At 42.8% G+C, this 69,838-nt stretch overlaps 1 protein-coding gene and 1 long non-coding RNA gene across 3 annotated transcripts; one reads left to right on the top strand and one right to left on the bottom strand.

Annotated features, from left to right (window-relative positions):
• Positions 1-12,942: 12,942 nt before the first annotated feature.
• GUCY2F (guanylate cyclase 2F, retinal) lies at positions 12,943-63,480 on the bottom strand. Its single transcript, XM_083849958.1, has 18 exons — positions 62,517-63,480; positions 60,997-61,298; positions 58,868-59,222; positions 54,997-55,081; positions 51,688-51,784; positions 50,701-50,835; positions 49,928-50,008; positions 48,746-48,922; positions 47,644-47,800; positions 46,049-46,198; positions 43,668-43,816; positions 41,438-41,601; positions 40,963-41,155; positions 40,670-40,844; positions 34,940-35,038; positions 32,693-32,787; positions 30,421-30,506; positions 12,943-17,228 (listed from the first exon to the last, which is right to left on the bottom strand). Exons 1-18 carry the CDS (start codon positions 63,253-63,255, stop codon positions 17,090-17,092), a joined length of 3,378 nt encoding a protein of 1,125 aa, XP_083706084.1. The 5' UTR covers positions 63,256-63,480; the 3' UTR covers positions 12,943-17,089.
• Positions 52,384-59,011, top strand: LOC310904808. 2 transcript variants are annotated; one of them, XR_014588602.1, is made up of 3 exons: positions 52,384-54,955; positions 55,519-55,724; positions 58,874-59,011. It is a non-coding gene; the product is annotated as an uncharacterized lncRNA (long non-coding RNA). The 2 variants fall into 2 exon arrangements; XR_014588603.1 differs by having other exon boundaries at positions 55,403-55,724.
• Positions 63,481-69,838: the final 6,358 nt, after the last annotated feature.

Below are 69,838 nucleotides of genomic sequence, written 5' to 3'. Positions count from 1 at the left end.
TTTTGCCAGCTCCAGACTCGATGCCTGAAGAGTAAAATGAGTATAGCTTCCCCAGCCAAGACCTGACCTCCCCTGGGCCACCCCACCCCATCGGGAACTCCCTAGGGGCACTGGGGACTATTGCAAACCTCCTGTCTTCTCCCCACAGTGCCCGGGGAGCATCCTCAGCACTGACATTAACCTGCAGGGCTGCACGTGTGCCTGTGATGACACAAACGGTGACCTTCTGCGCTGAGACAATGCGCGGGGCACGCGGCTCCCCCGGGGAAGGATGTCACAAGTCCTGGAGGATGTTAGTCACGCTGCTTCCCCTGCACAGGGAAGGCACCCTGAAGTGCCAGGGGTGAGTGCCAAGGATGGGCTTGTGCTGAGCAAAGCCCCTCGGAGGAGATGTTTGGCTTCAGCATTGGGCACTTCCCCCCTTTTAGACCACAATTTGCAATGATTTCCACTCCCCCCAAAATATAAAAAAATGTGGTGCCGAGTCTCTTCTCCTGGATAGCATCATTTCTGTCCCACTTCCCTGGATCCACTTATAAAGTCAGATAAAAGCCATGTCCTTTTATACCACGTGCCAAGAAGCTTTGGGGATTCTGCTAAACATATGCCGGCTTCCAGCCTTTGCTTCTCCGCAGCAGGTTCTTGATCATTTTCTGTAGCCCACCAGCTCTTGTGAGTCAGAGTTATTTCATATCTGCCATGTACTGAGAGGCTCTAGATGAAAGCATCTACAGATGTGCAAGATGTGGTTCACTAAATAAGGCAGTAAATATATTTTGCACATGTTGTTGCAAGAAGCACGTAACAAGGATAAGAAATGAAGTAGTAAGAGTATAGAATAAAGAAACAAATGATTTTGTTACTGCAACAGCTATTGTCTGTGTGCACACCTAGCTATATATGTAATTTATTAAAGGCCAAATTCACTTAACAATTAGACATAACAGTTAGTGAATGAGAAATCATTGACTTTTCTTAGCAACAGAAGCAGATCCTGTGGAGAAGCTTGCTTGTGTGCATCAATCCCAAAACTTTATTGGTATCCTCTGAATATCCCTTTGATGAGGCTTGAGATGGTCCCTCGAGTTCTTCCTCAGTACGGAGATGGATGTCACTTGTTCATACAGGGTCATCTGCTGAAGCTCCTATTTTGCAAACAACACATTATTTTACCTGTTGGTAAACACATTATTTACTTCTTGGTAAATAATCAAATTGTAGAATGGTTTGAGCTGAAGGGGACCTTGAAGATTGTCTTGTCCACCTTCCTGTCATACATACAGACATTTTTCAATAGACCAAAGCCCCATCCGACCCAACCTTGAACACCTCCAGTGATGGCTCATCCACAGTTTCTCTGGGTAACCTATTTCAGTGCCTCACCACCCTCACAGTAAAGAATTTCTTCCTTATATCCAATCTAAATCTGCTCTCTTTTAATTTAATATCATTGCCCCTTGTCCTGTCACTACAGACCCTTACAAAATTTTTTCCTCCATCTTTCTTATAAACCCCCCTTTATTAGAAAGGTCACAATAAGCTCTTCCCAGAGCCTTCTCTTCTCCAACTAACCCCAGCTCTCTCAGCTTTAGCCCTGAGAAACATTACCCTGGATGACAGATTTAAGGATGAACACATCCCTGTGCCTTTGGCAGAAGCTTTGCTGTTCCAAGAGCATCCTACAAAGTCATGGCTGACATCAGAGATGCTATTTACATCTAATGTATGTTGACCCCTTAAGAAAGATGGCAAGTACCAAGAAGTGAGCTTCGCACTGTGGTCTGAAAGCTGTATGGCCCTGGCCACTCCACGCAATACCTGAACTAACTGTCAACTATTTCTTCTTCTTGTGGCACCCAGCCAAGTAAATATGGCTGCACTGTTTGGTTTGGCATGGGCTCGACACTGGTTTATCGATGTACACCTCCCACCCAAGCTGAAACTCCTCTCTTACTCCGTGCTATCCTACTCGGCCAGGAATTACTCACAGAGAGAGTTCACCGAGGCACAAGGACGTATTGTTGCACCTCTTGTCACCATGCCAGGCAAACCTGGTGGCCAATTTGATGTCTTGGCAGCCAAGCTGTGGACCTGCTACTTGGAGAAGTGAGTCCAGCTGTATTTTCCAAGTAGAGCATGGCTAGCTAATGGGAAAGTGACCTATCACAGAAAGGGTGAGTTTTCCAAAAATAAATTTCAACCTCATATGGAAGCAGAAGGGCTTATCCACACAGACCTTGCTGTTGATAGACCTCTAGCTCTGGTGTGTGGGTCCAGAAGTCTTCGGTCAACCTATGGCTGGTTCCCAGTGAGACCTGAGGGATGATGCTCCTCTGGTTTCTTCTCTCCCACTAAAGATGTCTGTCCCAGGGAGTGAACTTCCCAACAACGTGGGTGACCATGGGGAACCAGGTTATCTGACAGCATCGGTGTGCCCATGTTGGTCCCATGAATGAAGGGCAGTAGGAGGGACAGCACACTCAAGAAACTTGTAGCATCGTGCCCCCAAAGCTGCTCGCAAGCACCAGTCCTGCAGAGGGTCCTGCTGATACCTGCTGTGCACAAATCCTGCAAGCCTCACTCTGGGGCAGCAGGATGTGGCAGCTGCCAAACCCTGCTCCAAAAAAAGTCCACAAGTCGGTGCTGGTCATACAAGGTCAACTGTGGGCCATGTCCTGCCACAGGCTCAGCCCCTGCAGGTCCCTTGGGATTCCCACTCTTCCATGGACGAGATGATCAGGCTTCACTGGCGGGGCTGGCATGGAGACGAGCAGCAGTGCATAAGCAGAAACCAAAACTCCCAGCTTCCGAGATGCTCCAAGACATCACTGCCAGTATAAGCATCATTATCTTGAGATGACGTTAGCCCAGTTGCTTTTCAGAAACAGCACTTTAAAAAGAAAGAAAGAAAGAAAAAAAAAAAAGGCAGCCACTCAGAGATGAACTGGCAGTTTTTAATCACTTGTAAAAGATTAGTACTTGACCACGTGCTCACCTCACGCTTAAAATAGGTTGTATCATGTCAACAGGATGCCCATCTCTAATTATAAATGATATTTCCCCAGACTAAACAAAGTTTGATATTTCTGCTCCATTTCCTTCAGCTCTGATTATAGCCTGTTCTTAAAAAAAAAAAAAAAAAAAAAAAGAAAAAGCATGAGGAAAGAGAGGGCCAAGATTTCTGATCTCTTCACTCTTTTTCTGTCCCTGCTGCTCCTTGGGGAATTTTGCTGCTGGGAGCTTGCCGATGCTTTACACGCTGGGATTTTGGCTTGCCTTGGCACTGACAGTGGTAGGGAGCAGGGCAGGGTCTGTGCAGGTCACCAGGTTAGCTGTGGTTCCTGTCCTCAGCCTCATCATGTGGCGCCTGCAGGTTTCAGGCACTGTGTCTTGAGCTGTTTTGGAGGAAGACACTGCTCTTGGCATCTCATAGAATCACAGAATAACAGAATCATTAGGGCTGGAAAAGCCCTCCAGGATCATCTGGTCCAACCACCCCCCTACCACCAATGTCACCCACCAAACCATGTCCCTAAGCACCACGTCCAACCTTGCCTTGAACACCCCCAGGGACGGGGACTCCACCACCTCCCTGGGCAACCCGTCCCAATGCCTGACCACTCTTGCTGAGAAGAAATGTCTCCTCATTTCCAATCCGAACCTCCCCTGGCACAACTTGAGGCCATTCCCTCTGGTCCTATCACTGGTTAGAGCAGAGGCCGACCCCCAGCTCCCCAGCCCTTCCTTTCAGGCAGTTGCAGAGAGCAATAAGGCCTGCCCTGAGCCTCCTCTTCTCCAGCTCAAACCCCCCCAGGTCCCTCAGCCGCTCCTCACAGGACTTGTGTCCCAGGCCCTTCCCCAGCTTCGGAGCCCTTCTCTGGACACGCTCCAGGGCCTCGATGTCCTTCTGGTAGTGAGGGGCCCAAAGCTGAACCCAGCACTCGAAGTGCGGCCTCACCAGAGCAGAGCCCAGGGGGACGATCACCTCCCTGGACGTGACTTAGTGCCCTCTGGTACCAACCATAACCTTCCTCAGGTCCACCCGACCTTGGACCATGAAGACATTCTCGTTGCAAGCTGAAGACTTACAACTGCAAAGGAGATATCCCTTAGCTACTCTAACCCTACTACCAATAACCTAAAAGCATCTGCAAATTTAATCTGAAAACCAGGGTGAAAAATGCATGGCCAGTTCTCCTGGGACATTCAACACTCACGTTCCCAACCAGATGCGAATATTCAGTGAGGGATCAGCAGTATCCAGTCTACAGAGCATTGACTTGCAGGATTGGCATTCTCCTGGCTCATCTTGTCACTGCTGTGTGGCTGCCCATCCCGAGGCACCACGGGATTTAGGCAGTGCTCCAGAATTAAACAAAAAAGTGAAATGCACGTAATGGTGCTTGGGACGTTTGAGGGACATCGGACCCCACTTGGATGGCAGATATTGTTGAAACTCCCAGTGTGAGCAGGTATCACGGCAGGATTTAGATGAGGTGGTTTGGCAATAAGGGTTCTTCTGCAGAGTGAGAGACTGCAGGAGATAAAAGAAATACATCTGGGGAGGAAATGGCAGCCAGAGATGGAGGCTGCTGGAACATGAAGCCATGAGACAACAAGAGAAAAAGGAAGGGAAAACGTGAGCAAGGAAAAGGATAGCTCAGGAGCTTCAGAGACTCCCACAATTTTGGGGGGAACAAGGCAAGCAGGATTCGTGTTGTTTGGATTGTAGAGGGCTGAAAGTGTCTCCAGAATCCTCTGGTTTTACTTTCCGATGACTGAGCCTCAGACTCACACCCATCCCCAGTGACTTGTGAGGTGTGGCTTGCAGGAAAGTTGCTGGGTCTTGAGAAGACAAAAATAAGGGCAGGGACTTTCTGCCTTGCATTTGGCCTCCCAGCTCTGATGGCTGGTGGTAGCCTTCGTCCAGCAGCATCCAACCCATGCTTTTTCAAGCATCTCTGGGCTTTGCCTGCCCCTCTACCATCTCCATTGCCCTCTTCTAGCTGGCACTTCAAGTGTCCCAAGCATTATTAACAGGTTCAGGGAGCTGTGCTCAGTGTGACAGATCTGGTTTATCTTGAAATGGCAAAACCAGTTGAGTCTGATGTGGTTTCTCTCTCAAATACTTCTCATATCTCTGCAGTAACACGAGGAATTATGAATCAGGTGGAGCCAACAAGCAGGAGAATAGTTTGCTCTGCTGGCTCTGTCAAAGATCATCTCTCTCCCTTTTAGATCCCCCAGTCAATTCAAACTGTGAAATATCATCCCCTCTTCTTCATTCTTTTCATTTTCTTTTGAGCAGGGAAATAAAGAGGAAAGCTGGTCTCTCCCTTGGTGTTTTTAGTCCCCAGTGTTGACTCAGATCTTGCCAAAATGACTTTAAGCTATCAACCACTGTTGGTAATCAGTTTTCCCTTTTCTGTTGCCCCTATTCTTTCCCTGTTTGCTTTGGGTAGGTGGCATCTTTCTGCAGGGAAGCTGTAGTAAAGGGACTACTGGCATTATATCTGCAAGGTCTTGAAGCTGATCATGAAACGAGTAATTTTCAGCTCTTGTGGAAAGTGTTTCACTACAGTTGGTCAAGAGTGTGATCTGCCCTGTCCTTTGCTCCTTCTGTGCTGATTTGTCAGGCAAACCCTGGAAAAAAAAAAAAAAAAAAAGAGTTTGCAATCATAATCCTAGGGATAGAAGAAACGACTTAGAAATGCTCTATTTTTGTCGTGTTCCTTAAACCCTTTGATCCTTCCCATAGCCCCTTGATCCATCCCTACGTCATCATGTATTGATTTTTTTTTTTTTAATAGCCCACAGCTGGATTTTGGATTATTTCCAAAATGTCTCTGCTTTCTGCACGAAATGCTGGCTTTCCTTGAGTAATCTAATGCACCACTCAATGATGTATTTTGGATATTTTGCATGAAGGAAAAACATTGAAACCCTGGCTTTGTTCCTCGGTGTGATCCTTGCAGTGCTGACACGATACTTTATAGCAGTCCCTTTCCACAGTGCTTTTGTTGAAACAAAAAAAAAAGGAGGAGGAAGGCACCTGCACCATCTAGCAACCCCTCCACACCGAATAATGAAGTGGGGGTACACTGGGAAACGTGGGGGAATGATGGAGGTATTTCAGTGGAGAGAACAAGCAGACACAGGGCAACAACCTGACGGAAATTTTGCCTTTTTAACCCTGATTATCAGTCTCTGATTGTTCCAAATGCTGAACATTTAATTCAATGCTGAACACTGCCTTCCAGATTTCAGAGGTGGGATGCACTCAGCAAAATCTTTAAAGCCTGCACAGGCTGCATTTCCACCAGGAGTTTTAGTGCACTGGAATAGTGAAGTATGATGAATATAGAAGCACAAAAAATTTTGCTTGAATTTGTATCGTCAGTTCCCAGCCAAGCATGGGTAGAAGAACCCATGGCAGTAGTATTGAAGAGCTGAGTAAACTCCTGGTCTCCTTTTTCTTACACAAATTTGTAACCCCAGAATGATGTCAGAGACAGAAGAGAGAGCTCTGATCAAATGTAGACATCTGCAAGGTCTGCATCTATCAAGTGAGCCACTCATCTTGATATACTGCACAGCTCAAGGGGGGAAATGGGAGTTCTTGATCGTGATTCATTTTGTTCTCCAGCAGACATCAAAGATGGGGCAGATGAATCACCCACAGGGAGCTCCCACTTTCTACTGTGAGCACGATAGGAGCGGGGAGTGACTAACACAGACACAGCTTCAATAGGAAAGGAAATGAGTCCCTCTCACAGGCAGGAGACAGAGAACCAACTGGATTTTTTGGCTGGTGTGGGTATAACCAGCTTTCCAGCCCAGGTAGGACATATCAGTCAGTTAACATAATTTCCAAATTTCCTTGGGAGAAGCCACTTGGGAACTGATATTTCTGGATGCGTTACAAACACTGTAAGTGATTCTGTCATTCAGTTGTTGCTCTGAGGCTCTGACATCCATCATCCCACTGAACGAAGCCCTAAGCAGGATTCCTGCCCTGAAGAACCTCTCTACCTTTATTAAGCATCTCCTTGTACACAAATGCAAAGATCTTTGTTAGCAAACTGGGAATGCAGCTTCTAGGGTTAGACCCTACATCCATTTTCCTCTTCAGGCCAAAGGCACTGGGATTTAGACAATGATCTTAACGGAGCTCATGGTCCATCTTATCTAGAAGGTCATTGCCTGTCCATGCCATACCATAAGCATCTCCTGTTTGGAGGAGTGAGCTTTTTAGGATTTACTTTCTGGTGACTAGACTCCTGTATTTTTATTCTTTCTATATTATGAAAGGGAGAGAAGCTCCTTTATTTTTTTATTTTTTTATTTTTTTTTCTAATTATACATATCCAGAAGGTTGGCTTACCAACCTTACACTTAATTTGATTAAATTAGATGTTTCTAGTATTCAGGACTATGCCATCGCTAATTCAGTTGCTTGCTGGTTCACACCAGCCTTCCTGGATCTTGATTTCATTCGTTTTCTGCTGTCAAGTAATACAATTTTAATCAATGTTTAATACATCCCAGAAGGGACCAGTCCCTTCACTGTACATCAGTGGATATCTGCCGATTGTGAAGGAGTAATAGTAGGTTACAGTTACTGAAAAGTGGATATATACAGCTCCCCCCGGCCTATTGCTTTCTCCAGATACACATATGGCAATGTCCTCTCCTCCTTCAGCCTTAGCACTGAGGAATTTTCTCACCGTTCATGTGATGCTCCCTGTGGTTACCTCACGGTGCACCGCTCCCAGCTTTCATCCTTGAAAAATGCAGAGAGTTTTTTACTTAATAATAATAATAAAAAGGAAAGTACATTGTGCAACATGAGGATGTTGTAAGGCTCAAGATTCAAGATAATAAAGTCATTGGAGATGGTCAAAGAAAACACTGGCAATACCTTTCTGGCCACTGAACAATTCATTCATTGACATGTGCAGGGAACACATAGGATGACTGATTTACATATACTTTGCCTGCCCTCTGGTGGTGAACGGCTGATGATTAATTTTTTCATACATACATATATTTCTTTACACGTATACAAGTATAAATATACGTGTAGGTTCATATGGATATGTGTTGACATATGGCAGAAAATGCTGTCGTCTAAATTGCAATCTAAATCTGAATGTTGCAGATGTGAGTAATAGATTTTTATTGCCATGGGCAGTAGCTGTTATTTTTTATACTGAAGATTTTCTACCTTACTGTGATTGTTTTAACATTTAGTTCGGTTAAAATAATTCAGCATGAAAATAATAGAAGCATAGTTAAATATTTTTTTCCAGCTTGGAGAGACCTGTGAGCTCTTCATCTGTCCTTTTCCTCTCTATAAATAAACCTCGCTGAAACTGGGTGAGCTGCACAAAATCAAGAGCAAAATGTTTTTGCAGGACCAGATCTTACAGCAAGTACAGGACAGCATAAAAATAACCGCCGCAGCATGGGTGTGCTTTTCCTTACACAATGCCAGTCTGGGTTACCAGGAGGGTGCAGAGACAGAGGTGGCCCTGGGTTGACAGCAGAGTGTTTAGAGGAGAGAGATTCCTTCAGCCTCTCTATTTTCAATTCAGCAAGGGGTTGACATCATTTTGTGGCTCTTTTTCCCTTGCAGCTGTGAAGGGGAAACTTTTGCTTCCCCAGCTCCTGTATTCTAGGAGAAGGGAATCACTGTTTAGGTTTAGGTTGGATATTAGGAAAAACTTTACCGAAAGGGTTGTTAGGCATTGGAATGGGCTGCCCAGGGAAGTGGTTGAGTCACCATCCCTGGAAGTCTTTAAAAGACGTTTAAATGTAGAGCTTAGTGACATGGTTTAGTGGAGGACTTGTCAGTGTTAGGTCAGAGGTTGGACCAGGTGATCTTGGAAGTCTCTTCCAATCTAGATGATTCCGTCATTCTGTGATTCTGTGATTTTCTGTCCAGTTTATTGAGCAAAATCAATAGAGTTCATAGAAATGGTAGTGTCTTGCAGGAAATGAGGATTTAAATGGCGATAAAGTCATCCTTCCTTGCTGAGGTCGCTCTGGGACCCCTACTTGTTTTCTCACCTGTTTGGCTTTCCCTTGGCTGGATGATGGAGAGGAAGGAGGAGCTGCAATGGGGCACTCCTCTTGCAAAGGTGGCAGAAACAGCTCTTGGTGCAAACGTGTCCAGCACCTGGGCATGGGTAGTGAGGATAAGCACGTTCAACAGTGCAGCTCTCAAGACTTGCATTAATTTGAAAGACATTGCCTAAAAATAACGTTCCCAATCTTTTCTCTTTAGGATGACCTATTAAAGTGGGAGGAGTGGCAGTGGTAACTTCTCGGGCTGTACTCATGTTGGGGTTTGCCTACTGGGAAGTGAACCAGGGGAACTTCTCATCTATACACCTTGGTTCACCACTCGACATTTCCGAGTGAAACTGCAATCTCTTCACTTTGGGAAAACAAATATAGCTCCAGCTGAACCAGTGACCAGTTCCTGGGTGCTGGATTCAGATGTTAAATCTCTACCACTGGTTCTCCCCCGACCAGCAAACACAATCCCAAACAATCTCATAGCATGTCTATGAGAATATTCCTGGTGCCAGAAATATTCCCACCAGGTTTTTTGGATGTTTGAGAGGGGAAAGAGATGGCTCCAGCACCAGAGAAGGGGACTAGGCACATAATATTTAATCATACAGGCATCACCACTGCTTTCTAAGGAGCATCCATTTCTTCTTTTCCTTTTCTAAGACCACAAAGCACCAGGCAAGGGGGTTTGCTCTCATTGCCCAGGCTGTCTTGAAGTTTCAGATACGATGAATGAGTTGCTGAAGACCTCTGAGGATGTGAAGCCTGCTGTCCCCCCACAGCAGGAAGGTTCTTCACTCAGTACATTTCCATCTGCCCATCTTCTTCCAGCTGGGCACACATGGAGAGCAGTGCCTGAACATGCAGTGATGGCGTATTCGTTCCACCTAAATAAGTACGTTTTCATCTTCTAGCCTCACCCGGTGAGGAAGTTACTATTCTTTGGCTCTCTTCACCACACACACCAGTGGTGGATATTCTGCACCTTTCCAGTGCCCAGCCACCAGGACAAAGCTACAGCAGTAGGTGTAGGGAAGCTGTTTTCAGGCTGACTCCTGCTCCCCAGCATTTGCTGGGACTCTTTGAAGATTAGTCCTGAGGCTTGGACCCAGCACGTGTACCAGGTCGTAGTTTTACCTCTCATCCCAATGATGGTGCAGCCTGGACAAGTGCAGTCAACCAGAGCAACCTCAATGACATCTTCCTGGGAATAATCTTTGTCACCTTCTTTGGGTAACAACTCGTGGTTATTCTCTCCGGAGTTTTCTGGTGATGATGGTGGCTGGGGAGCTAGAGTTGCAGATACGGCCCGGCAGACAATCACCTCTGCAGGGAGCCCACACAAGTAGGTTAAACAAAAGCTTTATTTCCACACAGTGTTCTCGGGACGCGGTGCCAAGATTTCACAGACAGCTCAAAACAGGGATTGGCAAGGAATGCTCAGCTTCTGTGATGCTTTCTTATTACAAACAGCCCTGAGTCACAAAGCGTGTGTTCAGAGCCAAGCCTGAACTTCCTTTAAACTCAGAAATGCTCAGATTAACAGTTTTCAGGTTTGTGCTTTAAAGCAATAATATGTCAGAGCAGACTGTAAGTGATTTCTCCAGCACTAGAATCTCATTAAAGAGATTCTAATATATTCTAATATATATATAGTGTTCTGCTAATACTACAGAAGAAATATTGAATAAACCATTGAACTTGGGCTGATTATTAAAGCAGTTAATTGCAGTACATCTGCCCTTAGTTGCTATCCTGTGCTATGCGACATTTGGACAGTACAATGTTGCTGGTGAGCAAAGGGCTTGAGACTCGAGCTGAAGGCACGCAGAGCCTGTTTGCTGTCTGCTCTTCCTGCCTACAGCTTTCTGACTAGCATGGAGAAAGGTCAGTTGGTTTCCTGTAGGATTTCAGTATTTTGAAATGCTGTTTCAGTTCCAGCTTCTGAACAACAACAACAACAAAATAAATAAGGAAGGAAATTGGATGCGGAGGTTGGATCTGAGACATCTGCCTCCGGGGCTGCTTTGCAGTGAGAGGCTGGGCTGGGTGGCTGGGATCGCCCCACAGACGGGCAGCTGAGGGGTCTGGCAGGTAATGGTAGACAACCAGAGTGTTTTCCATTTGGAAACTGTGGAATATTCACTGCTTGGCAAGTTCTAGAAACAGTAAGAGAGAAAACTTCAATGCTAATAAATGCCTTGTGTTTCATGCTCCGCATTGTGGATTTCGTTTGGACATCCAACCTACACAGAAATAACGTACGACAGCTTTGGTCCTTGGCCCAAATTGGTATTGACCTTCCCTGAGCTTCTCCACATATGTTAATGAAAAATGTTTAGACATCTCGCTTTTCGAATCCGAGCATATTTATTTCCAAGGTCTGTTGTACAGTTGTTGAACTATGCCTGCAGCCTGTACTACCTAGTTTGCTTCATGGACCAAGTCAAGGAGAAAGAGTGGCAAAAGGGGGATTTAATTCATTTGAAACAAACAAACAAACAAAAAAACAAACACCTTTTAATCTGACAGTGAAAGGACAACCAGCTGATAACATTTTTATTGGCTTTCATGAGATCTGAAACAGGTCCTACGTTTAAGGAGGCTGTGTTCCTCCAAGCAATGAGTGGCAAATATCATGGAGCGGAGGCAGGAAGCAAAGATCAGAATTGAATCATCAGGTTTAATTGTGCAACAACGTTTGTGGGTGGTTCTTGATGATCCCTGCTGGGTCCCGTGCTGTTCAGTAGAATTTAGAGGGGCTCAAAGATATTGGTCAGGGAGGAAGGAAGGAGAACCAAGGCAGACTGAGATCTGCAGATATCATGAAGCCACATATCATGGCTGTGAGGAACTGTTGTGAGTGAGGAAAAGGATGGTAAATGAAACAATACCAACAGCTGCAAAGTAATGAGCATCAGAGGGAAAGTGGTAGATGTTTCTTGCTCTGCACAGAACATGGAGAAGGTCATTGCACAAAGACCAGGGGTGGGACAAGCACTGAAAAGCTTCACCACTTTTATTCAAAATGATTATTTTTGTCACAGATGAGGTCAGCAATGAGAGTCATTCTAGGACTTTGTGGCGTGACCAAAGGGGAACAAAAGGATGTGTGACTACAGGGGTAAGAAATCCTTAGCCCATCTTTCATCGGTGATGCCCATGGACTTGCATCCAGCTGATGCATCCAGGACAGTCACACAGACAGAAGGGGGTAGGTTGCTCTGATGTCTCCCATTCATTTGACAAAGAGGCAAATGCATTGCTGATGTGAGGAGAGGAGGTTGTAGAGAAGGGAGGGCACCTGCTGCAGTGACCATGGAGCTGTCCCTGACCTCACCACTGGAGGACAAATCTCTGTAATGCCAAGGAAAATAACCAGAGCTTCAGGGAAGGTGTTGTTGCATGAGGATGCCAGGACAGAGACAACATAGTTTCATGCTTTCAAAGAGGGGTAATGCTGCAAAATTACCCACAGCCTTACTTCTGCTGCCACCCTGCTGCAGTCCCAAGCCCCAGGGCAGGACCTTGATATTTTCCAGTGAGCAATGTGCTGTGGGGAGTGATGTTACTCCCTCCCCATTGCAGTATCCCCTAGTACAGGAAGTTTTCCCAGATATAGGTACTTGCAGCTGTTTTGACACCCATCCATGCCGTGGCTGCTCCACACCATCCTTAGGTTCTTCTGCATCTCCTCATACTTCCACTGCCTGCTTTTTTTGAGACCTTGTTGGGGTCTGCCTCTAAATTAATTAATAATGGAGTGAATATATGGGGTTCTCTATAGGTACCTTATCTGCAGAGAGAGCTGAAAAGTAATCTGAGATAAAGGTAAAGATACGTAGAAGAACAAGATTTTCATGTGGAAGGATAGGTCTCCAAGGATCTTTATTGGCATTTGGTTTTAATTCACTATTAAAAGTACTGTAGATCCTGTATGAAATATAAACTATATTCAGATGGTTTCTATTGTGCATAAGTACATCTTTTACAGCTGTCAGCAGATTTGCATGATTACATTAAAATTTACCCTATAACATTAGCAGTAAACCCTCCTGCTATCATGTTTTCTAGAGTGGGTGCTTCACTATCCAAGAAATCAGCCAAGCGACCTGTCCACAATCACCTGAAAAGTTGGCTGCAGAGCTACAAGATTTACATTTGCTGCTTCCAGGCCCCATCTTAACATCATGACATCCAAACACTATTTTTAGGAGCAGAATAACAAGAGAGGAGTGTGATACAGTAATTATGTTTAGTGTGGGAAGAAATCTCACGAGTGAACCTAAACCTGTCTAAACAGAACAATACCAGGAAAATATAAATATATTTTATGGCTTTTTAACAGCAGAGGTTATCACACTTGGGGATGAGTCCTTGGCTTCTTCCTGTTGAAATTAAGAGGGAAAAAAAAAACACACTGGCTTCAAAGAGAATTAAGAATTATCCTGGGATTACTGAAGTCGTCAGTGATCAGAACTTTGCTTTTCTGCTCTCCTTTCCCACAGATCTACTATTTTATGTATTTTTTAATAAATTCAAAGAATGCTGTTTATTTTTCAAGACAGCATGCTGAAGAAGGAATTCAAAAACTGTGTGCAGAAGGGCAGATTGAAATCTTCTTGTTTAAATGCTCTTCAGCTGAAGAATTCAGTTTACAGCTACCCAACATTTTCTTTAAATTGTCTTAGACTAAAAAAAACAACACTAGGTACCCCAAAATTCAAATATATATCTGTACATATGTGCAGATGTTGAGAGAGTACATACATAGCAGTAGTTTGAAGAAGTGAGTTGGTTTTTAATGTTGTTTTTTGTGTTTTTTTTTCCCCCATACATTTACAAATGTGTAATTTGACATATATCAGAAGTAGAAAGTCATTCTCTCTCCTGCTTGCTGTCACATTACCAGATAAAAGGATCAATCAGAAGTTTTTCAGGATTTTATGTTTTCTGCTCACATGCTTTTTCCTTTACATCCACTTTGCCTGTGTGCTGGGAATAAGAAGTGTCTCAGAGAGGATTAGCACATACTTGCCATCTAGACAAGCACAATGCTGGAGTTTTCCAGGGAAAATATCAGAGAGTCCAGTACCTCCTCCAAACTGGTGATGAACTATGTGGGAGTGAGGTTCATCCAGCTTGACTTTAGTCATCCGTGATGTAGGTTTCTCCACTGAACCGACCGGTGCAGATTCTGTTACAGTCGATGGCAAGTACTTTTAGGGCACGATTCATCCATTTGAATGCAGATATCTGGGATGGGCTTCACTTTGGGGTTAAGACACCTAACTTTAAAGATGTATTTCATTAAACATATCTGCCTAGCATTATTTCAGATCTTAAGGTTTTGTGTCTGGCCTCCAGCTGCCAGTACAAAACTGCTCCCGTGTCTTACTTATCAGCTCAGTCTGGGTATTGTAGATACTACAGGACAACTTAAAGGGCATGAAGTCCCCATGTTTATGCAGCTGGATTGCATGACAGACATTTCTCTCCATTTGGCTCTCTCTGCGTGCACCATGTGCCCAGGCTCCCACTACGTGAATGGAGACCTTGCCAATAGTGAAGCTTTGTGGTGACTGCACTATCCAGTTGCAGGCACCCATTTCAGGCTCAGTGGAATCATTAGGCTCCTCAGATTTCCTGATTAGATCTCCATTAACTCTAATGGGAGCCAAGACACCCAGCACACAGAGGTACCTGCTTGTTGGAGCCTAGGCAACACTCCTGGAAGTGCTGGCTTCCTTTCGGTGTTAGGGCATCTCTCCGGGTGAGTGTTTCAGACTGCACCCTACAGAGATATATTTAGTCAGATAAATCTTCTGCATATCTTTGTGGGTGTTTCTCTTCGTTTGGAGGCCAGTCTTGAATACACAGAGGCATTTATAAGGAAAACCCAATGATCCAGTGAAGGTAGAGATCATCAGACACCTATAGACAAGATGTGTTTTTTGTCTGCTCCACCCAGTAAGAGTATTTAGCTGAGAGGTAAGGCCAGGTTGACATAAGCCACACCACTACATAACAGAACAGCCCTGAAGAATGTTTTTAACGTGGGAAAATTATGAAAAAGACAAAGATTATATAGAAATTCTTTGATTTTAAACTCAGATTTGCACAGAATAATCCAGTCTACATCCCTCCCTGGAACTGTATGTTGATGTACATTGAGAGAGAATTGCTTGGCCCACATCTCCTCCACAGCACTTTGTTGCTGGATGACTTCGTGACTGGAGGGATGAGCAGAATGCAGATGGTGAAAGCTTTTCTCAGTCCTGTTTGACATCTGAAGTGTCCTATAAGCTCTTTGACAGATGTCTTTCAAGGGCCAACTTCTCCCACCTGGAATACCAACTTTCATCTCAAAATAGCCAAAATAGCTACTGTCAAAAAAACAGGTGCCAAAGAGTAAAATCTGGGTATTGAAGAATATGAATAGATTTTCCTCTCATTTTTGCTCTTCAGATAGATACAGCATGAACAGCTTTTACTTTGACAGTACACGCCTTATACTTGCGACAGTGAATTAGCTGTTCACTTAGTATCCTTCTGAGATTTGTGGAGTTTGGCTTGCCTTCTTTAATAAAGTTATCTTCAATAACGTAAGAGGGTTGTTGACTATTATTTATCATCTAACTGGTAAAAACCTGTCCTGGGTGCAGCATTGAGAAGAGTTCAAATTGGGCTTGAGAAAGGTCTCGGTGTTTTCGGTGAGCACCTTCTGGTAGTAATATTGATTAAATTACCATATCTGCACTTCTCTTCAGCCTGGCTGGAGAGAAAACAGCAATTTCCAAAAGTCTGTTAGAAGCTAGACACTGAACAGAAGTAAAAAATCTGGAAGAAGAAGAGGCCAACAATAAAAATTTTTGACTCTGATGAAATGTTCTCTGTGGGAAGTGCCTACAGGCCAAATGCTGGCCCTATGTAGAAAGCTATTTTTACCCACTGGGAGGCTTACTTTGAATATTAGTGGCTTTGACACTACTTAGAGATCGGGGAGGAAAAATACTGTGATTCTTTAGGCTTCTTCTACTGATTAAATAATGAACTTTTCCTTCCCTCTACCTCACTTCTGCAGGTAAGAAAATTCATTAGTCTTATTAGTATCAGTCAGCTAAAGGGACTGTAGAACATTATTCTCTGCATCTCAGTTTTCCAGTATCTTGACATTCTCTTTTCATTCTGCTTTGGGATGAAAAGCATAAAATGTTTTAGATATGCTATATGTATGTGTTTATAAAGAAAAAAATGTTCTTCCAGTTGAGATCTGGGATTGCAAAGATGACATGTTTTGGCATTTTGATCAGATCACATTTTGGCATTTGGAAACAAATATTGATTCATACCAAACTGCTTCATTTCAAAACAGTCATTTCAGTTTGAAAATAGCATTAAAATGGCATTTGCAGCTGAAATGTCAATTCAAAAGAAAATGTTTCAGCTTAAATTGGCATGCAGCAACAAAGCCTTTTGATTGAAAATTCCCCTTTCTGGGGGAGTAAAAATCTTTTTTCTTGTTGTCAAAAACATTTTCTTCAGAATTGTATTGATCTTATTTTTTAACCAGCATTTCTTATAACAACAAGCGTATTTATTGCAAAATGGTTAATGAGTTAACACCTGGCATTACTGTTCTAATACAGAGCCAAGCACGGCTGGATGTGTTTATGCTGCCACGCTGACCTAGCTAAAATATGCCTTGGGCCCATCCTTGTGACTGAGGTGCTGATGAAGGAAAACACCATCACTTCCCTTCCAATGGGCCCCAGTAAAAAAGCACACATGGAACCATGATGAATAAAGCTCTAATCCAGTGCCCAGTTTCAATGAGAAAGGATGATTGGGCTTCATCTGCCTTCTCAGGCTCTCCTCCTGCAAGAGCTAAGAGGCTTCAGCAATTATACTGCTTTTGGCTGGGAGGGAATTAAATGGAGGGTGTGGACTTCTCTACTGGGGTTGACTTCAAGCATCCCGGTCTTACTAGTTCTTTGGTGTGCTCTTCTTAGATTTCTTCCTCTTCAATACTCATTTCAGTCTCCTTCATGCTCCCCAGTTCTTTAAAGGCTGCTTTTGTCAGTGTCCTCTTTGTGTTCCTCAGGACAAATTTGAGTTTCCTGGTCAACATGCCCGACCAGTTGTGGCTGTAAAACAGAACATACGAGGAATTAGCAGCCCTGCTCACTACAGAACAGCTTTTTATTTTACATCATTTTGCATCAGACAGAGCAGAAATATTAGACATTCTCAAGTCATCAAGAAGCATCAAGCAGGGAGGGTCACTGATGCAGAACAGCAGGGATGTGGTGGTCCTAGTAGACCATACGAGTGCTGGAGAAGTTGCATGGGTTAGTGGGATGGACAGAGCTTTCACCCAAGGATATCCACTTCATAAAGGTAAACATCATTTCTGCTTATGAAGAATATTTCTAACTGCGCATCGCAAGCCTGATAAAGCCTCTGTCTGGTAATAGCAGAGATTCCCTGTTAATCAGGCAGGTTTCTCTGGGTCTGAGGTCATTCACTGCCACTTATGGGAAATCTGAAGGCTCAGCTGCTCTGACAGCCCCATGATCCTACCATTCCCAACACAGGAGGGACAGAGAAACAGAAAATGCTGACATCCACCTGAGATCCAGGTGCAGTTTTGCTGCCTCAGCCCGGCACTGTTCCTGATACAACAGGCTCTGCTGAGCAAGAGGTTGTCTAATTCAGAGATTAAATCTAGATCCAAGCTAGTAAACTGATGTGATGGAGCTGAAGAGGTTCATTTGAAATGAAGTTCTAAGTGTCCATGATACTCAGGTTCTACCATCTGTTGGTAGGCACGGATTTATTATAATATAACGGGGGTTTCAGATACAAATGAAACATCAAGAATTTGTAGAAGGCCAGCAGCTGAGTGAATAGCAAGGTTTTAGGTAGGTCTCAACTTTCTAGATGTCCTGTAAAAGCATCCCATGAAATCAAATTAACTGTGTATAAAAGAAGAAAATATAATCCCAACTGTTGTAAGCTGAAAAGAACCAAATTCTAACACATATCAATAACACTGTTATGATTACATAAATAGGAAAAAGAAATAGGTGAGAAACTGTTTTGCACATACACAGATATGTAAGGTTTTAAACTATAAACATCACTGTACAATGAACAAGCAATTACTTTAGAATAAAAATATATGTAAAAGTGACTATATAAAGCAGAGATCCCAAAAGTGTAAGATAAGAAGCCTTGTAAAGGAGGGGGACAGGATGGTATCAGGCCCAAAGAGTATTCACACTAATGACCAATTAGTAGTATAGAATTGTTAAGGAGCCTAAGGAAACTGCCCCTAATGACAGCACAGGAGGATAAAGGATATATGACATATTTAAAATCTATACATATACTAGTAACACTGGAACCAGAACTGGATATGCAAGATGGATCACCGACACCCTGTACTGTTGCACTACATACCTAATGCTTTCTGGTATCGTTCAAAGAGTTGCATTTTATTATTTGATCTCAGGTTCTGCAGTTGTTTTTGATGGTCTAGTTATCTGCCTCTGAGGACAGGCTATTAAATCTGGATGTAACAAGAAAAGGTCCAGGACCTCCAACCTGAGCACGCACTCTGCTCCCTTCACTCTCACACTACGGGGAAAAAAAAAAAAAAGAAAAAAAAAAAACAGGAAAGAAAACTACGGGCAAATTCCTGAGTCTTAAGAAATTACAAATATATCATCTCAATGTGATTTAGGCTTCAGTGGAGGATTGACCCTGACATTTCATTCATTGAATATTATGAGAAAGAACTGATGCCCCCGTCAAAATGATCAGAACTGTTGTGCAACCACAAAGGAAACAAGGAAAAGAAATATCCTTAAGTGTCTTTTTTAAGCCTTTCTAGTGTTGGACAAAGAAGATTTTCCTTCCACTGTGTTTCTGGGAGATGTCTTTGCATACCAAGACAGAAGAAGTAGCTGATGCAGAGCAGAAGAAAGGTGGAAGAGAAGAAAAATGTGATGGAAAAAATTAATCAATAGAAATGAGTGTTTGGTTTCTGAAGTTCTGGTTTTAACCTTTGGAGAGATCACGCAGGCAAAATCACCTAAGATTATCCCTGCAGTGGGTCAGAAGGAGAAATAGTAAGCTGTAATTGTGTTGTGCTTCTGTATAAGGGTGAGTTTCACCTTTAAGGACAGAGCGAAGATTTATCAAACACCCTGTGTTGAATGAGCTTTCAGACTTCACCTTCAGATCTTAATTGCTGGCCCACCACACCTTGCTAGTCTGTGGTTTGGCCAGCAAGATGCCGTGATTTGGGTGCTTACTGTATTTTCCTAACAGGAATCTTGAGAGGTCTGCTGTTACTGAGATGAGTTCATGGGACAAGTCATCAAAATAGAGGGAGAGGCAAAAAAAGAGGAGAGAGAGAGAGAGAATAATAGTTCAAGAAACTAAGCCTTGGTGCTTTCAGCTGCTGTTTTATCTGCCAGCCTTGCACAACTGCCTCGGACACCCATGGTGCTCCAGGTTGTACCCCACTTGCTTGTGCGGGTCGTTGCACCCATGTTATGATCCATGTTATGATTCTACAGAAGAATCCCTACAGATTCTGCTGGAGGAGAAAGTACAAGGTATAGCCAAAAGGTTTATCTCCGGGTGCCTGGAGGTGTACTTCGATGGTGCTCATACTTTGCTGTACCTTTTTATCAAGATCTGGCCAGAACCATCACTTGTTTTAGGAAGCAGGAACCATCACTTGTTCTGGATCCAGCAAGGACAACAGAGTCCGCAGTCTTTCACAGCTAAAGGGTTTATCTTCTGAGCGTGAGGATCAGTCTTGGCCTGCCTCTAGACTACAGGCTATATGAATGTTCCAAAAGTTTGGGAACCTTATCTTATCACAGTAAGACTGTTAAAGGATGTCCAACAAATTGGACTGTAAATTGAGTGTAAGAACTATAGATCACTGCATTTGAAATACTTTGTCTAGAGTCCCTTTATTCTTATCAGGGAAAAACGGAAGTTATTGATGGCATGATTCCTTTCATCTTATGAAGTACATCTAAGATCAGATGGGAACACCACTAAGACATGAAGCAGAGACAGGGGGATAAGTGGCCGTTGAGGACATAGTTGTTCCATTGAAAGCTTCAGGCACACAAGAAGGATTGAACTAGGATCATTGAAAAGATCCAGGTGTGAATATCTTATTGATTTTTCTGCTGTTTCCCAAGAATTGAGCCAAGTGAGCTAACGAGGACCTTCTGTTCTCTATAACGTATTGTTAATCAGCCTTAAGTGAAGAATATATCTGTGGGTGATATATGTGCTAAATGTTTTTATATTAGTATACGTACAGTTTCTGCCAGGCAGCGCTAACCCAAGTGAGAGGTCCTTTTGTTTCTGGCCTTGGAGGAGTAGCTTGTGATCATAGGTACAGATCAGCATGCTGGTCCTCTGGGCTTTGGAGCTTATATTTAGCTGTGAGTGTTCACATATGCTACCACTTACGCAGGTCTCTGCACAATATGTCCCAAATTTTGTTCTCAGAAAAATAAATAAATAAATAGATCTCTTAAGGGAGTTGAAACAGCTTAACACCCCCCGGATCTTTAAAAGTCATGGCTGGGAAAGAGCAACACATCCAGAAGTGATCTGTTGGGTTTTAGCCTTGTGAGAAAATCGGATGGAACTTTAGTCTTTATCAGTTTGATATTGTGTATCTTAGAGGTTTGTAAGCAGCCTGTATTGAGGCACTGGGGGCTTTCATCCACATCTGTCTTTTTCTAAGAAAGTGTAAATAAAGTTATAGTTCAGAAGCACTGAGTAGAAGCATTATTGCTGCTCTCAGAGATACTAAAAAACCACAACCATGCAACATTCTCAAGGGGCATCAGACCCTGTGTGTGCGTGCATGCTTATATGCCAGCTTTATTCTAGTAGCACCTATTTGATCAGGTACCTCAGTTCATGCTATTATACACATATAACTTCTGATTTCCAACCAAATCATGCAAGAGCAGGTCATAATTTTGCTAGGAAATCACCCAACAAGGTTACGACAGTTTCTAGACACCTCTGTCACAGTTCCCAACACCTTTTTGAATAAGACATTTTAAAAGAATAATACATATTTTTGACAAAAAGCGTGGCACTACACCCAGCGAAGTGCAGACAAATAACACACAAGCAGACACTAAATAGCAGAGCTACGTGGGGACTGTCCTACAGCTACTACCTCAGATCTAGGCCTTTTTGTCAAGGAGTTTTGCAGCTTTCCTCCTTTTGAACTCTGCAATTTCTTCCGAGGGTAACCCATGAGCTTTACACCTGCAGTGAACATGTAGGCCATTAGAGAGAGAACCAGTTCAGTTTCATCTGCAACAAAGAACAGACCATAGCGGAGACTATGTGAAATGTAAGTGTCTTCTGGTGTGAAAAAGGGAAACAAATGTTGGGCCTTGTTCAGATTTCATTTATTCCCCTCCAGTATCACTTCAGCCCAATTTATTGCAAAGGGTGAGGTTAGCTAATTCCACTTTAAATGTCCTGAAGTTGCCCTGAAACAGACATGTTTTGTAATCTGTATAGCCAGGCACTTCCAGAGGGCACTTGACATGTCCTACATATCTCTCCCAGGATGAGATAAATGACTTGTTGATGGAGGAGCTCAAACTAGGTTTCTATTAGATGGCTGTGTTCTGAGTGTGTCTGACAAGATGAACCCTCAGTGACTTATTCCATTATTCCTCTGATCCCCCCTTAATTCATCAAAGGGAAGAGCAAAACCAAACTTCTGTGAAGATCTTGCCTTTGGTTAGTCCAGCTCCTCTCTCAGTGCATTTTGCCCTTCCACAGGGGTGATGCTTTCAGAGATGCTCAGCTCTCAAAGCTATGGGCACATTTCTGAGTGGAAATCCTATTTAAATGTCCCTCAGGACTGCCAGTTTGCCCTGAGAGCTTAGCACAAACTTAACCACCTTTCTGGTGGGAGACAGAACACAGGTTTCAGCTTTTTTTTGCCTATTTTTTACAAATGGTAACACCCAACCACATCGTCCTCTATGCCTTACCTAAATCCTCAGCTGTGGGAACATCTTTCCTTCTTATAGAAACACTGATTTCTATTTATAAAACTTCCCATGACTGCTGGAGCCCACAGGGCTGGATTGCAAGGACAGGGAAGCCTGGAGGACATAATCCTGATGGGCTGGATGAGGAATGGCTTCTTCTGGGAATCTACAGCTCACGTGGGATTCATCCCACTGAGCTTTATCTACCTGCAACAGAGAACTCTCTATGGGAGCCATAAATCTTGGGCTCTCTTCTGAGCCAGTGGAGGAAAATAGAAGCTGCTGGGTCAGAGTCTGGGTTTATCCCAAAGTAGATGTCCTCTGTAGGGCAGGAGAGTGGCACCTAGAAGTGCCCATTTCTCTACAGTGACTCTAAAAGATGAGAGAGCTCAGATGGATGTGTCTAATGCCAGAGATGAATAACTTTATATAAACCGAAGTCCTACCAGCTGGGCTGGGAGGAACACTTCTATTCCAGCCCCTTTATGCAAGCAGTGGCAAAATTCAGTCACAAAAGGGTAAGCACGAGCGGACTTGCTCTTTGATTCCACTCTCCAGGACTTTATCCACAGGGGAATGGAGGTAGTTGCTGCCTGTTTCTGCACGATCGTGCAGGAGGTTGTGACCCACTGGAAGGCCAAGACCTCACCAGGGTCTTTGTGAGTCAAGCACAATATCAGATTATCTGAGCTCTAGCTCCAAACACTGCTCACACAAATATCAAATGACCATTTGATAATGACTTGGCACAATCCACAGCACAAAAATAACAAGGAAGATCCAGTACAAACAGCACTGACACATCTCCCGAACTTGCCAGTGTCTGAATAACTGAGATTGCTGATTCTGCATCCTCCGTCCTAACCTCTTGCAAAACCCCTCTGCCTGTCAGCTGTTATTTTCCAAGATCCTCTCTTCCCTCCACCTTGTTTCTGAAGCCAGCTGGAGAAAATTTCATGTGAAGTCCTGCACTCAAATTCCCTGGACACGATCTTCCTGCCTGTCCTACAGCAGCTGCCCAGAGAAGTTAAGGAATTTGCCTTCTCTTTCCTGAATGTGGTGTATTACAATAACAGAACCACATTTATTTTTTTCCTAAGCATTGAAAAAAACAATCTCCTGGCTTGAACCAGAGGCAGCCAGAGCAAATTCTAGTTCCCAGTTATATGGGGAAAGTTCAGGTCCACAGAGAGCATCTTTATGACCTGGCCACCCTCTACCCTTTGGCGAGAACAGCTGCAGAAGACATTGTCTTCTCTGCCCTCCTTTCTCTTTTTCTTATCCCCAGCTCACGCAACCCCCTGTGCTGGAGCAAGGCATGCTTTATTGCAAGGTGCAGGGATCTTGGGCAGCTCATTACATCTCAGCTCAGGCTTCCCCACATTTCACTTTTCATGGGAAGCGTGGGCAGATCCAGCAAGAAACACCCCAAAATGCACTCCTGCACCCAGGACCTACTCCTGCAAGTCCCTCTTGCCACCAAGGTGCTGCTTGCTGCTCTATTTCTGTCCCTCTGCAAAAACATCCTTCACCCTGCACTTCACCTCCCAGCCTGCTTGGGTGAGACAGGAGAAACTACCAGGCACATCTAGGAACATCTCAGGCATGTCTGAGGTGATACCTGCATGCCAGAATGTGGACAACAAAGACAGCCAGACACAGCACAATTTCAGGTCTGCCCTTCCCTAAATGTGTACGAATATCTGCAGATGGAAGGGCGACACTTTGAATCACATCTTCCAGTTAGGCAGTGCTCCTGCCTGACTTTGCTTCCTTTCTGAACACTTCATTTGGGGTTTCTTGCTATAGGCAGCAATTCTCTAATCTAATATTACAGCCAATTCTTCCAGAAGCCTCAGCTTGCTCATAAAGAGGCTGTTTAAATAAATCAGCTGAAGCAACTGCATTCCAAGTCAGAGTCTTGTTCAAAGGAAGATGAGTCACTTTCTTTCTCTTTCCCCCTTTAAAATGATCAAATTTCAGAGATAAAAAATCTTCTTTCTCACCTGCTTTATGCCATAAACATGACCAGAACGTTCCTTTTTTTTCATCTTGCTGTTGTATTAGGGGTTCAGAGATCATTTGAGAAGCAAACATTGATTGTGAAATAAAAAGTATCTGTTCTGCCATTGGGTGATCAAGCCTATGAGCCAGAATATGCTTTGATTTCTCCAAAAATACTCTTCTTATATGTTATACAAAGTTTTTTTTTTTATGAAATCTTGTGATGCTATTATATAAGTCCAGCCATTTAAGGACAGCAAAAAAAAAAAAAAAAAAAAAGTCACTGCTGTTTGCTCTACAAGCTCTTTATTTCAGGTTAAAATATGCATTGGGTAAAAACCTTCAAATGGGATCCTGAAGAGAAATCATTTAACTTGCTGCTCAGAAAGAAGCATCAGCAGCAACAGTAAAGATTCTGCACTGATCCTCTCCCATCCTGCCAGGGTGCCTCCTACAGACACTGAATCAGAGAGCTTCCCGTAGGGTAGAATAAGAAGCCCTGTTGTCCCAACGGGTGTCTTCTTCCTGACATTTATCATTTGGTGTTTGGACATGGATTCTTTGAGCATCCTTCACTGCTTCTAACCCATTTCATTTTCAATTAAGTTCTTGGTGCTTTCTCCAAGGGTGGCCCTCATGTATGGGAGGATGGGAAAGCCCCCAAACTTTCTCCTCTTCCTGGCTGCACCATCAGTTTTCAGTGATTTCTCACTTCATGTTGTGCTTACTGTTTCTGATGATCTTGGACTGGTTGTCCTATGGGCTCTTCTGGACTTTAGACTTTCTGCATGGTTTCATTCAAGAGCAGGGATCTGGGCTCGATAATAACAATCCAAAACCATTGCATTTTCTTTCCCTGGGCACTGTGTTTGTGGTTAGAAACCCTTGAGAGGAACCATAATCTATATATTTCATCACTGAATTGTATTTTTTTTTCTCCAGTTGATATTCTATTTAATTTAAAATAGTGTTATAAGGGAAAAGTTCCCAGATAAAACTACCTTCTGGGATAGAAGGCTCCTGCTGCTTGAAAGCACTGTATTCTGTACCAAAGCAAGGGATTTCTGAAATGGGATCATAGAAGTTGGAAAGTTAGAAAACCCTTTGTGTTACTTAACTCCCTGGAACTGCAAATGAACACGATCCTTTCCCCTGTTGAAGGCTGTGGTTTGTTTATTTGTTTTGTTTGAATTTCAATGGCTATTGAATATTTCTTAGTAGTAGATAATATTTCAGTGCTCTGCCAAAAGCATTTATGGTTCAGTCTAGATGAGGCTTGTATCTGATAGATTTGTATAACATCACGTTCATTGTGCTGTTGGGGGCAACAGGAGTGCCCCAATCTAATTTCTCACATTTGTAATCTAGCATCTTTGTGCTTTTTCCTTGTCTGCTCTTCAGCCCCAAAACTAGTCTCCTAGTGTACCCTCAAAGAAACCTCCCAACCTTCCTTCCAACCTATCTGATTGTGAAATCTCCAAAAATAATCTAGTCTACAGGTAGGCAGCTGCTCAATTGTTCATCATGCTTGCTTTTGCTATTTCATCATGTTGGTATGACTTCTCTATGCCCACCCCAATTGGCTGTTATTTCCTCCAGTAAAGTATAAGGCTTTTGTGGAATGCCTTTTTCTTTGCCTTATGTGACTATTGCACCATGGAGCCCCAACCCAATCCTGACATGCAGCAACACAAATCCTAACAAGCTGCAAGAAAGGAGGAGAAATAATACCCATCACAAGGTAGACATCTATCAGGTAAGGTGTAAGAATTTGCTTTGGAGCAAGGAAAGGCCTAAGGAGTCTGTTTAACAGCCTGCGCTGCTTTCTCTGATGCAAAGAAAACTTAAAGGTCTGATATAAAGCAGGTAAAACTGCAATTTGACCAGACCCATAAAGGAGGTTAACCTTCAAAAAAGAAAGCTGTCTGGAGCAGGAGGCAGCACTGCAGTTTGGGCATTAAACTTCCGCTTTCCTTGTGTCCTGGGGTTACTAATGAATATGCACCCTATCCCTTACAAATAGCATGTGAAAGGGTTTCTTACCTGATTTCCAGTAAGCTTTTACTTCTGAGAACAGATACACAGACCCTGAGCAGCTTGGCATAAGGTTAATTTTATGAATAGTGTTTTCGTTCATTTGATTTTATGCATGGTTGGAAGAAAGTAGGGGTGGAAAGAAGCATATTAGGTAATTTAATGGAATTTACTTTCTTCTTAATTAAAATGCATTGTATCCTATGTGAATAACGTTACCCACAGCACCTGGCTTTTAAGAGTAATGTGTGTTTACCCAAACCTCCTTATGCAACTGCAAATGTATGAAAGCCTAGTGCAGACAATGAAAATCAATGAGAATGCTCCAATTAATGCCTCCAATAAGTCTGTAATTAGGATTAAACACAGAGGTTGGTGAATATCAATTAAATTCAAATTATGTAGGTGCAATAATTGTTCCTTTGTTAGTCATTTGGTTATGGCTTGAGGTTTATTACTAGATAATCAGATATATTCTCTCAGTAATTTCAGCAATGCCGGAAGGGGTTGTTTTCCCAGTGTTTTATGGGCTATAGGTATTAACCAAGGCACATAACTGAATATCCTCCCACATTTTTACATTTGCTGAAGTTTGGATTCTAGCAGACTCATATATGCAAAGTCTATCATCTATGTAAAGTCCAGGTTTGTTCTCCAGATCTAAGGGTGCCAAGACTACTGCAAGCACAGCGGTAGCCTGAAGTGAGATAACGTAGCTTGATTAATCTATAAATATTTATGAACAGCTATATGAGCTACCTGATCATAGGTCTGCTTGTGAGTGCCCACCAGAGCTAGTAAACTGATTTCACATGTCAAGAAATCCTTCTACTAATGACTGTGCTTTCAGCTTTTTTTGGCTGATGGGTTCTACAATGATGGGTTCTACACGGGAAATAAATTTAGCACTTTTTTTGATGTTACCTGCTGTCTTTTTCACAAACCTCTGAAGTGAAGGTCTTAAATACTCCATATTTCATGGAGTATTGTCAGGGACACTACTCATGGTTTTATCGTGACAGCAAGGAGCATTAATAGACTGTCAGCGAGACTAAGCTCATCAAATAGTCCAAGTTCATATGAGTTCTAGGAGATAACTCATGGGGTCAGACACAGATCCAGAAATTTTTATGAAGACGAAATCAATCTTCTTAGAATTACTTTGAGACCTTTCTTCACACAGCACTTCCATCCCCAGGATGCAAACCTTAAATCCATGGCCTAAAGGTTTGTCTTTCCATAGTATGGGCATGAAACCAAACACAATTTATAAAGCTTCTCTTAACAAGCACCAGCTCTCAGCACGACCATAACTGCCCATCTGCAGATGTTTACATCACCCAAGTTGCAAAATGAAGCATGAGACAAGCAAATGCCATTTTTATCTCTCAACTGGAATGACTGGGGAGAGCTCACATTGGCAGTAAAGGTAATCCAGCTGACAGATGGGAAAGTGTGTAGCCATACAGTTAAACTTAATTCTATTTTGTGAAATTCCTCAGACTACGCAGTGTGCGAAATACTCTCACCCAGCTTTGTTGGCAACCATTCTTTTCTGAGCAATGGGCACCTTCAGCTCTTGGAAGAACACCAGGAATTAAGGACATGCTCAAGCAAAATACCCCTCATGGTTGCCAGGCAAATTACGTTAAAATAGGCATTACAGGATCATTTGGGTAAGAGGAATCTCCTAGCCTGAGAGTTGAAACTTTCTTCATTGAAGCAACTCCACTTTCCTTGTTGTTCAATACTTAATGAGTGTGATTCCTTTGGTGGTCTAAGTCAAGAGTTCAAACAGAAAGCCAAACGATGAGTTGAAAGTACCTCTCAGCATACCTCTCAGAGGAGGGTTGCTAGCTCTGGTGATCCATGATGAATGAAGTGATGAGGAATGCATTCTTCATGCATTCTTATGAACAGAAGAAGAAAATCTACTTCTGCTCACTGATCCCAACAGTTATGAGTGACCAGATCATGCAAGATCTCATAGAAAGGAAAGACTAAGTGGAAGATGAGTTGCTTCAGGATGAGGTGAAAAGAGGAGTAGAAGAGAAATTTATTCACTCCTTTATCCAGGAGGAATTAATTCTTTGTTAGCTCAAAAGCCTACAGATGAGGAAATTTAGGTGAGTGTCAAGCAGTGTCTTGAATACCATATTGGTGAAGATATAGCCATAACAGAGGAACAACTGTCAACATCTCATAAACATAAACATAAAAATTGAACCTTGAGATAAGGCTGGAAAAACAGGGCACCATTTCTGATCCTTCCCCAATAATAACTTTGCCTGTGCATGAGGCAGTTCTCCAATTATCTGCTTTGCTTGGCTATCCAGTTGCTTCTACAGGGTTTAGTTTTCATTTTGAACCCTTCTCTAGAACAGATTCAGTTTCATAGAACTCTGCTTTTTTTGTCTGATTACTCTCACATTCATTCAACTGCTGTATTAGGATCTTTGGGGACACAAATACTTCAAAAGAACTGTGAAGATCAAGGCTTTGGGGCAAGAGCAGAAGATCACCTCCCTCTCGGCAGTGTTAATGGTAGATTCTTCTGAGGTTATAAAAGGATGCTCAAGATCCCTTGATCCTGGTTGTGTGGGAGAAATTTTTTTATTGCCCCACTCTCCAGCCCCATTACCTGATATATTTTCTATCATTTACAGTCCTTGTTTAGAATCAGCTCTGGCCTGCATAAATCCGACCAAATACAGGCACACATTGCCAGAAGACCGTCTCTTTAAGGGGCTTTAGAAGGAACCTCAACATTAAACAGAGGCCTGACAAGTGACTTTTAGATGGTAAAACACAGATGAGAAGGACCTAATCTTGGTGCTTCCTTGATTTCATGGAAAGACAATTCACCTTGGTAATTATAGAATCATAGAATCATGGAATGGTTTGGATTGGAAGGGATCTTAAAGATCATCTAGTTCCAAACTTCGTGCCAAAGGCAGAGACACCTTCCAATAATCTGGCAAATCTGCTCCAGGTTTCATATTTCCCATTAAAAATGCATCACTGGTAACAAATGCCTCCAAGTTAAAGAAACACTGTGCTTCTCTCACAATTATTTTCCAGTCACTTTCTGTCTTCCACCCTGTCTGACACCCAGATACCTTAAAAGATATGTCCCAAAATGCTGTTAATTCCATGCTATCCCAGGAAAACTCTGGGAGCGCTCTGAACACATGGGCTGCCCTGAATGCAATTGCCCAGGAGTTAAATATTATCTGCAAAAGGAGATAAATGCCCTTTTCATTTTACTAACAGGAAATGAGGCAAGAACAAGATTACTCAAGGGAAGTCAGAGTCAAAGCAAAAACAGATCCTGTTTGCTGTCAGACATCCATCTCTGAGCTAGTCACTGTAGGACCTCTTTACAGTCAACAAGAACAGGCATCTTTCAAGGGCAATTCATCTTACTCTACGCAGGCCAGTCGAATCACACCCTCCAAGCATTTATTTCTCTTTGTTGACTATAAAGGCAGTCACGGTTGAGTAACTTTAATGTGGGTGACTACAATGTTCTTGTCAAACCAATCCCACTCCTGGTTTTCATGTCCTGACCACAACATCCTTTCTAGGCATTCAGCATGTGACAGCCAAGCAGGGAGCGCTCAGTTTGCAAAGTCAGGCATTGCAAAGGTGCAAAATGGCTGGATGAATTTCAAGTAGGCAATCTTTGCTCATCACCTCTTATAAGGAGGCAACATTGTTAAGTCTTTAATTATATAATGCTGATTTATTTCTAAATCAAAACAATTTCCTTATTGTTTGGTTGAAATGAACAGTGATACAGGGAAGAAATGTGTTTGTAATGAGGATGGTGTCTTCTGAAGAAGTTTGATGCAATGAGAGAAAGATCTGAGTGTCACCATACATTGATGAAAGAAGAGGCCTGAAAGTGTCTCTACCAGCACATCTCCTGTACGCACACAGAAGAGGAAGGACATTCAGGAAGGAACTCCCTGGTGCTCCATTTCTAATGGACTATGGGGGAAAACCAACAAGTTTCCGTGCCACTTCTTGGGAACTGTGATTAAGGAGAAGTGTTGAAGCAAGTGCACCACTTCTGAGTCCCAGTACTATGCCTGAAAAAATGTAGGTAGCCTAAGAAAAACGATGTAGACTTTGTAAATAGACACCACGGAAAGACTGCTAGTTAGCCTGTGAACTCCAACAGTGACCTTTTAATGAATGTATTGAACAGTGATGAAGTCACACTTACCCTGGCTTTATTTCAGGAGGTTTAGGTAAGGGCTTCAGAAATCCTTTTTTCCCAACTAGCCAATATGTGTCTTCTACTCCTTTACCCTAAAATAATAATATAAAAAAAGTCCAGATAAAGAGCAGTTTTCAGACCACCCTCTGCTCAATACATAATTTTTTACTGGGTTTCTGAGGGCTTCGTATATATCCAGAGAGAGAGCATGGCTGGAAGTCTTGGCCTCTCTTTTGCAATGGCTCAGGGATAATTTTAATTTCACTGTCCTTAAAGAGGAGGCCTTGTTCAAACTGAACAAATGACTCTCACTAACCTGGGTCATTGAAACTATACAACTTAATAGAAATGAGAAGCTACAAGATTTCTAAGCATCTTATTTTTCAGTACTAACATCAGTAATTGAAAGATTTTACAGCTGCTGCTGGGATGACTATCAGAATAATCACTTCCTCTCCCTGCATCAATAATTTAACTTTTAAAGTGAGATACATCTGATGTAATGTAGACAACTATATCAGAGTCAATCATCCTTGACTGGAGCCAGTGGAGGAGAACAGATACTTCTAAGGTGACATCCATCTTCCCAAAAACTGGACACTGAAAGCAAGTCAGGTTAATAATTTCCTGAAGTGCCAATTTACTGACTATGTAAAGGTGTCTTTCAATTGAATAAACCTGGAATAGCTACCTCAGATACCCAGTTGGAGCCATATAAACTTGAGTGACATGACTCCACTTTTCATAAAAGATTGTTGAGAGAGCTGGGGCCATATTCATACTTTCTACTGTAGGTGTTTAAGGTAAGCAAACCTCCTACTTCTATTGACTACATACGGGGAGAAGCGATGTTTTGAATTATTTAGTTTATCTGGTTTAGACAGCGTGAAAAGTAGCATCTTCTGTCAACAATGGACTAAACAGAGTTCTAAACTTTGAGAACATTTCTGGCTGAAAACTAGTTAAATTTTGAATGCTAAGAGGTATTCTTGTGCTCTTAAAAGTCCTTATTTCATAGAGTGAGTGGACGGTCAATAAGGGAATGTACCCACTTTGTCCTTTATGGGTAAGTTGAAGGTACTAATTCATGTAACCATTTGTAAACCTCCATAATATGGATACCTTTAGGCGAGCAAGTCACCAGGTACCCTTTGAAATCATGAGAATTAAGACGCACTTCTAGATTCCATTGTGTTTCCTCTGGCCTGTTCTGAATGTCCAGCTTGGAAGGATGCTGCACTTGTACCTACAGCTCTCATTGACAGGGAAAACAGAGAGCTCAGGTGGAGATGCATGCACACACTGTAGATACTGACTTTAGAACAAGTGACCCCTAGCCTTCATATGCAGCTTTTCAACAAAATCCCCTATAACTTTGTGAGTCCCCCACGATTACATAATGCCTCAAAAACAAAACAAAACAAACAAAAAGCCCATCATATGCTTTGGAACTGCGGAGTTTTCTAATGTATAATCCCTTCCCTCTTCCTCATGGTATTTATCAACCTCAAGAGGCAAAACAAGCTCTTTCTGAATGAGGAATAGAGTTGCCTTATACCGTGACCATTCTTCCTTCTCTCTGCCAATATTTTACACTTCTCTGATAACCACTGAAAGACTGGTAAATTCTGCTCAGGACCTTGTTTTGCTATGGTTCCTTCCCTGAGAAAGAGCGGTCCTATTGCAACCAGTGGCTCCTTGTTGTGTGTATAGTATTACTCAAGGATGATGTTAAAATGAAACAGAGGGTGACAGAGCTGGGCTTGACTAATAGGCAGAATTTGATATCCTGCAGAACTCTGTCTGCGTGGCAGTAGCTGGCAGGGGTAAGAATTTTGGCATGTGATCTAAGGTTCAGATAAACTCTCCCTATAAACTTCAGAAACAAAAGGCCAGGAAAAAAAAATAACTTGGGAAAAGACTTTTGCCTTTTCACTCACCCTCTCCACCAGGAATCTACTCACAACAGAAGCTTTCAGATGAGAATGGCATTGTTAAATGCCTTTGCCACCAACTTTTTCAACAGTTTTTTCTCCTTCCGATTTTTAGAATAAATAGTTAGATACATAGCATATATCTGTGTGCTTGACACTGTCGATTTTTCCATGGTCCTTCAAGAATTACCTCACTTACTGAAGCAACTGATGGGGAATGTTTTGGGGAATGTTTTGATTGCATGGAAGAGTGGTGGATAAGGGCCAAACAAAGCTTAACATGAAAATTCCTTAAGCGAGAAGATTCCCTTATGAAGCATTTCACACAGCCCTGGCCTTCTTACCTTCAGTTCTGTTTTTCCCCTAGGTACGATTTCATAGCCTTCATTTAGAGTCCGAAGTGTATCCACTGTACTTTGGCTGACATGAATTCTGTAAGCTGGGAATGGAAAGCAAAACAGATGGATCAGTCTACTGCTCACACACTGTGAACCCCCCCACCGCTTCATACATGCAAGGAAAAATTCTCCAAGGCATGCTGGCAAGAAGATATGTGGTGCTGCTTGACACAGAGTATGATGCTGATGGATTGGGTCCTCCAGGTAAGGCTGTAACAAGCACAGTGCAAGAGGAGATCTACAATGGTGACTTCGTGGGGAAGGACACCAACAGAGTAAGCATGGGAAGTCCTGCTCTTCATAAAGATAGCAAATGGTGTTTGAGCAACAGTGTTGGCTGCAATGAAGAATGTCTTTTTTAATATATATTGTCACAGTGTAATGAGGCAGCAAGAAAGAAAAGAAAAATAACCAACTGAAGTCCTGCTCCAGACAGGCAGCATCATATGAAAAACAGGTGCTGGGATTAAGAGCAAAGAGATGGAGTTTGCAATGAGACATAACGACAATGTGGCTATGTATGTAGATTCAACTAGACTTTTCAGTAATTGATTCCACCCAGAGCTGCCATTAACATTTTATGAACAAAAAGGGCAAAGGCAGAAATCTTAATCAATTTCCCATCTCCCCAGTTTGTTTTACAGCCATTGCTGGAACTCACTGAAATTTGTTGCTGTGCAATTGATTTGAACACCCGGGAAATATTTCTAAAATACTTTCTCCCATAATAGTTTTATAATTTTATTGTTGTAGTTGATCAGAATGATCAGAAAAAAAGAATATCAGCTTAAGAAACTGATGCAGAGGAACACCACAGCTTTGAGCTACATTTCGTGACACAGTAAACTACAGTATACCTATTACTGTGTATATGTATAAGTTTCTATTAATGTACAAAGATCTTTTTGTTTCTGCAGTATTAGCAGGTTCCAGTCTCAGACTTTGCATTTCCAGGGGAATAAACCTGGAGAATTTTCAGATATCTCTCTTGCCATTAGTATTTCTTCCTTTCCACTGCTTTCTCAATTCAGTACATGCCTCTTAAAATAAGCCAGGCATAATCATAAGACAGACAATTTTCCTTAATTAATTATGGGTCTAATTGTTAGTCTTAATTAGACTAGGTGAAGTCACTGGAACTAGAAATGTGATGGCTATATGACAGAAAAAGAAAATTTCTAATGTGACATATATACTACAACATATTTCTAGCCTGGCAAGTCCTCAAGATTTCAGTATTAAGTATCACAGACTTCCTGTAGTTTGTAAACTAGACACACTGGCTAATCTCTTAGAACTGTTGAGAATGTCAAGAGCAAGGGTTAAAACATGTGAGACACTTCGACTTTGGCAATCAGCTTGTACTGATGGCCTGAACATCAAAAGCCAATTGAAATCTCACCCAGGGCCCTGACACTGCTGTCCCTAGCTGTCCACTTTGTCACCCACAGTTCATCCACTACAGTTTCCAGGTCCATGTTTAAGTCAAGGACACCAGCAGAAAACAGATCTGTGTATGCGTATGACTGAAATGCAGATTAATATTCCACTTCTGTAACTGGAAGCCTCGGGAAAATAATGGCAAGAACATGAGGGAACATCAACCCTCGAGAAAGACATCAAGAAAACCAAAATGGGAAGGGAATCTTAAGGATTTTGTTAGGACATGCCACCACTTGTTCAAAGAGTTTCTACTGCTGATAAATGAAGCCATCACAAAATATGCCAGTAAGCCAGTAAGGTAGGTGCATTATTTACTGTACAAGAACAGCTCTGAATGAAGGGTCCTCAGCACTGACCAGTCTGAAAGCAAGATACAACTAGCAGCCCCCATGGAAGAAAAATATAAGGCAAGATTCGTGTTCGTTTGGGTTGAGGGAATCCAAATCAGAGGACTGTAGCTAGAATACAGGGTGTGAGCCACACTGGTCACTGGATCAGACTGAACATTTTTTTTTTTTGAGATTTTGCAGGAAAAAGGCTAAAACTAAATGTTTCATGTGTCTTAAAGACTGATGTCTGAGGGCAAAGCTGACACCCTCCCATTCAGACTGCTTTTAATTTCGTCATTGGTCTTGCCCCTTTCTGCAAAGCTGATTCAGTTGTACTGCCTACAGCTAAAGATGCACATTTCTTCATCTCCCCTGAGAATTTTGTCAGTCACCCACCCCAGGCGTTGTCCCAAATACTCACGCAGGCCTGTGGACTCCATTCGCGATGCTGTGTTCACCGTGTCTCCAAAGAGGCAGTACCGTGGCATGGTCAGACCTACAACGCCCGCCACACAAGGCCCTGAAAGACATAATCCAACTGATAATACTGTACAAATCATGGGGTTCACTCCCAGACAAATCTCATCCTCCCTTTTGATATCCAAAAATTTCCACTTGGGAATACAGGAGAAGGATTTGTAAAGATGTCATTGGCCTTCATGCTTGTTACAAGTAGTCAAAATACAGTCATTTCTCTGAATTGGACAGTGATATTTTATGCCTAATAGAGTTCTTCTTGTCTCAGTTCATTGTCATCTGGGACAAATTAATTCAGAGTTCATGGAGGCTCAAGGACTGTTGAAATCTCATTTTAAAATTCATCTCTGACCTCCTTTTCCATCTGACAAAGCTGAAGCTGAGATCGTGTGACATGCCCTGTGTCCCAGTGAATCAGGACTGAGAGTCAGCATTAGGAATCAAGAGATGCTGGCAGCATGCTGGACCACCCTGTGTCCCCTCCTTGGAAAGGAAGACATCATTAGCTTGCCTGTCTAGCCAAAAGCTATTTATTTTTCCTCTCTCTCATCCTTTAGACAAGATCACTCCCTTCCAAGTAGCTCCCAAAGAACTGGTGCCAAGTTTTCAGCAAGAGTTATACATGTAGGATTCACTTGAAGGTGCACATACACAGAATGTAAAGTGTGACAGCCAAGCAGCATAGACAAGTGTCATCTGGGCGCTTGGATCAGCTAATGTTTGGATTGGGCTCTGAAGGATGAGATGCTAAATTTCATCACCCACATTCTAAAGTATCAGGCTTGCAAAATAAACACACGCACATACACACACACAAAAAAGAATATTCTCAGTAATGTTACGAGATGTGGGATGTCCTGCAGAGAAAAGACAGGCCTTTCTGTATTTTCCACTGAAGGCATTTATGACATATGTCTTTTCAGGCTCTGCCTACCTACCTCCTCAATGTCATGATCCTTCTGCGTTAAGATTTCACAAAACTGATATCTAGGAAACCTTTTGCCGTGCAAAGTTACAAGAGTTGTGAATGTAGTACATCATCAACAATATTTAAAGGCATGTTATATATAAGGTTTTAATAAAACAAAATGTTTTAGGTTAAAATGTTTAAAAAATAATTGTAGCCTAATTTAGAAGTGAGATCAGTTACTCGTTTGCTGCCTGGTATTTATGACAATGTAACAAAGCAAGCAATTTAACTGTGATTTTAACCTTCTTTGCCCCCAAAATAACTGTTTCCTCATATAGTTTTCAGATGCATTTTAAGGAAAATGAAACTCCATCAAGGCACACACACACATACACTTTAACTTTCACCTTAACGTATATATACATATATGCATGTATGGAATCAAAAGCACTCTGAAATATACCACTCCTGTAAAGCTGAAAGTTATGGAGGACTTTACAGGAAAACCTATTGCTATGATCTCTGAAAAAATGTTACTGCAGAGTCAAAGTAAGAGTATTTTTATACAATATACAGATGCAAACTGAGAGGATGCAAATTGAGAGGAGACTGATTTTAACTCCTGCCTGATGAGACATCACTTACTCAAAAACTGAAAAATAGAGAGGAAGAATGCTTCATACCAAAAATGTTACAAGGACTTTTCAACAGCATGTCTGGATGAAACAGCATGCAGGGAATGCTGCAGATCAGGAGGACTTGGTTTAATGCTTTTACTGCCAACAACATGCTGTGCAGCCTTTGAAAACTCACTGCCCTTCAGAGTATCTTCTAATTTAATTCTCACTCTTACCAGTACTCTCTACTTTTGTTCAAGTTCTTTAGGAGAGGAGCGATATGCACTAAAGGAAGACTTTTCAGGGTCTAGTTTTGGCAGTCTAGACGCCTCTATAGCACAACTGTAAAGGCACTGCTGATGCTGCTGGGTTAAGAACCTAATGCATCCATAACTGGTCCTTAATGTGTACTCACTATGACATACAAAAGGGTCTTGATGGAGACATTTTAATTCATACTTCAGAAAGAGCTTCCCCTGATAAAATACTAACTCTCCCAGCGTAATCTGGGTAATGGCATGGTGCTGCACTCAGAAATCTCAGAAAGGATCAAAGCTCCATCTGTAATAGATGTTACAAAGATGAGAATAAATGGCTCTTGTTGAAACCGAGCTCTTACTGAGGAGGATTTGATTCTATTTTAAGAAGCACAAACTGAGGTATCTGAGCTCCAACTGCAGTTGGTGGAGGCCAGGTCAATGCAGTTAACTGCGCTGTAAGAACCTCTCTGCTCACCACAGAGAAGGCTCCTGCAGCTGAACAGATCTCCAAGGCCCACTTATCATGTCCTCCAGATCTCCACCAACCACAGAGACAGTGGAGGCCGTTTAACAGTCCTGGAAACACCTCCACATGGATGTCTAAATTTAGGTTTCTAATCAGTCAGTGCAATCATCCAATCATTTCTGCAAAGCTCACAACCAAAAACAGGCAAGATTTTTAGGGCAAGGTAATAGGGCCAGCATTGAGCTCTGGGGACCGCAGCACAAGAAGGACATGGAGGTATTAGAATGAGTCCAGTGGAGAGCCACAAAGATGGTCAAGTGGCTGTAACAGCTCTGCTGTGGGGCCAGGCTGAGAGAGCTGGGGGTGGTGGGCCTGGGGAAGAGAAGGCCCCGGGGAGAGCTGCCAGCGGCCTGCCAGGGCCTGCAGGGGGGGCAGGGAAGCTGGGGAGGGACTCTTTGTCAGGGCTGGGGGGACAGGACGAGGGGCACCGGCTGGAGCCTGGCAGGGGGGAGGCTTCGGGGAGGCGTTGGGAAGAAATTCTTCCCTCTGAGGGCGCTGAGGCCCTGGCCCAGGCTGCCCAGAGGAGCTGGGGGTGCCCCAGCCCTGGCAGTGCCCAAGGCCAGGCTGGGTGGGGCTGTGGGCAGCCTGGGCTGGGGGGACATGTCCCTGCCACGGCAGGGGAGTGGAATTAGATGGTCTTTAAGGTCTCTTCCAACCCAAACTATTCCATGATTCTAATATCTTTCTAGAGCTTTGCTTTTTATCTTGACCTCCTGTTGCAGAAAGTGATTAATTCAAATCACCTTACAGTATAAGCGTGACAAAAGGACTTCTCAGTGTCGAAAGCATCCAAGAGTTCATTCACTTGCTGCCTTCACTGCCTGTGTGTTCCCCCCTGTCTAGACAGCCTCAGCAAAGGGCTAACTAAAACTTCCAGATACGAATCTCCCACAGTAACAAGTTCAGAGGAAACCAGACACCCTGTGACGATAATGCTTTGGCCTAGTTGTTTAATTATACAGGTTCTCCAGTTTGTTTTGAAATGGCGCTTTGCCAGGGCTTACAGGGTCAGTTAATGAGCCATGCTGGCTCAGCCTCTGCAGCAACCATCAGTGGTGCCGTGGAGGTCAATAAGCTTGATCAAAATGCAGGGCTGCCTGCCAGAGAGCCTGACCAATAAACAGACCCCCTTAGGCCTCCACGGAGATGCTTGTCTTCTCACCATCGCCTTCCCCAGCCATCCAGTCTCAGCCCAGACACAGCTGGAGTGGAAACAGCAGAGTCAGCTGAGTTTTTCTGGACCAGCAGTGGAGCTGAGAGGGGAAAGCCAAAAAAACAGAGTGCATTTAAAGCAGGGTAGGAACTGCAGACCAAACACTGGTCTTCTTGTCCTCCGCCTTACCCACGCATTGCCACGAGGAGGCCATGTGCATGGGCCAGCAGATGTTCCCAGAGCTGCAGCTCTCCACTGTGGTCAGAGAAGACACAGCAGCCAGGAGGGACGTGGGCAGCCCACTCTGTAACGGCATTTCCTGCTTTTTCAGAGGCAGGATCACAAGCTCTTCTCTGCACCACTTTCCAGAGGGCAGCTGGCCCACAAAGCTGGTGGTCACACCCATTCTCCATCCTTTCCAGGGTGGTTAAAGTGTTAGCCAAGCCCTCCTCTCCCTAAGCATTTCCTCAGTGCTTTCATGATGCTGGTGATTCCCTCTTCATATTTCTTTCCTCAGGAGAAATGGGGTCTAGGGTTAATCAAACTCTGTTGTCTTAGAGCTTCAGAGAACTGGTTTGCCTTGGAACATGCATTTCTTGCTGCTCCCATGACAGCTTGACATTGACAGATCTGTGCAAAACAAGATCTGGCTTCTGCTTCTTTACAAAAAGAACACCAACTCCTTTCCCTCTTCTCACACCCTACACAACGGCTCATAGCAGCACTGCTTTGCAGACACCATAAAAACATAACTGAAAAAACTGTCCATAAAAACAACTGAAAACAACTAACCCCCTGCACACATTGCCTAGGGATAGATTTTTGGCTGGGTGCATGGAAGGCGCATTGCAGAAGTGCTGTCAACAGGCAGCAGCAGATGTTGCATGCTGAATTCTTCTTTTCCCATGTTGAAAATGTGCTGCTGCAGCTCCAGAGGTTCTTGCTCTGGGCAAGACAAGCTGGGGCCATAGACTCATCTGATTCCTACAAGAATATAAAACTCACAATGTCTGCAATCATTCCCTAACATTTGGGACTTCTGTAAAGGGTCAGCTGAGACTCTCATATTGCAAAGAAAACAATAAGGAAATGAGTTTTCAGAGACAACTCCAAAAGAAGAAGCTATATGGTCTAGGAGATATGAAATATTGATTTTAGTTCTGCTCAAGTCACAGCTCTGTTCTTGGAGTATTCTGTGTGAGATACTTCCTTTGTTCTTGTTTCACTTTACAACAGGGACAGGATATTGACTTCTGCAAAACACTTGCAGTGCCACAGCTGCAAGAATGTGGGCATTACTAGATAGGCAGCAGGATAAAAAAAAAACACCCTGTAATACTGGATCAGACTGCTGGACAATCTTAATCATTATTCTGCTTCCAGCAATGGCCAGTACCTGGTACTTTAGAGGAAGAAGCAGGAAGTCCAATGATGAACTGCTGTGAGAAATTTATTAATGGCTGACTATGGTATAAAATTATGAAGGTTCATATTTCTACAAAACATATAGACTCTCTGGTAACAGCAGATGTCTTTTCCTCCATTTAAAATCCCAGACCATTTAAAATCATATGCTTTCAGTTATATGATGACTGCAATCTTACTGATTTTGTTGCTATTTTGGAGTTCAATTACACTTTGTTAAAAAAAAAAAAAACACTTATTTTTAAACAAGCTACTTTTTCGTTAATTTAATAGATTGTAACTTCTGCATTAGAGATAGTTTACTTTCTTTATAGCATAACTTTATTTTTATAGCTGTATCATATATTCTTCCAGTTACATCCTACCTAAAATAAACATCCCCAATCTCTTCATTCACTATATATGATGGCTTTTCTATGCATTTTTTTTCATTTCAGAACAGAGTTACAAAGACATTTCTGGATGTCTCCATATCATACCAGTGAAAATACTATGGCACATCAAAAAGCCACACTTGCACACAATGCAACCCTTGGGACAAACATTTCTGATGTAACTCCTGACAGTGATGGAATACACAATTTTTCCCCATAATGACACTTAGCCACTTTTCTGCTTTGTGTTTGCACTTCCATTTTAATGCCCTTGTTGCTATGGAAGATTTTTAAGCATCTTCTAAGGGTATTCAGTTTTAGGGTGAGCAGGAAGAAAACATTCAAAGCTGGAAATACAATTGTGCAGGAGTTCTTTGATGTTTAGGTGCAGGCAAGTGCCTCTGCCTACCTGTGTGCAGCCCGATTCGTATCCTGAGGGGGATGTCCGGCATGTGCCTCATCTTGAATGTTCCTACTGAGCTGAGGATGTCCAAGGCCATATTGGCTATCTCAGCTGCGTGCTTGTTTCCATTCCGTTTTGGGAGCCCTGAGGCAACCATGTAGGCATCGCCAATTGTCTCTACCTAACAAATACCGCGATATTAAAAAAAGATAAAATTGAAGTTCGGAAAGAGCAGTAGAATCAAATTTTGAGTGTTTGACTTAGCTATGATTTGATCCTCACCCCTGGGTACTTCTCACCTTGTAAACATCATGATTTCCAATAACAGCATCAAACAAAGTGTAAAGGTCATTCAGGAGGTCAACTACTTCGATAGGTTCACTGAGGGCTGAAATGGTTGTGAAGCCCACGATGTCACTGAAGTAGATGGTGACCTGGTCAAAATACTCAGGCTCCACAGTGCCACCAGTCTTGAGGGCTTCTGCCACCGATCTGAAATGACAACACAAAGAAGGTGACAGGGCAAATGCCCTTGTTGTAGCACGCCCAAGATCTCAGACACTCTTGCCCTAGTGTGCCTAAAAGATATTCTAATAAATGGAAGGATCTATACAGCTGTAATCAGCATTGATGAAAGTTTCTTGCTTTGATTGAAAGGTGCTTGCCAAAACCAGTGATCTGCCCTCCAACTTGCTCAATAGTGGGGGACACTTTTGCCCAGCCCAGCTATGTATTGCCAAAGCACTCTTTACCACCTAAAGTAGCAGTACTTACGGAGGAAGCATTTGCGATAGGAGTTTCTCTGTCTTCTGTTTTTCAATCTCTAGCTCTTCTGTCCTCTCCCTGATTAAATCTTCCAGGTTGCTTGAATACTGCTCAAGCATTCTGAGCATTGAGTCAATGATGTTGGTCTTTTTGCCTTTGTTGATGGTTTTGAACTGGAAAATCAAAATGGAGAATTATTTTCCTGTCTCATTACATCATTATAGCACTCTAAATTTGGAAAGAAACCAAAAGCAAGCACTCATTTTAAAGTCACAATTTTGAAGACAGGTTTTACGAATGGCAAAACTTCAGCAATAAAGAAAAACGTAAATTGGGTGGTGAATTTGTGCCACTAACTATGGAAACTGCCTGGAGGCATGTTGCTCCTCTAGAAACTTTCAAGGAGGGTAAAGTGAAGCACCACTTTCCATGGGATGACAACACATATGTGAGTTGTTTTGGAGTCCTACCATGCTGCAAGTTTGCACCCTCATTTATCTCATGATAACTTCTTTAGTTATGGTTAGCCCTTAGAATCGTAGAATCTTGTAGGTTGGAAAAGACTTTCAGGATCATCAAGTCCAACCATCAACCTGACCATCACTTAACCACAGAATCATAGAATGCTTTGGGTTGAAAGGGACCTTAAAGATCATTTAGTTCTACCCCCCCTGCCGTGGGAAGGGACACCTGCCACTAGACCAGATTGGTCAAAGATGCATCCACCCTGGCCTTGAACGCTTGCAGGAATGGGGCATCCACAACTTTTCTGGGCAATATTCCTTAGGGCCATGTCCACATGCCTCTTCAATACCTCCAGTGACAAGGACCCCAGCACTTCCCTGGGCAGCCCATTCCGATGCTTGACCACCCTGTCCATGCAGAAATTCTTCCTAATATCCAATCTAAGCCTCTCCTAGTGTAACCTGCAACCATTTTTTCATGTCCTGTCACTTGAAACCTGAGAAAAAAGACCACCACCCTCCTTGCCACAACTTGCTTTCAGCTAGTTGTACTCCTACAATGGGTGTCCCATCAGCCTCCCTTTCCATTCAGAGGTCAAAATTCCAAGGCATTGGAAATACTTACTTTTGTCTTACTGGTCTTAAATGTGCCTTTGCACACAAGCATGTATGTGTACTGCCACCCCCAACCACATTGAGTTTTGCTCTCCTCTTGACCTGAAGCTGGGCCTTGGAACCATTTGGATAATCTGCGGACTCAGATGTTGTATTAGACTCAAGAATGGAGTGACATGGGTGTGAAATTAATCACAGAATCATAGAATTGAAAGGTTAAAATGATGGATATTAGATTTTCTAGTTTGACCTTAAAAGAATATAGGAATGGCATTACTGGATCAGATAAAAGATTTATTTATCTATGATAGTGGACAGTAACAGGTATCTGGGAAAGATGTTCAAACAGGGCTAATGTACAGTCATATTTCCCTGGGATGTGCTCCCAGCCTCCGCCAATTTGAAGTTCGGAGACCTTCTATACCAAAAATTGTGTCTTTGGGTTTAACATCCTTTGGTGAATTTTCCTTTCATGAGCTGCCTTTAAATACTTGGAAGCATTCTGTAGTAACAAGTCACCCAGTTCACATATGCAGCATGTGAGGAAGCACTTCCTTTTGTTTCTTGGAGTTTGGTCTATTTGCTCATTTTATTTGATGCCCCTAGTTCTTGTATTATGAGCAATGGTAAACAGTTATTCCCTAATCGCCTTTTCTATAGCAGTCAGGATTGATAATTTTTTCATATCTGCCCTCGTTTGCCTCATCTCCAGGCCAAAGAGTCTTAAACCATTAAACCATGGTCTTAAACCATTCAGCCATGTTTTGGCACCAAAGGCCATTCAATTTCGTTCAGTTTGCTATCAGTTTGGGATCTTACAGATCAAACAACATATTGATCTGTAGACGACATAATTCACAGCTCTTTGATCTCAATGAGACCATCAGGACAGGTACACTGCAAATGTGAAGACACCAAGACCATTTCTTTCCTGCTTTACGTCCTGCATGGTGGTCCCACTGCAGTCTAACTTCAGTATAAGGTATAAGACATGCACAAAGCATAAAACAACCCAACAGTAAAGGCAAGACTAGAGTTCAAGGACTTTTTCAATCATTTCTTGAGACCTTGCTTGAAAAAAAAAAAGTAATTAAAATAAAACAAATCACTTTCCTGCCAAGTAAAAACAGAGGATTGCACCTGCTGCTCTGTTCACTGACCTTGTGAAATACCTCCTCAAAGGTGGGACGTCGTTCGGGGGCTTCACCCCAGCATTGCTTCATTACCTGGATACACTCCAGGGGGGCCATCTCAGGGGCTATGTTTGGGCGACACAAGGGAGGGGGTTTCTTCACCTTCTTGATAATTTCTGTGACAAAGAGAAGAATCCAAAACACACTGTGAAATGGGGGCTGTTGGTGAGGGCAAAGAACACAGGCTTCTTCGCCCCTCCCTTGCTCATTCCTTCACTGTCACTATTATTTCTCACCCCATGGCTGTGTCAAATGAGACTGGGGTTTCCTGCTTTCCTCTGTCAGGAGTCTCTTGGAGGATTTAAAAGGCAAGAAATTCAATTGCCTTCTTGTCCCTGGAGAGACAGGTTACAAGCAATAAAGTGGCTGGATGGGGGAAGCTTGCATGACAGATCGATGTGTGAGCCTTCAGGCTTATATTTAATGAAATTGCCTCCGACTCTCTCCATCAGGATTCATGGTCCTATAAGAGATTAGAGAGTTATGTCCAAGCCCAGACAGGAAAGATACCAGCCACTGACGCTTCATCGTTAACCGGGAACGAGTACGTAGGAGGTGGATGGGAATGGAGACAGAAGAAAGTATTTTAAGAGGGAGAGCTTGGGTTCAAAACAACATCTGGGAAGTGACTCCCTGGCTAGAGGTGAAACCAGACTAATGAATGCCTGGGCTCACTGGTCCTGAGAAGTCAGTCCTTGAATCTGCAGTTTTTAGATAAAACAGCCCTACAGCGAAGGAGCTGAGCTGCGGGTTTCTTTGACAGCTGAAATATGGATGGGGAAGTGTGATGTCTGAACCCAACCCTGACTTCGGTTTAGGTATTTCTTATTAAGAATATCCTGGAGGAAATTGTTGTTGTAGCTCCCTCTTCCCTTCCCTGGCATTTCACTCCTAATCCCACATTAGCGGCTTGCACTCCTGCAGCCACACCGAGGTGACTGGAGAGCTCACTGCAAGCCAGAGCACTGAAACTTCAGGGAGGTTTTCAGAGACAGGGTGATTTTTTTTTTTACTGTTTTTTAGCCTGACTCTGCAATGTAGACTGAGAAGGAGAGATACCTTCAGGGAGCTAACCTTGCCCCTGAAAAAAGTGTAACTTTTGTTCCTGCATAAAAAAAACAACTGTGATTGTTTTTGAAGGTTTCATCTTGTGAAGTGCAGAGCAGTCATCTGGAGTGAAAACCACCTTCTTTCTGGCAGAGGCCCTGCATTCCCACAGCTGTTAGGGTTAGTACCACGAGCTTTTCAGTGTTGACAGCCTACTTTAAAGCTCCTTGGCCCATCCCACCCATCTCCACCAAATGAACTAACCAAAACACCCGGCTAAGTATTTCCAGGGGCAGCCAAGGGGAAATGCCTTCTGTAGACAGTTTTAAAGTTCACACCGTGTACGAAAGCTCCTTGAGGATTAGGAAGCAATGAGTAGAAATTTATCATTTTATCAGGTCAGGAAAGTGGAGTGCACTACATTCATCTTCTGGGGGTTCCTCTAGGGGGCTAGGAGGGAGAACACCTGCAAATTACATTATAGATTGCATCATAGTCCAGCTCTGAAGTGCACCATAATCACCATTGTCACTGCATTGCAGCAGCAGCTTGGACCACTGCCATTTTTCCAGGCACCAAATGGCCATACCCCACCTGCTGACTGTCCAACCTAAGTGGGTTTACCATGGGCATACACTGAAATCAGCTCTTTTCTGACTCTTCTCACCCCCATCCCTGTCCAAGTGCTGTGACTTGACCCTGATTGCAGTGTGTTTGCTCTTCCTATGCCCTCCCAACAGGGTTTGAACTAACGTGAGTTGCACCATGAACAGTTCCCAAGGAATTCACCTATTTGCTATTTCTGATCCAAGCTGCCTTCAGCAGAAGTCACTAGGGTCATGATATATCACTTTGATCTCTGCCGAGGAGAAAAAAACTCTTTAAATGTGGAAGCAATTAAGGAAAAATAGATGGGTTGATGGACAAAACAGGAAAAAGACATGGCTAACGTGGTCCAGCTCAAAAACCTCACCCCTCTTACCACATACATAAAAGAAATAACGGGTGGGAAGCAACTACAGCAAAGCTGGCCAGCTTTGAAGCATCTAGGGAGGTGACCCAGTGCCCCAGCCCCACTGATAGGAGAGATTAGGAACGTACCAATGCTGAGATCAGAAGTGTACATTTTGTTGTGCATTATGGATGTTTTATTGAAAATAGACTTTTTTTTTCTTTTTAACTGAGAATGGTCATGATATTGAGACATCACTTTCACAGCAACATTTTACCCAAGGCGCTTACCAGACTTTTTGTGAGCGCTCTGTGTAAAGCCTTAAAACTGAACAGAAATCATTGCCTACCTTCAGCTGAGAGGTCTGATGTGCAGTATGGTGGGCCCCGAACAACCACTTCTTGCAGGATAATCGCAAAGCTGTAAATGTCTCCTTTGAACGTGCCTTTTCTGCGCATGTCTGGGTCCCTCAGCAACTCAGGTGCTGTCCAGAGTAATTCTAAAAAAATACAAGAGCATCAGATTTCTTATACTTGGGCTCAGACTTGTTGCTCCCAGTATTTAAATGCATGCTTCATTCCAGTCATTTGAGGAGAGGTGGGAACATATTTCATTGTTTATTGAATCAGGTCTTTTATGTCTTGCAATGTGTTAGAAATACTGAACTTCTATACTGTTGAGAAATTTTAATTTTCCAAATTTCACTCTACCTTTTGAAAAAAATTGCTATACCGGTAATTTACATTTTATAACACTAGTCCTGAACTTCTGTATAACAAGTCATCTGACCAGTGTCAGAAGTTTTAGCTATTTTTTTCTTTGAAAAAATATCACTCAGACAAAAAGTTGATGCTGAAGCTTGGATCTCTTGTTACAGGTGTTGTTTATCAAAGAAGAAAGAGTTAATAAAGTATTTTACGTAGTTCTCAGATGAAAGCAGTTTCCATCACAGAAGTCTGTGGCAGTCTGAAGTATGACCAGTCTTTATAGTCCTATAGTTCAAGTGATGAAAGACATAGTTGTAAAAAACATACCTGGACTCATCAGGAAATGAATCTTTTTCAAACTGGGATATTGTTACCCTGGCAGCTGTGCACTGTGGGCAATGGGAATACAGAAATTTTCAGGTACTGCAATATATATAATTAATGTAAGGGAGGAGAAGATGGGTCTTCTGGCAGCTTACATAGCTGAGACACTGGAAATGTATGGGAATCAAATCCTATAATAGGGGGATCAAAGCACTACATGCCACTTGAAACCAGCTTTCAAGGATAAGCTGGGATACAATAGGAATTCGAGGCAATAGCTGGCAATTTCTTTTCACCTGGAAAGAAATCTCATCAAAATCTCCAAACTCGGTCCCTTGATATGTTGTCCCTAAGAGGTGGTAATGACATGTGTCAGCCTTTTTTGACTGGCATGTGAAGGACCTATTTCAAAGAGACTGTTATCATGCTGTGTTTCAGATAAATTAGTTTTATTTTATTTTATTTTATTTTATTTTATTTTATTTTATTTTATTTTATTTTATTTTATTTTATTTTATTTTATTTTTTCTTTATATTTTTTAAAAAAGGGCTCTTTTTATTTGGCTTAACTTAAAACTTCAAAGATAGGGCTGGAGCTAAGAATATGAAGCCAATTCCACCTGTCACAGAAATTCAGAATTGCTTCAGATTTGAGGTGCACTTAAATCCTTCTCCAACTACAAAAAGCTTGAGCTCTGTCACTGCTTACAACAAAATCTCTTTCCATTACCATGACACTCTGCTATTAGCCTTTAGGAAGTCTGAAAAACTTTGCATATTCTTTCCTATAACAATTCATTTTATACAGGTACCTGGGTGTTGTGAGATGAAGCATGTATAAATCCTCATGTAGCCGCTGGCTGTTAAATCAATGGACACATATTTCCCCAAAATATTTCCTTATGGCACCTACCTTCAGGGGGTGGCTGAATATAAGGGCATTTCTGTGCTTCTAAGAGCTCGTTATAACCATAGTCGGTGATCTTCAGCACAAACCGTCCGTCCACAACACAGTTACGAGACTTCAGACGTCCATGGGCAAAATCTCGGTGGTGTAAATACCTAATTCCCTATGAAATACAGAAAAGATTGAGACTGTTCTTTGAGACTCTGTTATCCATCAGCATTCAGAGGCACTAAGCCACCTTGGAGGGCACCAAATGTGGCACTGACTCCATGCCAAATGCAGAAGTCAATTAAGACACCGTCATCTGGAAGGCTCCAAATTACACAACCAGCGTTAATCAGCCCAGGAAACTAGGGGAAAAGTTCAGAAACTGATTATGAACAAGAATTTGGCTGCACCCTAAAGTAATACTGAGAAAGACTAACACCATTAGGAGTCAGACGCCTCCTTCTTTGTAGCCTTAGGACTTGTTTCGCTCAGAAGCTGTACTTTTAGATGAGGTTAAGAAGGTGGACACAAGTGGTACCAAATGGTTAAGTGAAGGGAAGCTACGGAGGTGTTGAGAGCTGGATGCCCTAGCATCCTTCTCAAGGAGGAGCAGAAGGTAGGTTTCTGGAAGTACACCCTCTGCAAGCCACCTACCCCGGACTCCTAGTTCACGATTATGGGATAAAAACACGTAGGACATGATTGGAAGTGTGTGAACACTCTTGCAAAGTGACCACAGATGCATCCACCCTGTAGCAGAGGATGTCTATGCTTTGGTTCTGTGCTGGAAGCATTTCTAATTTATGACAAGAAAGGCCCTTTGAAAGTAGGATTTTGTCACCAAATTCATTGTTCTAGGTGGTCAGTTCCAGTCTGATGTGTGGTTTTAACCTCTCAGCCTGCTGTTGAGGATGTACTCCTATCACTCTAAACAGTATTTCTCAGATGGTAACAGAACAGGAGTAAGAGGTCTCTACTAAAGACCCATGTATACCAGTATAATTACAGTCACATTGGTTTTCCCTACGTTACTCCTAAAATCCCACAGTCCTGGAGGAAATAGCTATGTCAATCTAAAAATCACATGCTGGTCAGGCCTCAGCAGGAGCAATGGATTTACTTTAATTAGATCCATCAGGAGGGAGGACTTGAACATCCAATCCAGTTTCATATCTTCATTTCTCAGTAGGTCTTCCAGGCTTCCTCGGGAACAGTACTCTGTCACTATGGCAAAGATGCCACAGTCAGAGAAAAAGCCCAGGAACAGATTTACATTTTCATGACGCAAATCTTTCATCTGAAACAAGACAGTGAATTGCAGGAGACCAAGTCAGCCAGACATCTGCTCAGCATCATCAGATGCCCTTACCATTTCTGTCTTTCCAAACAACCTTTCACACTAGAATGGGGAAGAAAACATCTTTGCCACTTACATTCATCTGTCCTACACTTTTTTTAACCTTTGCTCATCTTAGTCTAACCATTAAGACAATGAAAGTAAGATAGCAAAGACAAACTGAACAGCAACGTGTTTTTCTTCAGACAAGCTGGACTGGATTTTTCAGTAGGACAAAATGGTTTAGGTGGGGTAAGCTGAGTTCAGCATGTGAGGCCTTGCTTCTGCTCTGGTTTGATCTGGAAAGCAATAGCATGCCTGGAGTATCCAAAGTCATCCATCAGTGGTGGCTTTGGCTAAATACCCTGGTAAGTTTGCTATATTTTTATGCATAATAATGCCATTCATTTGTTAGCAGTAACTGCCAACAGCTAATAGCCTTGAATATGGAAAATAAGTGTGTTTGCTTGTCAGCTAATAATAAGATAGAAAACTAAACTTTTGCAGGGAATCTTAGCTGGAAATATAAACCAAATCCCAGAGAAATGTGCACCTATGTCTGTGCCAAACTTCTAGACAGCAAGCAAACAGCACATAGAAACAGCTAGTAGTGCATTACCCTGCCCTGATACAAAACAGGGTGGTTTCCCCCAAACCACTCTGTCTTTGCAGACAACTTCATTTAGAGGACTCATTGTACATCTAGTCTTGCACCAGCTCTGAAGTATCGGGCACAGGATGGGCTTTTGCAGGCTGCTGACTGGGACACACTGGTCACTGGCAGGTTTGTCAGATGCAATCCTGCATGGTCCTTTCTCCCAGATGTCACCAGGCAAGAATTACTGACAGCCATGAAGTGTGATTCGATGGATATTAACAGGAGACAAAGAGAATAAAAATTCCCTGCTGTTGTGAAGGCCCCCAGACAACCTTCCCTCCGCATCCCCACTCAGCCCCTGTTCCTACCTTTCTCAAGATGCTGGTGGAGCTTTGCCGCAGATGGTGAATTGCTCCCGTCTCAAATTTTTTCAGCCACACCCAGTCACCCTGTCCACAATACAGGTGGGTGAATGACAGAGCAAGTCTCTGAACAACGACTAACATTGAGACCTAGGTCCGAATTCCAGATCCTTGACTCTAAAAGTAGTTGGGGATTTTCAACGTCCTTGGAAGTACTATATTTCTATATAGTTTCTACTATATTTATGGTAGAATTTATAGTATATATTTGTATTTATAGTTTCTACTATATTTCTATATCGTTTCTATATTGCACCCAATTGAGAATCCACAGGAAACCCTAAAAAAATGGGGTGAGGCAGGGCCTTCACCTAGCTCAGAACCTCATAGCTGTAAGTATCTATTAGTATCTAATTAACATTAGAAATTATTAAATTAGTATTATTAGTATCTAACAAACAAAGATACATTGATTAAAAGAGAAAGTAACTCTCTACAGATTCTCTGGCACTAATAATCTAGTTTCCTCTGTCTCTTTACAAGAAGAATTGCCATGCCACTTATCAAAAAGTTGTATTTTTGGAAAGAATTGATGAGTGTTTTTATTTTCTATTTTATTTTCTTTTATTAATTTTATTTCATTGTATTCTATTTTCACCCTCTGGGGGCATCAGCAGTACTAATATCCTGGCATCTACAGTACAGCAGCCCAAGACTTTCCCCACCTAAGCAGCTCGGTGACCCAAAGTGGAGAGAGACTGTACGGTGTCCATACCTACCTCATACAAAGCCACGTTGGAGGTTTCGTGGGTGGCAGCTGTGCTTTTCAAGGAAAAGGAGCGGGTTGGGGATTTCTGGCTTCTGGTCTCGGCTGCTACACTGTTTGCATCAGTCAAGCTGTCCAAGGTCAGCCTCTGAAAGGCAAGGAAAGCAGATGCAGGACAGTTCACACCTCTGGATGTGATCCTCCACCCCAGCTCTGCCCAGGACATACATGCCATCAGTTTAAGCAACAGAATTGCCCCACAGCAGTCCATAACTAGTGATAGGACTAGAGGGAATGGCCTCAAGTTGCACCAGGGGAGGTTCGGGTTGGAAATGAGGAGACATTTCTTCTCAGAAAGAGCGGTCAGGCATTGGGACGGGTTGCCCAGGGAGGTGGTGGAGTCCCCGTCCCTGGGGGTGTTCAAGGCAAGGTTGGACGTGGTGCTTGGGGACATGGTTTGGTGGGTGACAGTGGTGGTAGGGGGGTGGTTGGACCAGGTGGTCTTTGAGGGCTTTTCCAACCCTAATGATTCTGTGATTCTATATTGTTGGCATGGTCCTGGGCATGGGTCTGGTCTGTGCCAAATAACACTCTCCTAGGCAATCCCCAGAGCTGGGAAGGAGCCAGCACAGGCCAGGAACAATTCCCGATGGGTAGTTTGGATGCAGACACTTTGTTTTAGAGGGTATGATAGTTTTTCTATGTGGATATAAATGATGCTATGCCTTCCAATGTCAGGAAGAAAGAATAAGCCCTGGCTGTTAGAATAAATACAGCCAACGGTACTACTTCACATCATCATAACAGCTTTAATATTGTGTGTGCATCTAACCTAAGACTCAAAACCCCTCAGCATATGGGAAAATATTTGACATGCAGGAGGAAATGAGGTATGGGGAAGTGAAGGACATTCCCAGAGGTACACGGGTATGGAAATGCCATGCATCAAACCTGTCTTTGAGGGTCCCACAGGATTAATTGCATGAGTGAAAGGACTTACCTTTTTATGTAGCTCTGGGTTGATGAAGATAAGGTCATCCAGGGTCAGTATTATCTTGTTAGGCCCCCTGAATAACTGGCTGTTCAGGATGCTATGCCTGGGAGATTGAGAGAGTCACGGTTATCACTTTCGGCTAGGTAAGTAGTTTCTGACACTGAATCCCCTATGTCTGGCTTCACTGCAGTATTAGGAAAGTGCAGTAGTGCTGGACATGGCTGAAAGCAGTAGACAAGCCAAGATGTCCTAACTTGGACTGAAATCCTCTGAGTTAAACAGCAAGGGTTATTCAATTCACAGACAGCAAAATCTCTAATCTCAGAGTGTCTCATCACAAATGGAGATTTTGAGTTAATCAAATAATAATAATTTGAGTTAATCAAATAATTTACAAATATAAACTGGAAGTGTATATAATGCATACTTTGTTCTACTTGCATTTATTTTTCATAACCCCCGCCATTCTCTACTAGGGGAGGATAACAGGTTTTATCAGACCAGCCTACCTGGTGAAAAAACAGGCCAGCTTTCAGGCACACCAGCCTTTCTTAGGGCCTGAAACTGAACCTTTGGTAATTTATAAAAGCAGCCTGGACAACAGTCACCATCAAAGTGTGCTAGATGAATATTGTAGCATGGTGCAGTACGAACCTCACAGCAAGATACCTCCTTGCAATGACTGCAAACTCGTAACAGAGGGAAAGGCTACAAGGAATGAGAGTTTTGTTGTATGTGGCAATGCAGTGTGGAGGTCTTGGAAGCAATATTGCTGAGCCAGTGCTCTTCTTCTTGGTCGTGAGTGATTATATCAAGCAGAAGACTGTGCTGATTCAGATCTACTTCCAGGATCTGAGCCAGATGGGATGTCTATCGCATACTGTGCAGCACAGGACAAATGTTCTTCTGGCATCTCCCAGGGATGCTGCTGCTTGTTTTCCAAGGGATGACTCTGGACTCCTTGAAAGACTACCAGATTTGCAGAATTGCCACAGGGGAGATAGGAAATTCAATGTACTTGTCAGAAAAAAAGATGTTGTCTGCTACTTGCCCAGCTTCTCTAAAATTGGCATAGCAGAAAAGCTCACAGCAGGAAAGGATGCACTAGCAAGGACTACACGTTCATGGGCTAGTTCAGACAGGCTTGCACAAATTAATACGAAACATTCCAGAGTTTCATTGGTAGTTTTCAGCTGGGATTCATCTGACCCTAATACTTACCACTTGGACATTTTGTGGACTTAGGAAAGAGGCAGAAGTCACACACCACTCTTTCAATGAATGCCAAAGTCTAACACTGAGCACGAAACATACTGTCGATGAGACAGTCAAAAATTCATCAGACAAGTACAGAAAAGGAAAAGAAAAGCTCTCCATTACCCCCATTATTATTTTTTTTTTTGTTCAAAGTATTTTGTTTATACTCCAGCAGATGTCTGGTCATCTGGTAAGACTAAGTTCATGTTTGATTGTCTGCTAAGACAACTAGAACTTTTCCTAATGAGATCCCCAAAAAACATATTTGATCCTGTTGGCAGTAAGACTCCTTTTACTAACCATATTGTGAAAGGGTTCATTTTGCAAAATATCCATGATTTACTTTTTCATTGCATGCACCACTCTGGGCATTTTAGAACAGCATTGCTCTTTGGAGTTCAGAGGGAGCCTCATCCATATGTCCGCATCACCTTGGCTGATTTATTATCATCATTCTCTAACTGCTTTGCCTCTTGACACCCAAGTCAGCTCCATGCAAAAAGCTCATCACTCATGTACCCTTCACCTGTCCCGTAGAAAACTGTGCTCAATCATGCACGCCCTCTCCCCCAGGCGTGGAGGAAAGCACCCCGCTGCTGAAAGCGAAGCACAGAGAGGGGAGTGACTCATTTAAGGTCATGCAGCAGATCCCTGGCAGAGCTTAGACTAGTGCTCCCACATCTGAACTCAGTCCATGCTGTGGTTTAAATTTAGTTCCAGACATGCCCTGCCCTAACATAAATCATTGTCTGAGTCACACTAGACTTTATTTTTTTCCTCTCTTTTCCCCTGCAGATGGCCATACATCTTTACTTTACGACTAAGCCTTCCCAGGCACAGTCTAGTACTTGTGGAACAGCTTTCACGTAGAATAGGCAGAAAAAATGTCTTTTATTTGTGTAATTGTAGAGGCTGGTGGCCAAGGCATAGAGCAGGGCTTTAAGATGTGGGTGGATGGAGGCCACCTCCTCGGTGCCTGCAATTATCAAGTATTAGAAGCAGCTGTGTGTTGTAAGCAGGGGAGCTGTTTGAGGTGTTGCTTGTTGGGTGGCCTTATATCATACGGGTTTGGAGAGATGATTCAGGAGTGGGGAGAGAACATGTTTGAGGATGATTTGACAGGCTGAGCTGGATGGGACATTCCAGGAGCCCTGCTATGCTGAACCCATTGCTGCTGAATAAATATGCCTTCTAATTTCAGTCCTGTACCATGTAGATATCACCAGCGACAGACAGATTCCTCCAGGGGAGAGTTTGGAGTAGAAGAGTACATTAGATTATGGCTACGCTGACCTTGCAAATATCAAGCCACCAAGTCCATGTTGGCTCACGTCCACCTTGGATATACAGTTGGGACAGAAGTGTGATTTGTACAATTGGTGGAAACTGTCTCTTCCTCAGCAGACTATTGTTTTGCTCCAGAGTGAATCCCATGCCCAGAACAATGTATATGCAACATGAGTGACCAGGGACCTGGACTCCAGCTCATAGCAGGGAATAAATTGGCTTGACAATAAAGAGGTTTTCTAGTTCATTGCTCCAAACCCTTTCCAGAGAGAGTCTCTCTCTCTTTCTTTCCAATGCATGGAAAAAGGAAAGAGGGTCAGCCTATGTGCTAGGTAGGTAAATCACATAGGAGACAGAAATGCAGAAAAGAATGATCTGGAGTAAGAAAAAAGACATTTAAAATGGCAGCCCTCTTGGTCTCCACCCTGAAGTTCTCAAAGCAAATTCCTGTTGATTTGTAGGGCGTACTTTGCACTTCCAAAGAGATAGTAATCTTCGCAATGCTTCAGAGACATCATCCAGTTAATCCTTCCTGCAGCAAACTACAATGTTCTTCCAAGGCTGGACTGGATTAAGTGTGAAATGGCTCCTCCTAAGACTACAGAACCAATGATCACACCACCCAAGCCTCAATCACTTAATAAAGTGAAGAAATATTTGGCTGGAGAGCAGAGACCACAACCAAACCTGCTACACATGGCTCAAGCTGCTAGCAAGCCTCCCACAGAAGGTAAAATTGGCTCTAAATCAAATATGTGCTGCAATTCTCACCTGATAAGATAAGCTAGGCCCACAGCACAAAGCACCAGGGCAAATACCAACATTGCTCCCAAAATCATGATTGTAGGCTCAATTCCTGTGCAAAGAGAGGGAGGAAAATCAGTGGATTAGAAAATTAATTAATTAGAATAATAATTAAGAATTGGAGTGATATTTAAATAGTTAGAATAAATAAGAAAGTTAATTTGATTTAGACAATAATATTAAAATCACCAATATAAAGTCTTTAGACTACAAAGTCAAATATTCAGCTAAAAAGATGCTAGAAAATGATTCTTATTTAATGTTAATTTGTGAATATACAAATGCTGACTGTATTTGCATGAAACTGCTTTAATTTTTTACTTACATGCATGAATGTTTTTCTCCTTTTTTTTTTTTTTTTAACGAGATACAGAGCCCTGAATCAGTGGGAAAAATAGTAAATAACTGGACTCACAGACAAGAGTTAAGTCTTACAGACAGCTTCTACAAAGTTCGTAACTTCTGAACATTTGACCCTCTTCTCTCCAGGAACTGAAACACTGAAGAAGCTTTATCATGTGGTACCAAACTGACTGCCAGTGTGAGTCACCAGTCCATCTGGGATTTTTCATTCCCTGCTACAGATGTCTAACGCTGAAAAGAGCAGAAGAGCAGGGAGATGAGGCTGATGTCTCAATGGGCCCATTGACAGAACGTACTGGAGACAGTTTGCTCATGAGTTTCTTTGCTAGGGGGTAAGGAAAACTGACATGAGTGGATGAGCTCAATTCAAGTGGGAAGAGTTTGCTGCCTCTGCCTCTTCTATCTTTTATTTATATTTACTTTATTCTCTCTGTGTTCAGAGATCCTCTAACACAAACAAACATGCAGAAATTTGGGTTGATAAAAAGTTCATGACTCTCTTGCACCTAAGTCTCAGGGCACTTTGTGAGACATAGAGACATAAAGCTTCCCAGTGAAAGCTGCAGGAATTTTTGAAAAATGGCATCTTCTCCAGGAGCAGACAAACCATTTTAGCTGAATTTTTCCTGACAGATTTATACTCATTTTCTGTTTCAGCCCAGGGCTCCAGTCCCTGATTGTCCTTATGTATATAAGTCACACTGCTTTCATGGCTAGACACATGAAAAAAGAGGGACTGGATCAGCTTAGAGGCAGACTTGCAGGACACCTGGTGCTCTGCACCTGTGGTCATCTGCTAGGAAACCTATTACTGAAGAGAGAATAACTTTGAATAACCCAGTCACAGGGGCATGGGTTGGTTTTCTTGCTGCACAAAGGAGCAAATGCCTTCCCGACAAGATAGTGGTACAGTGTAGGGGTATGAAAATCCCATCTCACATCCCTGCACGGTCATCTAACAATTTCAGAGAGAATTTGTATGGCAGACCACATTGTGGTAGGAATAATGTGGAGTTTGCTGATGTTCTCTTCTGTGTCCAGTTGTGTTTGGTTTGGTTGTTTATTTTGTTTGGTTTTGTCATTGGTGGTGTTGTTTTTTGTTTTGTTTTGTTTTGTTTTTTGATTTTACCAGTGCTGTCTCCTAAGCTTCCTCAGATAGTTCCCTGTAACCCATCACGGTGTGAGGACTCTTCCACAGCTGAAAAATGCCTAAGTCCCATTTCATTCACTGAAGCAGCATTTGATAAGCTGAGTGAGAGCTAGTTGAAGCACAAAATTCACTGGGGTGAATGAGAAACAGTAAAAGGACAAAAGAAGTGAAAAATAAGCACCCAGATAAACAAACCCTAAGTAACCGGAGTTAGCAGAGGCAATACCAAAGACCAGAGTGCTCATGTCACCATGTAAAGCCTTGAGGAAACTTAGTCAGAACTTTGTAACTCATTAGAAGTGAAAACTAGGTTAAAATGGGCTCACCTGAATGACCAAATTTAAGGTCATACTCGAGGTGATTTGGGGGATTGTGTTGAACTCATTGAGGGATGCTTTAAAGGGACTGTGAGAGTATGTGAAACTGCTGGGATGTACAGATTAAGGGACAAAAATAGGGAAAAGGAAGGGGCTGGGTTGATGGAGCTCAAGAATGGGGTAATGGAGAGGATGGGGATGCTGGTCACACATAAACGTGCATTTTTCTGGCTAAACACTGCACATGCTTATCACAGTCTGTCCTACCATCTCCTTCTATTCCTATTTTTTTTCCTGGGTGAGGGTGCTCTCTATTCTGCCTGTGTCTGATGCTTGCAGACATCAAGTCTAATCAGTGAGTGAGATAAGAGGTCTGGGAGCCTGCTACCATATGAGAGACGATAGGTGTGGGAGCTAGCTCCTGGAGAGATCAAAGGGTTTGGCACCCTGGGGAGAGCCCAGCGCAGGGCCCCCGAGGTGCCGAAGGGCCTGGAGCACCTCTGCCGTGAGGAGAGGCTGCGAGAGCTGGGGCTGCTGGGCCTGGAGCAGAGGAGGCTCCGGGGGCTGTCAGCCATGGCCACCAGCACTGCCGGGAGGTGCCGAGAGGCCGGAGCCAGGCTCTGCTCAGGGGTGCCCGGGGCCAGGCCCAGAGGCCCCGGGCCCAGCCTGGAGCCCAGGAGGTGCCCTCTGCCCCTCAGGAAGCACTGCTGGGCTGGGCGGGTGCCGGAGCCCTGGCACAGGCTGCCCAGAGCTGGGGGCTCCTCCTTGGGGATCTCCAGACCCTTCTCTCCCTCTCTGAGCACCTTGGCAGCTTCACATCCCCACCTCCTCCAACCCTAACTCCATACAAAAGCCAGACTGAGGCCTAGATTTAGTTCCAGTCATAAAATCCAGTCTCTGAAATATTAGTAATAATAATAAATTGCCACTTCACTGACAAATGCTTTTATGCTTTTGTAAAGGTGGGAACATAAAATCTGATCTCTCTAAAAGTCAGTGGGATCTTTCTATAACTGCAATGCGATGCTGAATTGCCATTCTCTTCCTAGTGACAATGCAGAATTAGATATATGGTGAGATTATATTTGCCTGTCGGCTGCTCTAAGATCAGTATATCTCCAATTTCCATGGAGCTCTATTTTATTTTTACTCTAATTTAAACTAGCTACAGCTGAACCAAGGGGAGTGCTTTCCTCAGCTGCTGAATGAAATATTCTGTAGAAGTGGTTAAGTTTGTCTATTTAAGTCAGATCCTAGAACAGTAGGAGTAAATATGTGTTATTATAAATAAATATGTCAAGTGGAAGCTAAGTATCCTACCCTGAGAATTAGGTTTCCTTGTTGACTTTAAAACTGCAGCACAGTTGCCTCAAGTTAAAAACAGTAAGTGAAACCGGTGCTCAATCTAGCAAACCCAGGAAAATATTTCTTCTCTTAAGTCTTCAATGACCACTTCATTTGCCTACTCCAACACTTTGAATAATGATTATTTTCTATTCTTGATGAGCTCTGATGAGCCTTAACTCCACATACCTAACTCTTTAAAGAAGCTGGGGTTAACCGGGGCTGATGGTGAGAGCATCTGCAGTAGTGCAGCATAAGAACAATGTCTTCAGCACAAATCCTCTTAGTGCCCTGTCCATCAAAAGGACAGGGACACTTTGTTGGGTGGAGCCACTGGCATATATTGGTTGCTATCTAGCGTATATTACTTGCACATGTTGACTGTTAGACCTGGAAAACTCTTTCTAGAACCCAAAAGTGGCAACAACATTATTGATCTAAACAGTAAGAGAATCTTGTGGATCAATAGTGGGATCTCTGCATAGGACTCCCGCTACAAGTAGTGTGATGACCAGTCATCTTCATGGGAATTTTTTCGGTTTAGTCTTTTCTCTTTGGGGAGATCTAATTTACTAGGAAATCACACTGAGTAAGAAAAAAAAGATTAAATAAATAAGAAGGGTAGGCCTGATGACATTTGACCATATTACTTTGTTTTTCTTACCTCCAGTGCAGAGAACGTCTGGATCGAACCAACAGCTGCAGTCTGCCTTGGGAGGGGCTCCACTGGGAAAGTGGATGTCCTGGCCGAGGGATCTCACATCATCTAAAGACATGTCCAGCAAGTGGGTTGGGAAGAGCTGGCTCCCATGACCATCTGTGTCCAGTACCACATAGTTGCTCAGCCACTTCCCACAGCTGTCTGTCTCTACCCACTGGCTAAATCCAGGGAAACTGACATTTTTCGTGTGTTCTGTTATGTTAACTCCTGAGACCCAAGCTCCTTTTTTCCGAGCGCTGTTTATAGCCATTGCCATGAAGTAAATGGCATCATAGATTGTCCCAAAGAGTGGAGAAACCTGAAATTACAGATGAAGTTCTGGTCAGGATATACTGCTGCCAGCTTCTGGTTTAAAATCTGCATCAAAAGATGTCCCTCTGGCTTATCTGTAAACTCAAGAATTGAGACACTTGGTTTTGTTCTCCAGGTTTGTCACAGACCTTCTGTGCAAACTCAGACTAATATCTGGATCTAGGAGGATAATATCTGGATCTAGGAGGACTAATATCTGGATCTTCTATATTAGAAGACTTGAATATCTTTGTTTCCCATTCAACATTCAGTCTAGGTATAAGATCTTGAAAACTTGTGGCCATCTGAAGTATCAAAAATGCTAAAGGGAGGTACTCAAACCTTTCAGCATTAAGGCTCCCAGAAAAATGGGTTTGAAGAATCTTAGATTGAAGGTAGCTCTGTCCAAAACATATGTGAACATTTCTTATGGTTGCTTCCCAAAATACACTTTCAAAATATTTTTAAAATTAAGTAAAATTACTTTCTGGGAAGAGCCAAGACTATGAGCCTGATGTTCAGCTGTCTTTTTATCACAGCCAGCCTCAAAGGACTGAGCTAAAACATTTTCCACAAATAAAAGACCACAGCAAGAGACTCGGCTCCCTACCCAGGTAGGAAAAATGTCATACTTGTGTTATCAAGTCTCTGTCAAAGCACTGATTATTCCTAAGACATAAAATTCACTGCCAGAGAAAACCTGTTCTCTGGGGTACCAAAGCCTTTTCTCCTTCCATTGCTCTCCTCTGTGCCAGACTTGATTTAAGAGTCTGTAACTTTCACTCTTCCCCCCCAAAAATGGTTGTTTTTATAGACATATGATTTTTCACAGTAGGTAGCTGAAGGGAGATTATAGCCAATACACTCATTATAAAACAAGAAATGTTGGGAACTGTAGAAGTTGATGTCTATGGAGGGATTTGTTGACCAGATGTAGACATCTACAGTGAAGAATCCTACACTCCGTATAGTTAACCTGGGCTCTCATTACAGTGAAGGAAAAGATATGGATGCTTATAAGACATGATTCCTTTCTTTCTAAAGTAGACATCCATGCAGATCTGATAAATTGTGCCTTAAAAGTGCTTAAATTTTTTGAAAGATCCTGGTGGGATTTGAAGATTAGTGCAGCTGTATCCTGCATCTCCTCACCAGCACAGCAGTCTCCAATTCTTCTAATGTCTACAAGGTAGAACTTGACTGTGGTTTTTGTTTGTTTGTTTGTTTGTTTGTCTGTTTGTTTTTGTTTTTGTTTGTTTGTTTAGATAGGCTTTGAGATAATTGTTCTGGCATGTTCAAAAGAACAACTTTGACTGAAGTGCTAAGAAGCACGAGGCAGCAATGATAATAAGCACTACCATCTAGAAGCATCCAGTATTTTGTTTGTTGCAACCCCCGCAAAATTATCACACGTGGAAATCCTATTCTGGTTCCTTAAACTGGTGTCACAGACTTTATCCACCATAAGAGGGACCACTTTAGCTTGGGTTTACTGCCGTTAACTAAGTTAAACCAAATCTGAGAGCCTCAGAGACAGCCCATTTCTCTTGAATTCCCATCATGGCTCTGCAGTTGAACTAACTGACTTAGATTGCCAGAAAATCAGGAGAAATATCTCTTCCAAACAAATGCAGACAACACCCAGCCTTCACCATATTTTTCTCAAAATACAAGCACACACAGTCTGGATTTTCTTTCTCCTGTCCTTTCTCTGTAATTATTGCTTGAACTACGTGTCCTGTTACCACGTCCCAGAAAAGCTCGAGAGGAAGAATATTTACCTGTGTAGCTTCCAGTTCCCTGGCTATTTCACCATTTTCTTTAGCTTCCCTGAATGCATCGTAAAAACTCCTGTTTCCAGACTCCAGTGTAATAGTCAGCACAGCATCATATGCTTCCTGGAGCTTAGTGTCATTGTCAAGGGCATAGAATGAGTTGTTTTGGTAAGGAAGACTGTAAAGTAAAGTGTCGTATGGAATGAGGACATATCTTCCATCCGTTAGTCCCATTTCCTGAGCTTTTGTGAGTAAGGTCGCCTGTTCCTCCCCTCCAATGAGCACAGAATGCATGCACAGAAGTATAACTGAAACACAAGGACCACAGACAGTGTTATTAATCCATTTGGGCTTTTCAAAATAAAACAGGTGTGTAATCATGGTCCTATGCTGTCATTAACTGAGACATGAGCCTTCCCTTCCTGTGCCCTGAGCTGACGGACACCACATAGTCGTTAGCAATGCCCAACTTCCACCCATTCGTCCTGTCACCAGCTATAGAGATTTTGGTTGGACACTCCTTAGGAAAGAAAGTATTCCTGACAAAAGAGGAGCTGAAGTGAACAAAGGCATTTTTTTCAGGTGCCTGAATTACAGGAAACAAACAGGTACTTCTGGGCAGTGATTTATCACGTACTATATCCAGCAGGGAGCTTAAGCTGCTCAGATGAATCGTCTTTGAGAAGGGACTGGTTCTTTGTTAATGGAAGCAGCCCATCATCTCTAACTCAAACAGAGAGTAGCGATGGAAATGAGATGAACCCACCCAAGGTGGTTTTGCTCTCCATCATAGAGCTGAGCACTGATAAAACTCAAGTTAGACACCACCTTCCTACCCTTGTTAGCCTTTAGCCTAAAAAGCCAAGTTTTAGTTAAAATGCATCCTCATCTGGATTTGCAGTGCTGGTTGCAAAGATGTACATCCAGGATCAGAGCTGTGTCACAGACTTCCTGAAGGGCTTTGAACCAGGACAACAAGGCTTTTACCCATTTTCTTAAGAGAAAACGGATCATTCTTTACTACATGTGTTGTACACCAGCAGGGATGCTTCTGTTGCTTTAGTATGTGGTGTATAACACTGGTTTTCACCCCCGATTACTCACTGAACCCAGGTAGCAAGGACACAGCATTTCCAAAGCATGAGATTTCTGATAATCCAAAACACCAACAATACAAACCTTCCTACAAACCCCTCTTTACACTTAATAGGGTCAAGCTGAGACACCCATCTCTACTAAATACTGTCTTTTCACACAAGCTGGACACAGTCTTTGATGCTGTAGACTATTTTATCCTATCTCCATCACATACAAAATGTCTAGCATTCTTTCACATGAATCCCTGGCTCTGTTAAGGTCAGAGATAAAATTCTGCTTGACTTAAATAACTTCAGAATTTCATTCTCTAGGCTATGTTCATTGATAACAATGCAGTCAATACCCTGGAGAAAATAAAATAAAATAATGTAAAATAAAATAAAAATAAAAATAAAAGGAGTGAGACTCAAAACACTCAGAGCACTTACTTTTAATGCCACCAACTTTTTTGATCTTGTTCCAAGTGTCTTCAATGCCTTTTTCTCCTTTACCCATGGCTGTAACAATGCCTACAGGAAGACCCTCGTTCCTTAGTGCACTCGCTAACTTGTTGGCCGTGTCCATCCAAACATCCTGGTTCGAAGCAATGATGCCAACGTGAGCCCAGTTAAAATATTTCATGACTGTAAACAAAACTTGGGTTGGAGAGGGCAGGGTCCTGGCAAATGCAGGGTGATGGGTGGTGGAATCCAGTTTATAATTGATGCACGTCCATGAGAAGATGGTTTTATTCCAGTTTTCCCCTAAAAGCGTAGCCACCTCACAGAAGCCAGGGTTCAGAGGGCCTACAAAAGCTGAGGAAAATTTTCCAAAGTCAATGAATCTAACCAGAGCTCTTGATGTCTCACAATCTTCTTGCAGGACCACATAATCCAATCTCTGGCCAAGGTCTAGCGAAGGGTCTTTGCTTATTCGTTCCACCGCTAACCTGGCAGCTGCATGGGGAAAGGCTTTGGAGAAGAAGGGATCACAGTCCCAGGGTCCGAGCAGCCCAATTTTAAAAATGGAACAATGCACCGGAGGGGAAACTGCGATTATTCCCAACAGCAGCCACCAGAGAGCGTGGAAAAACGTCTTGAATGAATTACCAGTGTTGAACGGCTGCAACTTAATGTGCCTCGATAGCACCCAGAGCAAGCTGTTAGGGCACGGTAGGAGAAATGACATTGTTTTACAGGCAGGGAGACCAAAGCTGAGCTCTTCAGGAAGCCAAGCGGTGCATTACCAGCTGCTGGAAGAAAAGCAGATTACATTTGCCTTCCTGTATACGTATTTGCTCGGTGCATGTAGGTAGAGCTGAATCAGCTCAAATTATACAACAGCTCTCAAGATGCAAGTGTACGGGGTGCCAAAAACCTGCATAGCCCCATGGATGTGCACCACAAAAGCCATTGTACCACACAGACAACCCTACCAATCGCCAGTTAAACTCACTGTAGTCCTAAAATGCACAAATATATTAACATTTTAAAAAGTTTTGCAATCTATTTTGAAACGAGCCAGTGAAGAGTGACTCTGCTTTGTTTGCAGCAGTAAACACAACCTATGCATACAGTATTTTTTCAGTTCCTCAGAAGATAAATCCCAAACCACGCAGAAAAGCACATATGTAAGAGCACAACAAGATAAAATGCACTGAGCCAGCAACTTTTGCCACTCCCAAAACCTCAGTGAGTTGTGAAAATGAACCAGAGCCCATATTCACATAAACACACGCACACAAACAGGTACTGGACCATATATGCAGGTACTGAGAGTTTTCTATGTAAGTGCATATGATTTTAAAACTTTCTGAAAAGGTTTTTCAAGGTCAAACTTACCTCATTTGCCAGTGTCTTTTAAACCTGGCAGAAGGAAATGTGGAAAACAAGGTAGTCACAAAACGAGGGAAAAGCAGGATTATGATTGGAATTTAGCTAAGGACTGTTAAACTAGTGCAATGGCAGAAGCTTTGTGTTCAAGCTTGGTGTAAAATATTTGTTATTAAAGACTAAGAGCCATATGTTTTGGGGAGTAAAGGACTCACCCCTCACAGCCAGGCACAGAAATCCCAAACCCACAGTAGCTCTTCCACCATCAATAGTGTCATCCCATGGCTAAGAAAATTTGCTGATCCAAACAGGTTTGTGTTCTAAAAGTAGCAGCCCCCTTACCAGCTTACCTGTTCATCACCGGAGAAGTATTTTTGTCCTGGATCCACTGAGGCTGAGTGTGCTATAAATACACCCACAGGTCCTCTACAGAGAGAGTCCTCCAGGAAAAGCCACCCACCAGCAGAGCAGCATCTCACCGGTGGTGATGGATCTCCTGGGACGTGGGTCCTGCCCCAGGGAGAGGCGATGCATGGTGGGCCTCCGTGCAAGTGCCCACCTTCTTCAGGCTTGGATTTTCACGGGACACCCCAGCTGGTGCTCCGAGACCCTCCGACAGTCTCAAAATCTTCCTGTGCCCCCTTTGGTGAGGATCATCCTTCTCCTCCAGGGTTTCATAACTTGGGGTGCTTCACCCCAAGATCTTTGGACCTCGCTGAAGGTCTCGCAGAACTCCAAGGCTGCCTCACTCTGAACTGCCTCAGTGCAAGGACTTACTCATATCTAACTCAGTAATTGTAGGGATAGCATCTTAGGGTTCTGCCTTTGGATTAGCGGGATTTAGCTCCTGGGATCTGCCCTTTGCAGAACAGATCCTTAAGTCCCTGTGCACTACAGCTCCCCTTCCACCCTGAAGCAGCAGAGCCAAGAGATATTTTAGGCTTGGGGTAAGCAGAATATTTGATTTTGGGGAAAGCAGAATATTTGATTTCAGGCTCCACCATCCCGCTGATGTTTTACAGTCCCACCTTCCTTGTTTCTCTCTGGTACCCATCATGACACACACATTGCTTTTTACATCTGCAGCATAACATTCTTATCTCCCTGGGCTTTTTAGATCTCTCCCTACAGCTGAAGCCCCCAGTAGCCCCCTCCGCATTCCCAGACACCTTCCTTCCTCAGTGGACCTGGCAATAAAACTGTCAACCTGGAAAGACCTTGAACATCACCATACCTGCCCTAGCTAGGAAGCCCCTTGCAGTAATTTATCTGAGGCCGTAGGACCAGCATTTGTTCTACAGGGAACCATTTGTAACTCAACCTTTTAGTGGCATTAACTTAAAATATGTCATATAAATCATACAATCTCCTCAGCGCATGTTCAGTAGTAGCTCGTTCTTTGTGACTAATGATTAGGGGAAGTCACAAAGTCACTCAGATGCAGTGGGGAGAGCAGCTCTTTCCATTCTTTTTATTCATTTCTTTCCGTTCATTCATTTCCTTGCACGGATCCAGGAAGGTTCCTGGAAATGTGCTTCACTGGGGACTGGTGCAGCTCGAGACAGTTACCAGGAATTACCAGAGCGCTTCACTTTTGGAAAGTGCTTAAAAGACATCAAACGTCAAGCCTGAACTCAGAACACAGCTATGTATGCTACTCATGCATTAGGCTTACACGCCAGGCTCAGATCAAAGTGAAATTAAATAAAGCTTGTGCACTAGGAGTGTGATTTTTTGAATTGAGTGTAAAAGTTTAATTTATATATATATCTATATCCAAATATACCTATGGCTACATACATGTCTAATATGTTCCCTGTAGTCTTTTTTTTTTTTTTTTTAATTGACAATGGTACTGCACAGTTTAATTCCACCCAGGATCAGCAGTTTCAAAGCCTCCTGCAGTAGCTTCACTGGCTCACTTCTGGGGCATGTTTATAGCATTAAAATGTCCCATGTTGGGGGGAAAAAAAAAAAAAGTTTGTCAAGCCCTCACCAACGAAAGATTAAAAAAGAATTGAAGTGGAGATCTTTTTACTAGTGTGCTTACTCTGCCATAAAACAATTCATATTTTTCTATAGCCAAGTGGGTTGAAACCTCCCTCACTTTCTCCTTTTTCTTCTGCTTCTTGTTTTCCCAGCGAAAGAACAGAACCTCGTACAATCTGATAATGCCAGTGGCAGGAGTCCACCCTCTGTATGGCAAGCTGGTTACCCCAAACCTCTCTGCCAGGTCTCTTACCCTAAAGGGCTCTGCCATGCTTGCAAAACAAGCTCAGGTCCTGGCGTTGTGTGATTTTTCTCAGTAATAAGCAAAGTAAGTGTTGCAGCTGAAGAAAAAAAAAAAAAGTTAATAAGATAATTTATTTGTCTGGAATTAATGTTAAAGATCCTACCTATGTCCCCAAACCTTTTTTTCTTTCTTTTTTTTTTTCCTCAAATCTTCAGCTCATCACTGCAGCAACAACCACATCATATAGTATTTCTCTGTAATGCTGTGTTATTTGTATACCATCGGATTCCCAACACTTCTGTATTCACCAAAGCGAGCGAGCGATGCGTGCGCTCATACATCCATAACATTTCCCATGGGAAGGCTGAGGCGCAGCTGTCTCGCTTTGCTTTAAATTTTCAGAGCAGAAGAGGGTGCTCTAATCTCTGCTCTGACCTCCCGCATCAGCCTGGCCAAGCAGCCTCCCAGGAGCTGCTGCGCCGAGCTCCTCAAGCGTGCTGGAAATAAAATGCATTTTGTAATGACTTCTCCCACGGGGTACTGCTGACTAAAGCTGGAAACCCTCTGCAGCCAGCAGAGAGAGGCAGGGGAAGGTTTGGCTCCCCTTCCGACTCTTCCTGCAGAAAAGTCTCCATTTCCACTGATTTTAGAGAAAATCGAGGGATGGCAACGCCAGCGTTAGCCTTTCTTCACTTCCTCCGAGCCTTAATTAAAAGCTCCAGCCTTGGAGGATCTGCCAGGTTCCCCTGTCTATTATTCCAACTGTTAATTACCGTCAACATTAAAAATATCCACCTCATGTCTAGTGCGTCTGGCTTCAGCTTCCTGCGCCTGGCTGTCGCTCTGCCTTTGCCTGAGAAACAAAAAGCCAGGAAGCACAATAAATATCACCTCCCTGTAGGCACTTGCACACCATAATTAGCTCACATCCTAGTCATCCTCTGGGTAAAATAAATAAACAACTCCTTCAGGCTTTTGCCATAGAGCGTGCTTTCAGGATTTCATCCGTATAGCACTTTCCACATTAATTTTAAAATTTCCCTTCTCCCTCTCTTGGATAAATTAGAAACAGCACTTGTTAGCAATCCCCACTCCATAATGGGTGAATATAGAGCTGATAGCATCTTTTGTCACCCATTTCATTTCATGTCTCTCCACTTTAATGCTATCGCTCACATGAGCACAGTCGCAGCATCACTGCTTGCAAGCTCGTTTCAGCTTTCCTCAATACAACTCCCTGCCTTGGGAGTGTGACATGAAATTTTTATTCCCAAACGTATACAAACCCATTTGGGTTTGGTTTAAAGGATACTTTTCAAATGTGTCTCCTAAATGAGAGGTCCAGACCAATCTTCATGTTTTATTAATAATGATTTTTTTTTTCTGTTTCTTTCAAGATAATGTGATACAGTTATTGAACAGCACTGGAAAAAAAAAAATGAGATCCCCCAGAGGCTCCACCAGAAAATGCCAAATGAGGCATTCTCATCTACTATTTTATTTCATGTTATCAGTTAATCACTTTATATTTCTTTATGATGTGGACACACTGACTGCGCAGCACTAGTTCTCTCCCTCAATATCACCTTTCAGTTGGATGACACCTTGTAGGAGTTTGAGACAACATCACCGCTTGCCTTTATATGCCAGATTTACGACTCCATCAGAAAATGATGTAAAGTCAAACCGACAAGATTTATCATCTCTCAGCCTCACTGACTGGCATTAGTTAATCTCCATCCTGTAATTCATTACGAGTTGCTCTCCGTTTTGTCCTTTCCGTGACTTGGAGTGAGCTTGATGTCAACCCGATCTGACATCAGTTTCTTGGCAGAGCAGCGCAGGAGGATTTGATGTCCCACGGTTTTGGCAGTGCTGTTTTTTGTCTTTTTTTTGGGGGGGTGGGAGTGTCCTGCTGTGCCACATTACCCTGTTTTCAAGTTTTCACATGGAATCCCTTTCTCTCCTTTTTTTCTCTCCAGATTATCTGGTTTGCACCAGGGCTGCTACTTGTCAGCCCCGAGCAGTCCTGTACAGTCAGGTTCAGGTGACTTCTTTCCCCAGACGTTTTCATTTATTTGATTTTCTTGGATGCTGCTTTTGTAGCCTGTGAGATCTGAGGTCTCTGGCACTGACCTGAGTGGAATATATGACGTTGCAGGTAGTTTGGATAGTCAATATTAGAGCTGGCAGAGACCGGCGTTATGACACCAGATGAGGTATTAATATGTGTATTTGTTTAGGCATCAAAACCCGAGTGTTTAATTTGACAACCTCGTCTCCAGAAGCTCGTTACATAGCAATAAATAGAGAAACACTCCTCTTCCAGGGGATATTTCTAAACATCTTAGATGCCTCTATGACTTGACCTAAAAAGTGGCTACTGTTCACTGTTTTCTGTACATGAGGCTAAGTGAGGCTGGACTATTAAGCAAGTTAAAATTAGGTGTTGGAGGAGATGGAGTGAGTATCTCACGTGGTATCAACTGAAAAAGCACTTGCCCAATGAGTCTAAAGTGTTTTTCTTTCAATACAGTTCAACAAAATCTGAGACATGCCTGGATATGTGTCTGGAGACCTTAGAAATTGCCAGGAGTTTTATCTGTAAATAAAGATACCGAGCAGGTCTGTCTCGTAGGCAGGGAAGCTGAAAGCAGTTGAGTGTTTGATGTATACTCTGCAAGCCTGGCCCTCGCAAAGGAGCCTGGAAGCCAGCCACAGCAGCTCCATGACAATGACAATTTCATTGATGGCTTTAACAGAAAACCCGAGGAGAACAGCAAACCCACCCAGCACTTGTAGAGCTCAGGAAGCCTGCAGTTCCTTGGACGGTTCAGAAATAAACGCTCTCAGTGCAGCCCAGCCAAAAATACGAAAAGGAAAAAGAAATAAAATCACACGAAATCTTCTGGCAGACAAAGAATGATGGGCTTTGGCCAGCTCTGTTCACGGTGAATGGTAACACGGCTTCCAAATGCGTCAATTGACTCATGAATGGCTGGCTGATGTTTTGCATGATGACTTACACTTCACTATGTTGCAAACTTTCCCGCAACCACATAACCTCACTGGAGGATTTATCAGATCCTGCCAGATCTGATAAATGGCATTTCTCCCTAAAATAAAGTTTGAACATGACACTGGCTTGCATTTGCTTTACATCAAGACTTTACAAACCCCGGGGAGAAAATAATCCCGGAATATTTCTGTCCCAGTAAGTTGCTCCTAGCCTCCAGCATTTTTGGCAGCTTGAAGAAAATAGCCAGTTTTACAACTTTATCTATATATCTGAACTTTCAAATGTTTACTGGAGAGACATTAACTTGGATATTGAACTACTGCGCTGGCCATACACTACTGCTCTTATCTCTTCCTCCATCTCTAGTCCTGCCCATCACCTGAAAACCTTTGTCCCCTATTATCAGTCTATCCAAACCTCTAGCAGATATTTGGTGGTAGAAGAGAACCAGTATCACCATTTAAAGGTTTGGAGAATAAGAACAGACAAAATTTAACTATCTATCTACCCTAGGTTGCATAAGAAATAAGTACTCTTCCCAAAGTTTTATGTTCCTTTTGGTGTAAAGAAAAAAATCAAGAGTTATGTACCCTCAATTATAACTTCCACCATGCAGGACTTAGGCCAAGTTTTTGTTTTGTTCTTTTTTTGTTGTTGTTTGTTGTTGTTGTTGTTGTTTTATTTTTG

The sequence above is a fragment of the Anser anser genome (assembly GCF_964211835.1).
Source record: "Anser anser genome assembly, chromosome: 1".
Lineage (NCBI taxonomy): Eukaryota > Metazoa > Chordata > Aves > Anseriformes > Anatidae > Anser > Anser anser.
Note: the sequence above shows the minus strand (reverse complement) of the source record. Positions and strands in the feature narration are given on the sequence as shown.

Excerpts from the sequence above, each read along its gene's own strand:
- GUCY2F (XM_083849958.1), bottom strand. The coding sequence starts at position 63,255 with ATGTCATTTCTCCTACCGTGCCCTAACAGCTTGCTCTGGGTGCTATCG. Across the intron at positions 59,223-60,996 it reads GGGAACTGGAAGCTACACAG|GTTTCTCCACTCTTTGGGAC; the intron begins GTAAATATTCTT and ends CTGTAATTTCAG. Across the intron at positions 41,156-41,437 it reads CTATCGCAAATGCTTCCTCC|ATCGGTGGCAGAAGCCCTCA; the intron begins GTAAGTACTGCT and ends TTGTCATTTCAG.